We start from the raw sequence: 69,094 nt of genomic DNA on the forward strand, positions 1-69,094 counted from the left end.
CTCACCCGCCAGTGTGCTTCAGTCCCAGTTGACCCTCACAGCCCCGCGGCCTGGTGTTTGCTTTACCAAGAGGAAGCTGCTCGGGGAGGTCCCTGACTTAGCACGTGCACCCACCCAAATGTGGCTCCATCGCCACGGTGGGCTTTCTCCTTCCTCCTGCAAGCTGCCTCTGGGATCCAGGAAGGTTCTGGAAGGCTCCGGGCCCAAGAGGCTTCTAAAAGCCCCACACACACACCTGAGGAGCCAGGCCACAGAGCAAGGCCGATGTCCACGCGGGGAGCGTGGCCGAGCTGAGCAGGCAGGTGGAGCCCTCGCTGCACGCCAGGGCCCTGCGGTCTCCGCAGCCGTTTGCATTTCCTGAAACCGGATCTGGGTGTTAAGAGCCGCCCCTGGGCCGGGCGCGCGCCTCAGCCATGGCCCTGCGCCGGGAACTGCTTAAGTCCATCTGGTACGCCTTCACCGCGCTGGACGTGGAGAAGAGCGGCAAGGTGTCCAAGTCCCAGCTCAAGGTGAGCCGCCGGCCGGTCTGGGGTCAGTGGATGCTGCTCTGCTACCGGGCACCCAGCCCTCCAGCGCCCGGGCCTGCCTGGGGTGACGGAGGCTACGCGGCCCGCAAAGTGCGGACAGAGCCGTGGTCCAGAGCTGACCCCGCCAGGTGAGGACCCTGAGCCCTGAGCGGGCGCCTCCCAGATGTGTGCTGAGCACCCGCCCTCCAGAGTCATGCCGGGGCACGCTGCTGCCTGCCAGGTCCTCCCGGCTTCTCTTCTCCGGGAGAGACAGCCAGTACCTGTCGGTCGCTTCCTCTGCAGCTGCGAGAGGCAGAAAGGGCCGCCCGTTCCATAGCAGGCTGCCCCAGCCCGACGCCGCGGGGACAGCGCAGGGGAGGCACTGCTGACCTCCTGCAGCCCGTCCACACCAGCCCAGCCTTGAGCCTTGGGTGGGAGGGGGTGGGATCCATGCCCAGGCAGAGCCCCAGCCTGAGTGCCCTACAGCCCAGGGTCTGGGAGGCTCTGGATGGCTCTGGGGAGGCAAAGTCCTGGGTTAGTGACCCCTTCCCCGCTCTCCTTAGTGGGGAGGAAGCAAGGCCCTAGACGGCTGCAACCAACTGGGACACGGGGAGAGGGCCGTGTGGTGGCCTCGGCACTCCCTCCCCATGAGTGTACCAGTGAGGCTGTGTGCGGAGGCTGGGCCTCGATCGCGCTCCCCACCAGGGCGCAGCCTCCACCTCCACTCCTAGTGAGCCTCCATCCCTACCCCGCATTGTTGGACTTGAATGCCCTGCCCTGGTTCTGTCCTCCAAACTATCCCTCAGACAGGGCTTTCTGCTCTTCCCAGGAGGAGGCTCCACCTTTGGTCACCTGGGAGCACCTCTCAACAGGCCAGGTGTTTCTTAAGTCTCTGGGGGGTTTTGTTTGTTGTTTTGTTTTGGTATTAGGGATGGAACCCTGGGGCATTTTACCTCTGGGCCACATCCCAGCCCTATGTTATTTATTTATTTGTTTGTTTTGTGGTACTGGGGATGGAACCCAGGGGTATTCTGCCTCCGAGCTATACCCCCAGCCCCATTTTTTAATTTTAATTTTAAAATAGGGTTTCACTAGGTTGCTGAGGCTGGCTGCAACCTGTGATTCTCCTGTCTCAGCCTCCCGAGTACTGGGATTACAAGCATGCGCCATCATGCCTGGCTTTATTTTTTATTTCAAAACAGGGTCTCGTTAAGTTGCTGTGTGAAACAGGGCCTCACTAAGTTGCTGGAGGTCTTACTAAGTTGCTGCGGGCCTCACTAAGTTGCTCATGCTAGCCTCAAAGCCGTAGTGCCCTGTCTCATCCCCCTAAGTCCTGGGACTACAGGTGTGCCTCCCATGCCCTGCGTTCAGTCCCTGTCACTATAGGTCGTGTCATCTAGTCGGTTCCTCTGGCTGGATGGAAAAGAACTAGGTCCAGCACCATCTCTGCAGAAACCGGCCCACGCCCACCCCGTTCTGCAGTTGTGTCTTGCCAGGACAGTCAACCCCCTGGCTTCTTGCTCCCCAGGCATCGCTGTCCACCTCCGTGGTCCCTGTGACCTTTGCGGGCGCTCTGCGTCCCTCGCACAGGGCGGGCAGCCCCGGGGCTTCCTGTTTTCTAGTGCCACTCCGTGCTGGGCCGCTGGGCCCGCCCCGCAGCCCAGGCTCTCTACGGAGGCGAGGCGCCTGGTCCTAGAGACCCTGAGACTCCTCCCTTCACGCCTCAGGTAGAGCCTGGGCGCTTCCACCTCTCCCTGTCGGGAAGCTGACCTCTCTGGGCACCTGGCTTGGCAGAGGGAGTCTCAGGGCCAGGTGGAGGGGCACAAGTGGCCAGGCCCCGCGTGGGAGGAAGGGCAGTTCCCCACCCCGGCCTGCAGTGTGGATGCTTGATGGAAGGCAGCAGTGAGCGTGGATGGGGCGTGGGGAGAGGTGATGGAGAGGTGGTCAGGTGGCAGAGGAAGACCAAAGGGAAGCCACCCACCGCAGGAGGCTCAGGCTGGCGGCTGTTCCTCCTCCTCCTCCTCCTCCTCCTCCTCCTCCTCCTCCTCCTCCTCTTCCTTCTTTCTTCTTTCTTCTTCTTCCTTTGCTGTTCTGGGGATGGAACCCCGGGGCATTCGACCTCCGAGCTACACCCCCTGCCCTGTTTTTTATTCTTTATTTTGAAACAGGGTCTCACTGAGTTGCAAAGGGCCTCGCTAAGTAGCTGAGGCTGTCTGGGAACCGCGATGCTCCGGTCTCAGCCTCCCGAATGCTGGGATTACAAGCATGCGCCACCACGCCCGATAGTTTATTCTTACAAAAACTGTCCCTATCCTCAGCACCCACAGTGGGGACCCGGCAGGACCCTCCTACCACCAGGGGAAGGTCGGTCCATGTGTGGGCACCAGGTCTCCCCCAAGTGCTGGCAGCAGGACTGCCTTCGCTGTCCTGGGGCGGGGGACCCAGCAAATCCCGAGAAGAGCCCCAGGAGTCGGGAATATTTTCCCCCTAAAGGAAGGCTTGAGGGGAGAAACCAGATGTCTTCCCCTCTCCAGATTCTTGCAGAAAGTACAATGGCTTTCATTAGCTGGCTCAAGAGCAGGGAATACCACCAGCACATGATGCTTCTGCCCAGGTTAGACCTAGACCGGGCGCAGAGTGGGGGCCAGGACTATTCTGTCCCCAGAGCCCCCTTTGTAGACCGGGGGGATGAGGAGCCTCCCATCTCTACTGCTGGCCACACCCGCCTCAGGCAATGGGGGGTGCGCTGCGGGCAAGCAGTGGGTGTCAGGCTCAGGGAGGGTCCAGGAGGCAGCAGGTCCCAGCCCCCCTAGACAGGCGTGCGGGCCTCCTGCTGGCGCCCAGGGAAGGCTCACCACTGAAGGTCCTGAGCTTCCGGCTCGGCCTCCTCTGCAAAGGGACAGCCTCCTGCTCCTTGGTGGAAGAGAAGTTAAAACAGAGATCTGCTGGACAGGATCCCCAGCTCGGCCTCCACGGGCGAGGCTGCAGGAAGGCGATTTAGTACTATACAGAGTACACGACTCGAACCTGGGACCTCTACCGCTCCCCGCTGGGTGACTGCCTGTCGCAGAGCCTCCAGTTTCCCAGCGGGCACGGAGGCATGCGCTTGTAATCCCAGTACTTGAAAGGCTGAGACAAGAGGATCACAGGTTCGCGGCCAGCCTCAGCGATTACTGTAGTGAGGTCCTCTGCAACTTAGTGAGACTCTGTTGCCAAATAAAAAATAAAATTGGGCAGGGGCGTAGCTCAGAGGCAGAATGCCCCTGGGGTTCAATCCCAGGTACCAAATTAAACAAGTAAAACCAAGCCGAGTAGGTGAAACCAACACTCAGTGCGGCCTCACCCTGCTCTCGTCCCGGCCTCTCTTCAGCTGCTCACACAACCCCTCCCGCCCTCTTGCTATCAGTAGGTTACGCAGCTAAGCCAGAGAGCCCACCTTGTAAAACCTCACGTCTTAGTTATGCTCCAGTGCCCTAAAGGTCATTCAGTAACTCTGGTGTGTTTTTGTATTGTTTCATTTATTGTGTGTGTGTGTGTGTGTGTGAGTTTTGGAGGTGATACTGGGATTGAACCCAGAGGTATTCTACCTCCAAGATATACCCCAGCCCTTTAAAAATATTTTGTTGTTGTTGTTGTTTGTTTGTTTAGAAACAGGGTCTTGCTAGATTGCTGAGAGTTTTGCTAAGTTGCTGAGGCTGTCCTTGAACCTGTGAACCTCCTGTTTCAGTCTACGAGTACAGTACTGGAATTACAGGCATGTGTCACCACGCCCCGCCCATACTCAGTAACTCTTAAAATGATCTGACTTTTTTTTCTTTTTTTCTTTTGCGGGTCTGGGGATGGAACCCAGGGGCATTCGACCTCCGAGCTACACCCCCTGCCCTATTTTTTATTCTTTATTTTGAAACCGGGTCTCACTGAGTTGCAGAGGGCCTCACTAAGTAGCTGAGGCTGTCCGGAACCGCCATCCTCTGGTCTCAGCCTCCCGAATGCTGGGATGACAAGCGTGCACCACCACGCCCGGCTATGATCTGACTTTTAAAAGATCCCTAGGAACCCAGACTCATTCAGAGTCTGTAGTCCATTAAGGGGAGAGAAGTGGTCATTGTGAAGTCCTCCTTGGATGCTCTTAGGAATCCCCCAGACACCTGATCTGCATCTGCTCTGGCCAGCTAGGGCTCCAGGATCCTGGAGATGGGGACCACAGAACTCTTGCTAAGGTGCCCAGGCTGGCTTTGAACTTGCAACCCTTCTACCTAACCTCCTGCGTAGCTCAGATTCTCTGCGTGCACCCGGACGCCCAGCTCCTTCCTGAGTTATCACACCCCTACCTCTGCACCTGAGTGTTTAGCAGACCCCAGGTCCCCAGAGATGAACCCCAACCTGGCCCAGGCCCCCAGAGGAAAGGGTGGATAAATAAGGCCCCCGCAGACCTGTGGCTGCCGGCCCAGTGGTCGGGGCTGCCCCAGCGCTGGGGAGATTGTGGGCGTCCTCTCTGAGGGAGACTAGAGGCAGCTTACCAAAAATACTGACACCTGACCCCCCCACACCCCTGGCGAGTCTGAGTCAGCAGGCGTGGGTGGGGCGAGGCTCCAAGTGACTCAGGTGTGATGCAGAGATGGCGGCAGGGCTGGGGCCAGAGCAGGGTCAAGGAGCCCGTGTCCTGCCTGAAGGAGGACAGTGAGGGGCCCCGCCTGCAGGGCCGAGGCTTGGGCAGGGGACACACCCCTGTAATGCATTTTCTTCCTACAGACCCCTCTCCCTAATCCCCGCCCCTACCCTCACCCACAGGAAGCCCCGCAGGCCCCTCCCCGACACCTGACAGCTTCTGGCCTGGCCTCTGCAGAACCCCATGAACAGGGCCAGGGAGGAAAACCAGCTAAGTGGGCCTGGGAGGATGGCGATGGGGAGGGAAGGAGCGGGGCGGGGAGCCCTGGGCACTGTGCTGCTGAACGAGGGTCCTGTCTGTGGTGGCCTGAGCATTAGCCCTGGCAGAGAGAGGGGGACTGAGGCCAGGGACGCTGGCTTGCTCAGCGAGGGGCAGCCATGGCTGCCTGACTGTCTCTTTCCAGGAAACATTGCATTCACTTGATAGGCTGATAGCAGCCCCTGAGCGCCAGGCCCAGCAGCACGTAGAGCAAGACGGCTCCACCCAGCCGGGCGTGGGCGCACGCCTGCGCTCCCAGCATCCGGGAGGCTGACACTGGAGGGTGGTGGTTTGTGGCCAGCCTCAGCTCCTTAGTGAGGCCCCCCGCAACTCAGTGAGACCCTGTTTCAAAATAAAGTATAAAAAATAGGGCTGGGGGGTTTAGCTCGGAGGTAGAATGCCCCTGGGTTCCATCCCCAGTACCAGCAATAACAACAAAATTCTTGGTTATTTATTTATTTATTTATTTGTAATACTGGGAATTGAACCCAGAAGCATTCTGCACCCCCACCCCTATTTTTTTTTCGGGTCTGGGGATGGAAACCAGGGGCATTTGACCTCTGAACTACACCCCTTGCCCTATTATTATTATTATTATTATTATTATTATTATTATTATTATTATTGGTGGTGGTACTGGGGTTCCTGGAAGCCCTTCTACCTCTGGGCTACACTCCCAGACCTATTTTTACAGTTTTATTTGGAATCAGGGTCTCCTAAGCCAGCGCGCGCGGCTGGCTTCAAACCTGCACGAACCTCCTGTCTCTGCCTCCCAAGTGTGGGGATGACAAGCGTGCGCCACCACGCCCTGCTATTTTTTAATTCTTTACTTTGAAACAGGGTCTCACTGAGTTGCGGAGGGCCTCACTAAGTAGCTGAGGCTGACAGCGATCCTCCTGTCTCAGCCTCCCAAATGCTGGGATTACAAGCGTGCGCCACCAGCCCAGCTTTATTCTTTGCTTTGAAACAGTCTCACTAAGTTGCAGAGGTCCTCACTAAGCAGCTAAGGCTGACTGCAAACCTGCAATCCTCCTGTCTCAGCCTCCAAAGTACCTGCATTCCAGGCATGCACCACGCCCGGCTCTGGCCTATTCTGAGCAACACCAAGGCGGCCAGAGTAGCTGCTGAGAGATGGAGTGAGAGAAGGCCAGCGGGCCGGGTCCAGGACCCAGAGGCCTCTGGGAGGACTCCAGCTTTTACTCTGAATATAATGGGAAATGTTCAGCGTGCAGGGACATTTTGCTGACGCCTGGGGCAGCTGGCACTCAGAATCGCCCTCACAAACGGGGCAGCACAAGGATGTTTTCAGGAGCACCTTAATAACAGGGAGAATTAATAACAGTGGTCAGCGGCAGCATTTGTTTTGTTTTGGTTTTATCTCTACTGTTTTAAATTTTTTGTTATAAAGACAATATATGAGCCCGGCGTGGCGGGCACGCTTGTCATTCCAGCATTCCGGAGGCTGAGACCGGAGGATCGCGGTTCGCGGACAGCCTCAGCTACTTAGCGAGGCCCTCCGCAACTCAGTGAGACCCTGTCTCAAAAATAAATAAAAGAGTCTAAAAACTAGGGCTTGCAGTGTAGCTCAGAAGTAGAATGCCCCTGGATTCCATCCCCAGTACTGAAAAATAAATAAATAAAAATAATTTTAAAAGACAACATACGAGCCCGGCATGGTGGTGCATACCGTTAACCCCAGTATTTGGCAGGCTGAGACGGGAGGATCGCGGGTTCAGGGCCCGCCTCAGCTACATTAACAAGACCCTAAGCAACTTAGCAGGACCCTGTTTCCAACTAAAAAATTAAATAGGCTAGGAGGTGTAGCTTGGAGGTAGAATGCCTCTGGGTTAAATCCCCAATACCACACACACACACACACACACACACACAGATTAGCTCCCGAGTTGAAAGAGTCCCTGTTCAGCTTCTGCTGAGTCTTTTCGATTTTTTCGATGTACAAATGAGCATGTGAGGTTGAACCATAGGAAATTTCTAACATTTAACTGCGAGAGGAGCCGTTTCCTGTGACTCAGCTGAAGCTTTGCACACGTATAGTTGTACAAACGTCTCATCTGGGCCTTGCTTCCTTCGCCAGCTGGCACGACGTGCAGATCTTTCCGTGGCTGTTCCTGCAGATTTCGTAAGAACAGTAGCTCACGGGCGTCATCTGGCTGCGTTTTTTATTTCTGGCAGTGCTGGGGATTGAGCCCAGCCATGTACGTGCTGCGTCTGCGCCCAGGCGGGCACCTACAACAGAGCCCCGCCCTCCGCCCACAGATGGAACCCAGGGACAGTCTACCTCCAAGCTACACCCAGCCCTTTGCACTTTTCATTTCGAAACAGTCTCACTAAGTTGCTGAGGCTGGCCTCGAACCTTCGATCCTCCTGTCCCAGCCTCCTAATCACTGGGATTCCAGGCGAGCCCCACCCACCAGGTTTCACTCACAGCTTTTCTTTACTTTTTTTTTTTTTTTTTTTTTTTTTTTTGCGGGTCTGGGGATGGAGCCCAGGGGCATTCCACCTCCGAGCTACACCCCCAACTTATTTTTCATTCTTTATTTTGAGACAGGCTCTCACTAAGTTGCGGAGGGCCTCACTAAGTAGCTGAGGCTGTCTGCAAACTGCGAGCCTCCTGTCTCAGCCTCTCAAGTGCTGAGATCACAGGCGTGCCCACCACGCCCCAGTTTTAGTTCTCATGTCACTGAACGGCTGGCAGAGAGCTCAGCGGGAGACTGGGACGGGTGGCCCTGAGCGCAGGGCCTGGGCAGAGTGGGTGCAGTCTCCTGGCCAGCTTTGTGGAGGAGGAGTACCGAAGGCAGACCTGCGCCCGCTCCTCTCAGGTGCTGTCCCACAACCTGTACACGGTCCTGCACATCCCACACGACCCGGTGGCCCTGGAGGAGCACTTCCGTGATGATGACGACGGCCCGGTGTCCAGCCAGGGCTACATGCCCTACCTCAACAAATACATCCTGGACAAGGTGGGCCTTGCTCGCGGGCACCTCCCCTCCCTCCCAGCTGGCAGGCACCGACACCTGGCTGCTGCACGCCTCCCTCCCCGGGAGCCCATTTCTCTCCAGCCAGTGCCCCCTCCATCCTACCTCCATCCTCCCCAGCAGCTCCCTGCTGCGACGTCCAGTTCCTCTTCCTGGCGCTGGCTGCACCCGGGCTTCTGCCCGGGCACTTGGCGGGTGTGGGTGCGCCGGGGCAGAAGCAGCTGTTCACCTGGTGACCGGCGCAGGGACTCCGTCTGCACTTAGCCCTGGACGTGGCCCGGCGGGGAACCAGGGAGCTAGAGACACAACCCGAGAAACGCAGCCGGAGCCTGCGGGCACGGGGCGGCCGCTGACCGCAGGCCTGCTGTCAGGTGGAGGAGGGAGCTTTCGTTAAGGAGCACTTCGATGAGCTGTGCTGGACCCTGACGGCCAAGAAGAACTTCCGTGCAGACAGCAACGGGAACGGCGCGCTCTCCGACCAGGACGCCTTCCGCCTCTGGTGTCTCTTCAACTTCCTGTCGGAGGACAGGTACCCGCTGATCATGGTTCTCGACGAGGTGAGTGGGTGGCCGGCCAGGGGCCCGGTCACCACACCATGCCCAGGTCTTCTTCTTGTAGTGGAGATTGAACCCAGGTGCACTTGACCTCTGAGCTACACCCCCAGCACTATTTTATTTTTTATTTTGAAATGGGGTCTTGTTAGCCGGGCGTGGTGGCGCACGCTTGTCATCCCCGCGCTTGGGAGGCAGAGACAGGAGGACCGCGCAGGTTCGAAGCCAGCCGCGCGCGCTGGCTTAGGAGACCCTGTTTCCAAATAAAAATGTGAAAATAGGTCTGGGAGTGTAGCCCGGAGGTAGAAGGGCTTCCAGGAACCCCAGGACCACCAAAAAAAAAAAAAAAAAGAATTAAAACTTGGGCAGTGGGTGTAGCTCGGAGGTCAAATGCCTCTGGGTTACATCTCCAGACCCGCAAAAAAAAAAAAAAAAAAAAAAAAAAAAAAAAGAAATGGGGTCTTGTTAAATTGTTGCAGCTGGGTCCTCCTGGGAGCCCAGGAGGTAGGGGCCAGATCCCAGGCCTCTTCTCCCATGATGTACTCTCTCTGGGACCCGAGCTGAGTCGGCCCTGGCTCTCCAGGAAAAAAAAAAAAAAAAGATAGAAACCAGACATGGTGGCACACGCCTATAATCCCAGTACTTGGGAGGCTGAGACAGTAGGGTCACAGGTTTGGGGCCAGCCTCAGCTATGTGGTGAGGCTCTCCGCAGCTTAGAGAGAGTACTGCAAAATAAATAAATAAATAAATATAAAAATAAAAAGTCTGGGATATGGCACAGATATAGCATGTACCTGGGTTCAATCCTCAGCACAACTAGAAAGAAAAAAAAAAACAAAACGGTCTGACTGCATCTGTCTGTGGGAAGCAGGGGAGCTGCCTGAGCCCAAACTAACGCCCACAGTAAGGCCAGTGTCGCGCAGGGTGAGAGTCCCAAAGAGACTGTCCCCAGAAGCTGCTGGGCGGAGCGGGATGCGCGTCCCTCTGCACAGGACACCGCGCCAGGTCCCCCGCCAGGTGGCTAAAGGGCCTCTTGTGCTGTGATCACGCCCGCGAGCCGCCTGGCAGGATATACCCCAGCCACCACTTCCTGTTCCTCTTCACTGCGTTTCCTGCCCCTGTCCTGCTTCCCCACCCCAGCCCCGCCTCCCACACAGGGAAGGCTCCCAGGGTCGGGGTCGGATTCTAATTCCAAAGGAGAGTCAGGAGATGCTGAGGGAATTCTGGCGGTCCCCAGTTTGCTGCGAGACTTTGAGCAGTCTCTTCCCCCCTGGGCCTTGGTTTCATCATCTGCAAAGCGAGATTAGATGAGAGTTCGCCAGACTCTCATCAACCTAGTGAGATCCAGTTTCAAAATAAAAATAAAAAAGGGTTGGGGGTGAAGTTTGGAGGCAGAATGCCCTGGGTTCCATCCCCAGTGGCCCCTTGCCCCCTAAAAAGACAGACTTCTTGGACCACCTCTGGTGGTGTCTGCGAGCAGCTGCCTCTGCCTGGCCTCTGGTCCTCTGCTCTTATCGCCCTTAATTTAAAATTGGAAGAATCCTGGAGAAGTAAAGAATCCCAGTATTTGAAAGCCTAAAACACAGCCGGACCTGGTGGTGCACGCTTGTAATCCCAGCATCCGGGAGGCTGAGACAGGAGGGTCGTGGCTCCAGGACAGCCTCAGCTACCTAGTGAGGCCCTCTGCAACACAGTGAGACTCTGTTTCAAAATAGGGAATAAAAAATAGGACTGGGGGTGTAGCTTGGAGGTAGAATGCCCCTGGGTTCCATTTCCAGTACTGCAAAAAATAAAATAAAAATAAAATCAGGCTAGGGGTATAAGTTGGAGGCTGAATGCCTTTGGGTTCAATCCCTAGTGCCTAAATAAATAAATAATAAATAATAAAAAGTTGTAAGAAGGGGGACTGAGTCGGGAAGGGGGAGAGGATGCTGGGTTGGTGGGAGGTCCCGGCCCCTCCCGGCCGCGCTACCTTTGGTCTTCCCGCCGACCTGGGAGGCGGTGGAGCGCCCCCTGGTGTTGGTGGGCAGGCTTTGCTCCTTCCCTCCAGGTGGAATACCTGCTCAAGAAGGTCCTGGGGAGCATGAGCCTGGAGCCGGGCCTGGGCGAGCTGGAGGAGCTGCTGGCCCAGGAGGCCCCGGCCGCCCAGGCCGCGGGCGGCCTCAGCGTCTGGCAGTTCCTGCAGCTCTTCAACTCGGGCCGCTGCCTGCGGGGCGTGGGGCGGGACACCCTGAGCGCGGCCATCCGCGAGGTCTACCAGGAGTTCATTCAGGACGTCCTGAAGCAGGTCAGCCCCACGGGACGGGTCGGGGGGCGGCCGGGCGGCCGGGGAGCCGCTGACCCGCCTGCGGCCGGCAGGGCTACCTCTGGAAGCGCGGCCACCTGAGGAGGAACTGGGCCGAGCGCTGGTTCCAGCTGCAGCCCAGATGCCTCTGCTACTTTGGGAGAGAAGATTGCAAGGAGAAACGCGGCTCCATCCCGCTGGACGCCCACTGCTGCGTGGAGGTGAGGGCGCGGGAGAGGCCGGGGACCCCGACGCCCCAGGACGAGAAGGGAGGAGACGCCCCTTGCTGTGAGATCAGCGAGCCCCAGTCCACCTCGGGCTGCAGGCCGTCCTGACCGCCATCATACGCGGAGACTTGACCAAGCCTGCAAATGAACCGCCCCAGTGGGTGATGTGGATTCTGCTAGAGATGCCAGAGAACGTGGCCGAGATCAGCACTCGTAGCAGCTCTGCTTGCTTTCTTTCTTTCTTTCTTTCTTTCTTTCTTTCTTTCTTTCTTTCTTTCTTACTTTCTTTCTTTCTTTCTGTGGTACTGGAGACTGAGCCTAGGGGCTCTACCTCTGAACTACACCCTGGCCCTGTTTTATTTATTTATTTTGCAGTACTGGAGATTGAACTCAGGGACATTCTACCTCTGAGCTACACCCTCAGCCCTATTTTTATTCTTGATTTTGAAATGCAGAGGGCCTCACTAAGTGGCCGAGGCTGGCAGCGAGCTGCGGTCCTCCCGCCTCAGCCTCCCAGGCCCTGGTATGACAGGTGGGCACCACATCCCCAGTGCCACCGTCCATGATTGTAGCTATCCTAGGCTCTGAATAGGTGTCAGTGGAAGGAGCTCCGAGCTGGGCAGGACTCTGCTTCTGCAGTGAGGGGCAGGCAGCCGGCTTGGCTGTGTTCCTGGGCCTCCTAGGCTTCCGTCCCTTTCTAAAGCTACTCACCCTGCCTGGCAAGGGAGTATGGGAGCTGTGGATATGAGTATGCAAATAAGCGGGGCGTGGTGGCGCCCGCTTGTAATCTCAGTACTTGGAGGCTGAGATAGGAGGTTTGGGTTGAGGACAGCCTCAGCTACTTAGTGAGCCCCCCACCCCCACTCAGTGAGACCCTGTTTCAAAGTAAAAAGAATAAAAAATAGGGCTGGGAGTGTAGCTTGGAGGTAGGATACCCCTGGGTTCCATCCCCAGTACTGCAAAACAAAAAACACAAAATGCAAATAAAACACTGCCAGGCGAGGTGGCCACGCTTGTAATCTCTGGGCTTGGGAGGCGGAGACAGGAGGTTCGAAGCCAGCCTTGCTGGTTTAAGAGACCCTGTTTCCAAATAAAAATATATATATAAAAAAATAGGTCTGGGAGCGTAGCCCAGAGGTAGAAGGGCTTCCAGGAACCCCAGTACCACAAAATAAATAAATAAATTAATTAATTAGTTAAAAAAACCCACTAGGCTGGGCGTGGTGGCGCATGCTTGTAATCCCCGCGCTTGGGAAGCTGAGACAGGAGGATCGCACGGGTTTGAAGCCAGCCTCAGCTACTTAGTGAGGCTCTCAGCAACTTAGTGAGACCCTGTTTCCAAATAAAATATAAAAAGGTCTGGGAGTATAGCTCGGAGGTAGAAAGCCTCTGGGTTCCACCCCCAGTACCACCAAAAAAAAACAAAAAAAAAAAACACTAGTACCAACCCAGCATGGTGGCCCATGCTTGCAGTCCTAGTACTTGGGGGGTGTACTTGGGGAGTGGGGCTGAGACAGGAGGACAGCAGGTTCGAGGACAGCCTCAGCAACTTAGCAAGACCTTGTTTTGAAAATAAAACATAAAAATCAAGCCGGACCTGGTGGCGCAAACTTGTAATTCCAGTGCTTGAGAGGCTGAGACAGGAGGATCACAGGGTTGTGGACAGCCTCAGCTACTCAGTGAGGCCCTCTGCAACTCATTGAGACCCTGTTTCAACATAAGGAATAAAAAAGAGGGCTGGAGGAGTAGCTCAGAGGTAGGATGCTCCTGGGTTCTCTTCCCAGTACCGCAAAATTAATTAATTAATTAAAATAAAAGAGGGTTGGGTGGGTGTACAGCTTGGAAGGAGAATGCCCCTGGGTTCGACCCCGGAGCCCGGGCTGGGGAGGCGCCGAGCGGCCTGACCCGCAGGCCCGCCCGGCCCTGCCCAGGTGCTGCCGGACCGCGACGGCAAGCGCTGCCTGTTCTGCGTGAAGACGGCGAGCCGCACGTACGAGATGAGCGCCTCGGACTCGCGCCAGCGCCAGGAGTGGACGGCGGGTGAGCGCCGCGGGCCCTCGGCTCGGCCGGCCCAGCCCCGGAGGCGGGTGCGGCGGGCAGTCGCTCAGGGGTGGGCCCGGCTTGGCGTGCGCGGGCCCTGGGTTCGGTCCCCAGCACCCACACCAAGAGAGCAGAGGAGAGGGCAGTCCTTGGGAGCCGCGGAGTAGCCGGGCGACCCTGGGCGACCGCGTGCCCCCCCCGCAGCCATCCAGACGGCGATCCGGCTGCAGGCCGAGGGCAAGACGTCGCTGCACAGGGACCTCCAGCAGAAGCGGCGCGAGCAGCGGGAGCGGCGCCGGGCGGCCCAGGGCGGGGAGCCGCGGCGCCCGCCGCAGCTGCAGGAGGAGGACGAGCGCCAGCTGCAGGAGGAGGACGAGCGCCAGCTGCAGGAGGAGGAGCTGCGGCGGCTGCAGGAGGAGGAGGAGCGCCGGCGCGGCCAGCACCAGGAGCTGCAGCGGGCGCTGGAGAGCCAGCTGCGCGAGGCCGAGCAGGTGCAGCGGGCGGGCGGGGCTAGGGCCCGGTGGGCGGGGCTAGGTAGAGGGGCGGGGCTGGGTCAGGTGGGCGGGGCTAGGCAGAGGGGCGGGGCTGGGTCAGGTGGGCGGGGCTAGGCAGCGGGGCGGGTCTGTGGCCAGGTGGGCGGGGCCTGGGCCGGAGGGGGCGTGTCGAGGCGGAGTTTGGAATAGGGCCTTGTTGAAGACAGAGCCCTTGGCTTGAGAGAGGGTTATGGCAACTCAAGGAGGCCCTCGGCAAGATAGTGAGACCTGTTTAAAAACAAAAAGGGCGGCCGGGAGTGGTGGCGCACGCTCGTAATCCCAGCATTTGGGAGGCTGAGACCGGAGGATCACGGTTCTCGGACAGCCTCAGCTACTACTTAGGCCCTTTGCAACTCAGCGAGACCCTGGTTCAAAATAAAGAATAAAAAATAGGGCTGGGGTTGTAGCTCGGAGGTAGAATGCCCCTGGGTTCCATCCCCAGTACTGGAAAAAATAAAATAAAATAAAAAATAGGGCCGGAGGTGTAGTTCAGAGGTACAATGCCCTTGGGTTGCATTCCCAGCACCAAAAAAATAAATAAAAAGGACTAGGAGTATAATTCAGAGATAAAATGCCCCTGAGTTCAATCCGTAGTAGGAAAGAGAGAAAGAAGAAAAGAAGCCGGGCGTGGTGGTGCACACTTGTAATCCCAGTACTTGGCAGGCTGAGACAGGAGGATGGCAGGTTTGCCGCCGGCCTCATAAACTTAGCGAGGCCCTCTGCAACTTAGTGAGACCTTGTTTCAAAATAAAGAATAAAAAATAGGGCTGGAGGGTGTGGCTCGGAGGTAGAATGCCCCTGGGATCCATCCCCAATACCGCGCACACACACAAAAATGCCTGGGGATGTAATTCAGAGGTAGAAGGCCCCTGGATTCAACCCCCAATACAGAGTGAATAAATACATAAGATGAGTAAATAAATATAAAGGAAGAGAGTAACCTGGAGCGTCCCTTTACTGCCTGACCCAGTCAAGCACCCAGAAAGGGTTGGGATCAGGAGACCCCGGCAAACGGATTTCCCCAGGGCGGAGGGCCCCGGGAAGCGGGCGGGCCCTGCGCCCCGCTGACCCGGCCCGCCGCAGGCCCGGGCCTCCATGCAGGCCGAGATGGAGCTGAAGGAGGAGGAGGCTGCCCGGCAGCGGCGGCGCATCGAGGAGCTGGAGGGGATGCAGCAGCGGCTGCAGGAGGCCCTGCAGCTGGAGGTGAAGGCCCGGCGCGAGGAGGAGGCCGTGCGCCTCGCCCAGACCAGGTAGGCCGCCGCCCTCCCGTCCCCGGGGCTGGCCCGGCGCCCGCTGGACCTCTGTGCTCCCGCAGGCTGCTGCAGGAGGAGGAGGAGAGGCTGAAGCAGCTTCTGCAGCTGAAGGAGGAGCAGGAGCGCTCCATCGCGCGCGCGCAGCAGGAGCAGCAGGAGCTGCGGCAGGAGATGGCGCAGCAGAGCCGCTCCCTGCAGCGGGCGCGGCAGCAGCTGGAGCAGGTGCGGCAGCACCGGCAGCGCGCCGACCAGGACGTGGAGGTGAGCGGCTGCGCCCCCTCGCCAGGAAGGAACGCCGGGAAAAAGAGGGGGAAGATCCTCCCTGCTCCTGTTTACACAGTGCTAGCATGTCTGGCCGTGGCCGGGCACACCTGTAATCCAGGGGCTGGGAGGCAGAGGCAGGACCATCCCAGGAGAGACAGCGGCCCAGCCAATGCAGGGCACTGGGACCCCATCCCGAAATCAGATGAAAAGCGCCAGGTGCCTGTGGCCCAGGCCTGTGAGCCACCGACAGGAGGCTCAGACAGGAGGCTGTGAGGCCCAGACAGGAGGCTTGCAGGTTGGAGGCCAGACTCGGGAATTTAGCAAGACCCTGTTTTGAAATAAAAAAAAAGGACTGGGCTTATGGACCAGAGGTAGAATGCCCCTGTGTTCAACTCCCAGTACCAATAAATAAATAAAAATAAAAAGGGCTGGAGTCGTATAGCTCAGAGGCAGAGCATGTTCTGAGCGTGTGTGAGGCCCTGGGTTCCATCCCCAGCACCACACACAGAAAAAAAAATTATTAATCTGGGCAGAATTTTTCCTCCTGCTATCCAAGCCCCTGCCTTGCCATCCCTGCACCGTGACCTCACTCCTTAGAGCACAAATCTTCATAGGAGAGGGCTTTTTTTTTTTTTTTTTTTTTTTTTTTTTTTTGCAGTACTGGGGATGGAACCAGGGGCATTCTACCTCCAAGCTACACCCCCAGCCCTATTTTTATTCTTTACTTTGAAACAGGGTCTCACTGAGTTGCAGAGGGCCTCACTACATAGCTGAGGCTGGCCAAGAACTCGGATCCTCCTGTCTCAGCCTCCCGAATGCCGGGAATACAGGCGTGCGCCACCACGCCCGGCTAGGAGAGGGCTTTAAAAACAATTTTTTTTTTTTGTACAGGTAATTGAACCCAGGGCCATCCCTTTGAGCTATACCCCTAACCCCTTTTTGGTTTTTATTTGAAGCAAAGTCTCTCTAAATTGCTGGGGCTGGCCTTGAACCTGTGACCCTCTTCTCAAGGAGGATCCCTCCCAAGTACTGGGATTACAGATGTGTGCCACCACACCCGGCCGGAATAGGTTGAGTCTAATCCTTTAGGGTCTATATACCCTCTGAGATGTGAGCTCTGTTCATATGCCTAACTCTTCATGAACCTACTGGGATCTCTAGCGAGATGATCAGTGGCCTCCCCCAGACCCTCCAGGCAGTGGCCCTATCAAGACCCGGATCCCCGTCGTGGTGAGGGGGACCTGACCCTTTCCGCACCGGCCGCCCCCACAGGCTGCCCAGCAGAAGCTGCGCCAGGCCAGCACCAACGTGAAACACTGGAATGTCCAGATGAACAGGCTTATGCACCCGATTGAGCCTGGGGGTGAGCGGGGCGACCTCTGGAGCGTGCCTGGGGATGGGAGGAGAGGGGCGGGCAGAGGCATGGCCCAGATCTCCAGGGCCACCGAAGGCCGCCTCTGCCCCCACGCACACCTTCTCTCTGCCAGATAAGCGCCCCGTCACCAGCAGCTCCTTCATGGGCTTCCAGCCCCCTCCGCTCGTCCGCCACGACTCCTCCCTGAGGTGCCTGACCCGCTGGGGATCCCAGAAGAATGGTAGGACCCCCTCACCCATCAGCAGTGAACAGCAGAAGTCCTCCAGCGGCGGTGGGGAGGAGGCTCCCGTCCAGGCTCCCGCTTCTCAGAAAGAGCTACTGGATTCGGCGCCGGATAATTAGCCTCTCCTGGCCCCATCTTCCTGCCAACTTGCACCACTGAGCTCGCCAGGACCTGGCCATAAGACCCTCCTACCAAAGACAGTCCAGGATGGACCCCGCTCATCACTTGAACCGGCCCCAAACCCCAAGCCATGGAAAGCATCCGGGTGTTGGTACTTGAGAATTTGGCTGAAGTGGGAAAGAGAGTTATCGAACAAGACAAGGGCCATCAATTGGCATTTACATCTGGGGCATCAATTTACATCTGGGGCACCAAAGGTAAACGCCACCAAGTTGTGCAGGCATAGTTATGAATAAAAACTGCTGTGGGAACCACTGAAGGCTCAGGTCTGTCTGTCTCTCCTGCTGCCTCCTCCTCTACCCTTTGAGCCCAGGATGGCTTCCCGAGGCAGCAGGTGCTAAGGACACGGTAAGGCTGTGGACTCTGGCGCTAGCTTGCCCGGGGAACAAACCCAGCTGGGCGGAGAACTGGCAAGCTGGCCTTGGCTGAGTCTCCGCCCACCTCTGAGCTTCAGTTCCCATGGTGCACCCCCATAACCTCAGCGCGTGAGAGGCCGAGACGGGAGGATCGCAGGGTCACAGCCAGCCTCAGCTATGTAGTGAGGCCATCCACAACTTAATAAAACCCTGTTTCAAAATAAAGAATAAAATAGGGCTGGAGGTGTGGCTCAGAGGTAGAACCCTCTCAATTCAATCCCCAGTACCACACACACCAAAAAAAGTTTCCCTGTTGGTAAAATGGAAGTAATAATAGTGCTACTTCGGAAGGCTGTGAGTCCTCAGTGCCTGCTGCTTGCCCCCCAGGACCCCAGGCCATTTCTTTCCTAGACTGCTCTCAGGGCTGGATCATGGCTCCTGTCCTTCTACAGATGGACGGCCGGGGCTCGCAGGGTTCAGGGACTTTCCCAAGCTCCCCCGCACGCTCTTGTCTGCCCGTGTTCTGACTCCTGACCTCGGTTCCTGGGACAGGAGAGCTGGGAATCTAGAATCCGGGAAGGGTTGCTTCTTTCCCGTGTCACTGGCCCCAGACCTATCGTCCAATCCAGCAGGCTCCCTGTCTGCGCCCTCCTCCCCGCCCCCAGCCATGGCTGACACTCTGCATACCTACCAGCGGCTTGACCTTCGACTCCTTCCCCATTTTGCCCTATAATTAATAAATCACCACGTCCAGTGATTAGATTTTCTGATGACTCTCCATCCAGGGGCACTGGTCCATCTCCTGGTCACTGCTTCCTGCCGGCCCTGTCACCTTCCAACTAGATAAGAACTACTGAGAGGTCTAATCCAAGCCAGGCATGGTGACGCACACCTGCCATCCCAGAACTTGGGAGGCTGAGATGGGAGGATCGCAGGTTCAAGGCCAGCCTTAGCAACTTCGCAAGGCCCTCCGCAAAGGGCTGGGAGTGTAGCCCAGAGGTAGAATCCCATGGGTTCAACCCCCAGAACCATGAAGTACGTAACTAAGTAAATAAATAATAAAATGAAGGTTTGTCTTTGACCCTTCCCAAACTCTAGGCCCTCTATGTTACCCAAGTTTCCCCCTTCTCTTTTTTTTTTTATGGTACTGGGAATTGAGCCTCCCCCAGCCCTATTTTATTTTTCACTTTGAAACAGGGTTTCTCTAAGTTGCTGAGGGCCTCATTAAGTTGCTGAGGCTGTCCTTGAACCTGCGATCCTCCTGTCTCCACCTCCTAAGTACTGGGGTTGTATACAGGTGTGTGCCACTGCTCTCAGCTTTATATTAGATTTTTTTTTTTTTTTTGAGGAAAGTGGATGAAGATGTAAGCACAGGGGGTAAGGGGACAGTGAACAATCTCTGCTAAAAAAGAGCTCATTAGCAATCCAGCACTCGGGGGCGGAGACCGGAGGACCGCCATTCATGGACAGCCGCAGCTCCTTGGTGAGGCCCCTGCAACTCAGTGAGACCCTGTTTCCAAATAAAGAATAAAAAATAGGGCTGGGGGTGTAGCTCAGAAGTAGAATGCCCCTGGGTTCCATCCCCAGTACCAAAACAAGAAAAGAAAGAAGAAAGAAAAAAATTGTCCTAGCCTACATCCTGATGTAGCCTGGAGGTAAAAAGCGCCGTCTGTCTCTGATGCCCTCAGAGACACACAGAAACTCCGGGGCCCAGGGAAACACAGCCATTGCGTCCAGGCCCTTTCTCTGTGTGTGTGTCTTGCACGTGAGGGGTGGGCAGGCAGCGCAGAGGCAGGTCACACACACGGCTACCAGGCTCCTGGCCCGGGAAGTGGCTGCTGAAAGGTGCCTCTGGTCCTCCCAGCAACTAGCCCGGGAGGCAGGTGCCCAGGAAGAGCCCCGCCTGCTGGCCGGAGCCAGACATGACCAGCCACTCCTGGCACAGCCCACGGGCATCCCAACAGGTTTGGCTAGTGACTGCCCTGGCTGCTCTGGACAGCCTTGGCAGGAACCAGTTTTCCCCATTCAGCCGCCCCTGAGGGCACATCTACTCAAAACAATAATTTAGGGAGCTGTTTCAGCCTGGCTTGGTGATTCAAGTAACAGAAACTGACTGACTGCAGCAGAAAAGGACTTTTTCTTTCATCTTTCTTCCTTCCTTCCTTTCTTTTCTTTTTTTGCGGTACTGGGGATAGAACCCAGGGCTATTCTACCTCCAAGCTACACCCTCATCCCTATTTTTTATTCTTTATTTTGAAACAGGGTCTCACTGAGTTGCAGAGGGCCTCACTAAGTAGCTGAGGCTGTCCGTGAACCGCGGTCCTCCTGTCTCACTCAGCCTCCCAGATGCTGGGATCACAAGCGCGCGCCACCACGCCTGGCTTCATCTTTCTTTTACTTGAACCCAGGGGCATTCTACCTCTGAGTTACTCTCCTAGCCCTTTATTTATTATTTTATGTTTTTAGTTATAAAGTGTGTGTGTGGTACTGGGGGCTGAACTCAGGGGTATTCTGCCCCTGAGCTACACCCCAGCCCTATTTTATTTTTTCCTTTCTGAACAGGTTCTCACTAAGTTGCCCAGGGCCTCACTAACCTGTTGAGGCTGGCTATGAACCTGTGGTTCTACTGTCTCAGCTTCCCGAGTACTGGGATTATAAACGTGTGCCACCACGCCTAGCTGAGATTTCTTAATAGAATATATGGGAGCTCCTTAAACAACAGGAATGGTGACTGAGCCAGCTGGGGGGCTGTGTAGCCAGGAACGAGACCCCCCAATCAGACTTCGCGACAGTTCTTGCGCAGATGCCCTCGGCAGCCACTTCTGGGGCTGTTGCTACTGCCTCCTTGGCCAGGACCACCAGGGTCCGGAGGCAGCTGTGTTTGCCTCCGGAAGTTAGGTGGGGCTGCTGCTGCCGCCCGTGGGAACGGCTTGTGCATGCCCCCCAGTCTTAACTCCCCAGCTTCCCACGCATCCTGATTGGGGGAGCCCGACCTGCAAAGGCTTAACTCCCCAGCTTCCCACGCATCCTGATTGGTGGAGCCCGACCTGCAAAGGCTTACACCTGCCGAGGTGGAGGAAGGGGCTGATGGGGAGATTCCCCACACAGGGAAAGGGGATTCTGGAGTTGGGCGGCCGAGAACAAGGAATGCCTTGAGGAGAATGGATGTGTGTAAGACGGCACGTTCCCAGGCCTTTGCGGCAAAGCAAGCCAGGATCCTTGTATATGAGGAACTAGAGATAATGTAGCTCGAAAGAAAATCTAGAAGCCAGGCACGTTGGTACACGCCTGTTCCTTGTACTCGAGAGGCCGAGACACGAGGATCACAGGTTAGAGGTCAGCCTCAGCCATTTAGCCAGACTCTGTTTCAAAATAAAAAATAGAGGGCTTGGGGTGTAACTCAGAGGTAGAATACCCCAGATTTCATTCCCAGTACAATAAAACGGGGGATACTTATTTGGAAAAACTATTTAATTTTCTTCCCAGGGGTAGAGATAAGATTACTGGGTAGGAGGACCAGAGGACTTATGTATGTGTATATATGGAGAAAGAGAGAGACTGAATCCACGGGTATTCTACCTCTGAGCCATACACCCCAGCCCTATTTTATTTTTTATTGTGAAACACCTCTAAGTTGCTGAGGCCGGCCTTGAACCCTCAATCCTCCTATCTCAGCCTCCCAAATACTGGAATTACAGACATTCTTGACCAGGCCCAGCAGGGATAACAGTTTTTGCTCAATATAAATAAGATTTTTCATTATAAAGACTTTTCTTTTTTGGCTGCATAATATTCCATCAGGAGGACACAGTGTAGTTTACTGAAACATTTCTCTGTTATTAGATAATTAGGTTATCACCAGCTTTTTGTTGTTTGAAAAAATACTGCAAGCTGGGTGAGGCGGCGCACACCTGCAGTCCCAGCTGCTTGGGGCTGAGGTGGGAGGACTGCTCGAGCCAGGAGTTTGACCAGCCTGAGCAACATAGCAACTCCATCTTTAGAAATAATAAAGAAATGGAGCCGGGCATGGTGGCGCACGCTTGTCATCCCCGCGCTGGGAGGCAGAGACAGGAGAATCGCAGGTTCATAGCCAGCCCGACAACTTAGCGAGGCCTTCTACAATTTAGTGAGACCCTAAATAAGAAATAATATCAGGTTTGGGGTATAACTTGTTGGTAGAATGCCTCTGGGTTCAATCCCCCGTACCTAAATATAAAAAAAGAATATTGCAGTGAGTATTCTTGTGTATACAAAATATTTAAGCACAGACTAAAATGAAATTATAGGACCTAAATATTTATTTTACTTTAGTTTTTGGCACTGGGCATTGAACCCAGGGGCATTCTACCTCTGACCTACACCCCCAGCCCAATTTTTTTTTTGAGGTACTTGTGAGTGAACCCAGGGGACTTCTATCTCCAAGCTAAACCCCCAGACCCAGCCAGGCGTGGTGGGCACGCTTGTCATCCCCGCGCTGGGAGGCAGAGACAGGAGGATCGCGCTGGTTCAAAGCCAGCTGCGCTGGCTTAAGAGACCCTGTTTCCAAATAAAAATATAAAAATAGGTCTGGGAGTGTAGCCCGGAGGTAGAAGGGCTTCCAGGAACCCCAGTACCACCGAAAAAATAAAAATAAAACCCCAGACCTATTTTTTTATTTTCTATTTTGAAACAGGGTCTAAGTTGCAGTGGTCCTCACTACGTATCCAAGGCTGCCATGAACCTGAGGTCCTGTCTCAGCCTCCCAAGTACTGAGACTACAAGCACGTACCACCATGCCAGGCTACTAAAGATTGGACCTAGGGGCATTCTGCTTCCAAGCTACATCCCCTGCATGGTTTGTGTGTGTGTGTGTGTGTGTGTGTGTGTGTGTGTGTGTGTGTGTGTGTTTGTGTGGTACTGGGGCGGAACCCAGGGGCTTTCTACCTCCCGGCTATCCTCCCAGACCTTTTTTATATTTTATTTGGAAACAGGGTCTCACTAAGTTGCTGAGAGCCTCACTAAGTAGCTGAGGCTGGCTTCGAACCTATGTGATCCTCCTGTCTCAGCCTCCCAAGCGCGGGGATTACAAGCGTGCGCCGCCACGTCTGGCTCCCAGCCTGATTTTATATCTTATTTGGAAACAGGATCCCACTATGTTGCTGGGAGCCTAAGTTGCCAACACAGGCTTTGAACCTGCGATCTTCCTGTCTCAGCCTCCTAAGTACTAGGATTACAAGTGTGAGCCACCACGGTTGGCTGGATTCTTATTTGATATACTAAAAAGCTATTTTTGGTGGTACTGGGGACTGATCCCAGGCATGTTCTATCACTTAACTACCCCAGTTCTTTTTGCTTTTTATTTTATATATATTTACATTTTTTATTATTTTGGTACTGGGTATTGAATCCAGGGGCATTCCATCTCCAAGCTACACCTTCGGCTCTATTTTATTTTGAAACAGGATCTCACTAAGTTGCGGAGGGCTCCTGTCTTAGCCTCCCCATACTGGGATTACAAGCATGTGCTGCCATGCCTGGTTTTGCTTTTTATTTTGAAACAGGGTCTCGCCTCTCCATGTTGTCCGGGCTGGCCTCAAAGCTGCCATCCCCTGTCTCAGTCTCCTAAGTACTGGGATAACAAGTGCAAGCCACCACACCTGGCTTCCATATATCAAATTTTAGAGCTTGGAAGGCTGAGACAGGAGAAGTGCAGATTTGAGGACAGCCTCATTAACTTAGTAGACGCTCAGCAATTTAGAGAGATCTTGTTTCCAAATTTAAAAAAGAGCTGGACAGCTGGGCGTGGTGGCGCATGCTTGTCATCCCCACGCTTGGGAGGCTGAGACAGGATGATTGTGCAGGTTCGAAGCCAGCCTCAGCTACTTAGTGAGGCTCTCGGCAACTTAGTGAGACCCTGTTTCCAAATAAAATATAAAATAGGTCTGGGAGTATAGCCCAGAGGTATAAAGCCTCTGGGTTCTGCCCCCAGTACCACCCCCCCAAAAAACAAAAAAAAGGAATAGGCCCGGGGGTGGTGGCACACGCTTGTAATCCCAGTATTTGAGAGGCTGAGACAGGAGGATCTCAGTTTGAGGCCAGCCTCAGCTACTGAGTGAGGCCCTTTGCAACTCAGGAAGACCCTGTTGCAAAATAAAGAATAAAAAATCTGGCTGGGGAGCTGGGCATGATGGTGCACGCTTGTAATTCCAGGATTTGGGAGGCTGAGACCTGAGGATCGTGGTTTGCAGACAGCCTCAGGTACTTAGTGAGGCCCTCCGCGACTCAGTGAGGCCCTGTTTCAAAATAAAGAATAAAAAATTCAGTATGGAGTGTAGGTCGGAGGTCAAATGCCTCTGGGTTCCATCCCTAAACCCCCCCCACACACACACAAAATCTGGCTTGGGGGTGTCACTCAGAGGTAGGATGCCTCTGGGTTCCATCTCTAATACCACACACACACACACACACACACACACACACACACACACACACACACACAAATTAAAGAAGACAGAGGAGGACGAGGAGGAGGAGAAAATCTGAGGGGTGAGTTTGCAACCGGCCACGCGTCCTGTGATCCCACCCACGGGCCGGTATCATAACATCTTCTGTATTCATGAGTGTTTTGTGTGGGAAGAGGTGTGGACCATCATCTTTCCACTTCTGTACCCCGGCAGAGCAACAGCTTGGCAGAAGCAGGAGCCCAGAGACGCAGAGACAGATATTTAGAAAGGAAGTCTGGAGAAATTAGCACAAAGCTCACGGAGGGCTCCGGCTCAAAGGGCTTAAACAGTCTGGTTTTTATTCCAATCTCAAGGCCAAGGAGGTAGATGTCTAAATGACAAAAGTAAGCTGGGTGTGGTGGTGCACACCTGTAACCCCAGTACTTAGGAGGCTGAGGCAGGAGGATTGCAGCCCTTAGAGGCCAGTCTCAGCAACTTAGTGAGATCCTATTTCAAAAAATAAAAAAATAGGGCTGGGGAACAGCTCGGGGTAGAACGCTCCTGGGTTCAATGCTCAGTGCCAATAAATAAATAAATAATTAAATATAAATAAATAGAGTAATGCACATTTATTTCAAAAAGAAGGGAGGAGAAACAGAAAGGGGGTAAAAGTAAGCCCCGAGCACTCCACCATCCAGGGTGGGCTTGGACCCAGTGGGCGCTCTACTGAGCTGCATCCCGAGCCGCTTTTATTTTTTATTTTGAGACGGGGTCTTGCTGAGTTCCTAGGCTGGCTTCAGACGTGCCCTCCTCCTGCCTCAGCCTCCTGAGTGGCTAGGATTCCAAGGTGCGAGCCGCCACACCCGGCTCGGCTTCTTACGGGAAGCCGCACACCCTCGCTGGGCCTGCTTCCTCCCTGGGAAGATGAGGCGGTTGCACCCGATGACCTCCAAGGCCCTTCCAGCTTGAAATGGCCTTCCCTGCGACTGGCTGGACTTGTTCTACCGCCTCCTGCGAAGCTCCCTCGGCTGCTGCGCCCACACCCAGCGCCAGGGGGCGCTGCGGCAGGCCCGGGGCCGCGTGCGGCGGGCGGGGCGGGGCCTCCGGGAGGCGCGACGATTGGCCGCGGCCGGGAGGGCGGGGCGAGGGGCGGGGCTGCGCGGTGACGTCGGCTGCCGGGGGCGGGCCGGGCCGAGCGTGTGACGCCGCGGTCGCGGCGGAGCTGGGGATTAATGGGAAAAGTTTTGGCAGGAGCGGGCGGATTCTGCGGAGCCTGCGGGACGGCGGCGGCGGCGCGGGAGGCGGCGGGGACAGGTCAGTCCGGGCCGGGGAAGCGGGCCGGCCGGCGGCGGGGCCCGGGGCGAGGCCGGCGGGCGGCGGACAGCGTCCCCGCCGCCTCCCGCCCTGCGCCGCCCGCCGGCCTGGGCCCAGCCTCAGACCCCGGGGCTGATTCGGCGGCCGCCGCCTCCGCGCTCTGCCGCCCTCCAGGCCTCGTGCGCCGTCGCCCGCCCCTCCCTGCGTCCTCCCCGCCCCTCCGACCGCCCCGTCGCCTCGTCCCGGCCTCGCTCTCCTCGGGCCTCGCGCCTCCCCCCTCCCCTGCTGGGCCTCTCCGAGCCTTCGCGCCCGTCCCCTCTCTGCGCCCTGCTGCTCCGTTCCTGCCGCGGTTACCCTTCGGGGATGCTCCCCCGGTCGGCCCTGCACCGCTGCCGCTCGCCGGCCCTCCTTCCAGGCCGCTCACGCGCGAGCCTGCTCCTGGGCAGCCGTGGAGGTGCCCGTGGGGCTCGCGTAGGTGGCGGGGCCCCCATTAAAACTAGGGGAGCCAGAGCATCGGAGTAAACAGCAGGTGTGTCCGTGTGGGAGAATTTCCTGGGTGTCCCGTCGGGGGTGATGTCCAATTTGCAGGCCGTTCTAATCTCAGCTTTAATACTTCCCCTTTACGAGTCTGTTGACTTCCAGGAACCCTTGGGGAGAGACCGGGCCGAGTTGGGTGTGTGCCAGGGGTAGCCGGAGGCCTCTTCCAACTCTTTCCCTTCCAGGAAACAGGAGCCTGTGTCTTTCCATCCGGAATGTATAGCACACGCTTTAGCCCCACTCCGCTCTGCCCACCTCCCACTCTGCGCCCCCCCCCCAGCCCATACAGCTGAGAGAACTCTCCAGAAGTCACACCCCAGAAGTGCCTGTGATCCTCAGCCTTCACCCCTGTGGGCCTCCAGAACACTCTCCTGTTGGAGTTTTGAAGTCCATTGCGGAGCCTGCCAGCCCTGGGTGGCGGGCACCTGTCCCCTGTATTCTTGGTGGCTTGAGCTACCTGTGACTTTCTTTCTTCTGTATTTGACTGACCGCCTCTGGTGGTGGTCACCGATGTCGGTCTTTTCTCCTTCTTTTCCCCGGGGAGCATAACTTCCTGTGGACTTGAGGAGGAGGCCCACGTTGACGGTCTGTGCAGACATTTTGCCCAGGTGTAGTCCGGGGTATCTGGTTGATGTCCGCCTGGGCAGATTGTGGGGCTGTGTTAATAGACCTAGCCGGGAACTCCGTGCTTCCAGGCACGTAGGTCGTTGTTTCCGGCTGGAGAGCCCACTGCCTTGTTCGAATGCCTGGGTGTCTAACCTTCTTGCACCAAGTTTTTTTCACCTGCCTTCAGTTTGAGCTCCTTATCTGGTGTTGGTCCCTAGGGAAATCTTGAGGAAATAACATGGTCTCTGTTTCTGGCCAGTCTGATCTTGGAGGGCTCTCAAAGCGCGACCCAGTCTCTCCCTTAGAGATGAAGGCCTGTTGTGTCGCTGGTTCCCGGTGCTAGGCGTCCTCTTTTGAGGCCCGCACTGTCTGTCTCTGAGCTAGAATCAGCCACAGAACCGGCACCCTTCGGGAGGTGGCAGGCCAACTAAACCAGCTCGACCAGACCTTGCACTTTTGTAATTCTCTCTGCACTGACCCCTTTCTTGAAAGTAATAGGATCATGGACGGTCCACCTCTGGCCAGTCCCTTCTCGGCCAGCCCATAGCCCCTGTGCATCAGCGCTGGGGCCTTGGGAGAGTGGGCTAGGAGGGTGCCTTTGTTCCTGTGCAAAACATCCTTCAGGGTGTCTTTTCCTCTGTTTCTTTTTTTTTCTTTTTATAGCTCTCAGTGTTGAACCCAGGGGCATTCTACCTCTAAGCTACGTCCCCAGCCCTGTTTTGTTCCTTGCTTTGAAACAGGCCTAAGTTATGAAGGGCCTTGCTGAATTGCTGAAGTTGGCCTTGACCTTTCCATCCTCCTGTCTTAGCCTCAAGTCCTAGGATTGCAGTGGTGCGCCAGCATGCCCGGCTTTCAGGGTTTCTTTGTGAGTGAGTGAGTGTGTGTGTGTGTGTGTGGTGGGGTGGGGGTACTGGCGATTCAATCTCTGCATCCAGCCTCTGGCTCCCAGGCCTATTTATTTTGAAGCAAGGTCTCGGTAAGTTACCATGCGCTGGCCTGGAATCCAGGCTACTCCTGCCTCGGCCCCCTAAGTACTAACATTACAAGTGCGCGCCATCGTACCTGCCTTATCCTTCCCTGTCAGGGTTTTAGCAGGTCTTTTTTTTTTTTTTTTTTTTTTGGTGGTACTGGGGATTGAACTCAGGGGCGCTCTACTTCTGAGCTACACCCCCAGCCCTATTTTATATTCTTTATTTGAAACAGGGTCTCACTGAGTAGCTGAGGCTGTCCGCCAACCACGTCCCTCCTGTCTCAGCCTCCCGACCACGCCCGGCTCGGCCTGGCTTTTAATGGGTCACTAAAGAGGCTGAGGCCGAGTGTTTGGCCAGACTCTGGCTGGAGCAGCTCACTCCTCGGCCCACCCAGGAGCCGCTTTCCCCCGGGGCTGGTGTGAGGATGCCTCTTGGCTTGTCCACTGTGCGGTCTTCCGAGTGGGTAGACATCATCGATGGTCTGGCTCTGCTCAGTGCTTCTGCGGAGCCGGGGGTCAGTTGCCTCTGTGGGTGGGCAGGCCCCTGACAGCGCCCTCAGTAGTATACCCCTTCATGTGATGCCCGCCTGCCCGCCCGCCCCCTCCTCCTCGCCTCCTCTTCCCCACTCTCTGGAGCACGCCTCAACCCACCCAGGAAGAGGAGCCCCACTGGGCCTCCGGCCCCACCTGCGGTCCCTTAGCCGGCTTCCTGAGGCCTGCTAGGTGGACACTCCTGCTCGGAGGCCGGAGTGTCATGGCCGCTCATCTCGTGCAGGAGGGCGGGGACCCGTGGCTCCGGGAGGCTTCGGTGTGTCCCGTTGCTGAGGCCCACCTTCCCGTGGCGCCCACCTCCCGTGCCTCCAAGGGCACTGCCCGGCCTAGACACACTTTCCTCTCTCCCGGCTCCATGGACTTTGCCCTGCCAGGCCTGGTGTGCGATACATCCGGGCCCTGTGCTCCGGCCCTCACCTCCCATGCTGCCCCTGGTTTCCCTGGGGCTGTTTCCTGCAGATGGGCCGATGTCTGGAGCCAGGCAGGGGAGAGGTGGCTGGCAGCAGCTGGATTCTGGGGTGCCAGCGGGGCACTGGGTACTTGGCTTGGCTGGGCAGGGAGAGAGCAGGGTGCGTCAGGTTTCAGACATGTGGGTCTTCCCTGGCGCGTGGTGCCTCCCGGCTCGGCAGCGGTGACTGGGCTGTGACTCCAGGCCTGACTCTGGGCTCCGCTGAGGAGTCCGAGTGACTCAGGGAATCTCTGTTTGTGAGCTGCCACCCAGGTGGGGTGTTGGGCACCTCCTCCTCGCCCCCGGCCAGCTCCCGCCCCACCCTGGTAGGGCAGCAAAGCCAGAGTCTGCTTGCCTGGGAATGCACAGCGACTCCAGGATTGGGACGCACTTGCTGACGGGCTGAGAATCGCAGCGTCTCGGGGCGGGCTGTGAAGACCGGGCGCCCTCTGCCCTCGGCTCACGGTGTCCTCTCTCCTCCTGCAGCGCGGCGCGGCGGCTGGGGCATGCGCACGGTACTGACGCGGGGGCTCCTGCTCACCGACAGATGAGGACGGCAGCCCCTAGAGGTAACCCCGTGCCCCTTGCTCAGGGGCCTCAGCTGACTGAGGCGGCATCCCGGCGAAATCACCTCTGGAGGCTGGGTCCCGGCCCAGGTGCCTGCTGTAGCAGCTGGTGCTGTTACATACACATCGAAGGTGCTCATTGGAAATTATCGAATGACCGCAGCTTACATAGGCTTTTTCAGGATTGTAGAAATTGTCACGTTTGCACACGCTAAAAACAAACTCCCCAAGGGCAAGAGCCTGCTTGTTTCCTGTTGTGTCCCCTACACCGCCTGGCACAGAAGAGACGCCGAGTAAATGTCTGTTGAGCGAGCAAGTGAGCAGGCGTTCTTCACTGCCCACGCGGGTACCCAGGGCGCCGGCCCGCACTGCTGGTGTTCAGCGTTTTCTTCCATTTATGGAACACATATTTTTTGTGTGTGTGTATGGTACTGGGGGGTGGACCCCAGGGGCTTTCTACCCCCCCCCCCGGGCTACACCCTTAGCCCTATTTTATATTTATTTGGAAACAAGGTCTCACTAAGTTCCTGAGAGCCTCACTAAGTAGCTGAGGCTGGCTTCGAACCCGTGCGATCCTCCTGTTTCAGCGGAACACATACTTTTGGGAGATGGTGATAGGGACAGGTTCGGGCCGGCTCCCTGCCATGCTTGGCTGGCTGGCAGATGTGAGAACCGGGCAGCACTCTGAGCCGGCTGGGAGCGAGGCCTCACCGGTGTCGGTGCTGGGGCGTCCCGTTGCTGCCTGCCTCCCTGTTTTCTCAGGGTGCTCCGCTCACTGTCCGGAGGCTGGGCTCTGGAGGGTCCCTGCTGGGCCGGGAGCGCAGCCTCCTGCCTGTTTACTCTGACGGCCGGTGGCTCCAGGCGCTCTCTGTGGCCTCGCTTCCCTTTGCCTTGAACACCCTGCATGTCTTCCTGTTGTCAGACTTGCCAGTGTCTGTCCATCTGTCAGGTTGTTTGTGGATCTTGCAGGAAGGTCTCGGGCAGGGTCCCTGCTGCTCACCACCCTTACCAAGCCCTTTCCTCTGCTGAGGGGTGGGAGCTCGAGAGGCTCCTGAGCGAGCAGGGAGGAGGTGGGAGCCCCTGACAGGGCGGCCCGAGGAGCTGAGGTGGCGCCAGGCGTCTGTCGACTGTGTTGTGTGCTGGCGCAGAGCGCAGCCCCAGGGCCGCGGGCGCACACAGCCAGCTCGTCCTGAGCCCTTTGTTCTTTGGGTTCTGGGGATGGAACCAGAGGTGTTCTACCTCCGAGCTACACCCCCAGCCCTTTTCATTTCTTATTTTGAAATAGGGTCTCGCTGGGTTGCTGAGACTGCAGTGCGCGGGGCGCTTCACAGGCGCTCATGGTCCTGTGGATGGACTCAGCCGGGCGCTCCGGGCTTCGGTGTCAGATGGGCCCAGGCTGGTTTCCTGTGATCCTCCTGTCTCTGCCTCCCGGGTACTGGGGTCCCAGCTATGCGCCACCATGCCCAGCCCTACTTCACCCTTTTTTTTTTTTTAATGTGGTGCTGGGGTTCCTGGAAACCCTCCTACCTCTGGGCTACACTCCCAGACCCAGACCCATTTTATATATTTTATTTGGAAACAGGGTCTCTTAAGCCAGCACTGCTGGCTTCCAACCTGTGCGCTCCTCCTGTCTCCGCCTCCCAAGCACGGGGATTACAAGCGTGCGCCACCATGCTCGGCAACTTCACCTTTTTTTTTTTTTTTGGTGGTGGTATTGGGGTTCCTGGAAGCCCTTCTACTTCCGGGCTACACTCCCAGACCTATTTTTACATTTTTATTTGGAAACAGGGTCTCCTAAGCCAGCGCACGCGGCTGGCTTCGAACCTGCGTGATCCTCCTGTCTCTGCCTCCCAAGCGCGGGGATGACAAGCGTGCGCCACCATGCCCGGCCAACCTCACCCATTTTTAAGAAAAAGTTACTGGGCGTGGTGGCACCCACCTGTAATCCAAGTACTTGGGGCTGAGACAGGAGGATCGCAGGTTTGAGGCCAGCCTCAGCAAATTAGAAAAATGCTCAGCAACTTAGCAAGACTCTGTTTTGGAAATGGTAAATAAATAAAAGGGCTGGGGGTGTAGCTTGAAGGTGGAATGCCTCTGGGTTCAATTCTTGGTACCACTCTCTCCCCCCCCCCAAAAAAGGAAAAAAGTCTGTGAAATGTTAAAATATAAACAATCACAATTTGCTTGTTAATCTTCTTTTAAGTAAAAAATGTGTTTCAGTTAAAAAGTATCTGGTTAGCTTGCATCTCAGTCAAGAAAGTACTTTTTCTTGTAGCCATCATGTAGCTCCCATCTTGTTACACAGAAGGTCACGTGTTGGCCGGGACACACTAAGTGGTGGAGCCCTGGCTTGCCTGGCATGTGTGAACCCACGTGTGTGCGTGTGGACACTCGCCGCCACCCACCGACACGTCAGGGGTGAAATGTAAGGAGGTCAGTTGTACTGGTGAGTGCAGGGCGGTGCTCGGTGCGCGTGGCGCTTCACGGCCTCGTGGTCCTGTGGATGGACTCGGCTGCGCGTGCCGGGCTTCGGTCCCTGTTGGGGTCAGATGAGCCCAGGCTGGTTTCCTGCGCCTGGGCGGGACGTATGCCCGGCTCCCTCTCCGGCCAGCACTGGAGGTCAGCGTTCACCTGGAGTGCCTGCACGTGGCCCCGTGTGTGCCTCGAGCTTCTCCCTGCGCGGCAGCCTATCCCGGTGCCTCCTGACAGCCAGAGTTCCCCTGGCCGCCATCAGTGCAGTGATTCTGGTCTGCCGGCCGCACAGGCGGCGCCCAGAGCATTCAGCGGGGGAAGTGACCTCCACCCCGTTTAGGGTTATGGATGCATGGAGAAATTAAATAAAGGGTGCGTAAAAGTCGAAGGCCATGAATTTAAGATTTATTGTCAAGACACACAGAAAGTTAACCATAGCTGGATGTAGATGTCTGTATTCAAAGCTGTTCTAGAGGCTAAGGCAGGAGGATGTCAAGTCCAAGGCCACCCTTGCAACTCAGTGAGACCTGCCTCAAAATAAAAACATCAAAAGCCGGGCGTGGTGGGCACGCTTGTAATCCCAGGATTCGGGAGGCTGAGATCGGAGGACCGCGGTTTGCGGACAGCCTCAGCTACTTAGTGAGGCCCTCTGCAACTCAGACCGTGTTTCAAAATAAAGAATAAAAAATTGGGCAGGGGGTGTAGCTCAGAGGTCAGATGCCTCTGGGTTCTATCCCCTGACCCACACACACACAAAAATAAATAAATAAATAAAAAGGGCGGTGATACAGCTGTGTGGTGAGCACTTACCTAGCACACATAAGGTCCCGGGTTCAATCCCAAGTGCAGAAAAATAACTAAGCAGATGGACCTCAGCAGGAGCTGCCGGCCTCCTTTCTGCTGTGCCCGCCCCGAGGTGGAGCTTGGACAGAAGGCTCCTGACCAGGCCCCTGTGGTGTCCACGGCGGCCCTCCGCACTCAGGGCCTTTTCTTCCCAGCCCGTATTCAAGGCCTTGTGCTCAGCCCGCTGTCATCTCGGCAGCTCTCTTGGGACCTTACCAGGTCCTCTGCAGCTAATGGGGACGCAGCTCTGCAAGTGTGAAGAGAAGCTCCGGGAGGCAGGGAGCCGTCCTGGGCTCGCTCGCTGTGTCCTGCTGACTGGCGTCTCAGGGTATCAACGCTCTCATCCGTGAGCTGCGCAACCCTTGATCCTCATCCCGGCTCCTGGCACCTCCTTCCCTGGTCCGGAAGTTGCGACCTCTGAGGCAGCCTGTTCCCTGGCTGCTTCTCCTGCGGGAGCGGCCGCCAGCGCGCGCCCAGCTGGCAGTGGGCCGGGCACACAGTCTGCGGGCCCACTCTCGCTCCCAGACATACTCTTCTGAGATTCGTCATCCTTGCTTCTAAACAAGCCAGCAAAGCATGGCCGCCTCAGTCTCCCTTAACTGCCCGAGTTGCTCTCCGTTCGCAGGTGCGCTGGGTGCTTTGGGCCCCCACTTCTCCTGGCTCGAGACGTGGCTTCCCAGCCTAGCTCGTAGACACAGAGCTCCGTCGTGGTGCAGCCTGGTCAGCGGCACCCTGGCTCCCACCGTCGGGGCCAGGAGCGCCGTCCCTCTGCAGCCGTAGAACCGAGGTCTCGGGAATCCTGTGCCGCCTCGCCCAGTAGTGTCAGCCCCCAGTGCCGGGGAGTGCCACAGCCAGATAGGCAGGTCTTTCTTGATTGGAAGGCCACTCCCTCAGGAGCCGGCTGGGCTCTGGAGCCCTGGGGAGGAGCCAAGTGTTCACAGTTAGTGTGTTGCAGCCAAGTAGGGAACTCTAGGGTGTCCACACAGCAGAGGCATGTCCAGGACAGGGAGCCGTCTCCTGTGGGCCTGTGCTCACCACCCCTGCTGACTTCACCAGGTGGTCAGGGCACCCTGGCGCGTGGTCTGCCTCTCCAACCCAAGAGCCTAGCGCCCTCCGCCCCAGGCAGTGCTCCTGGCAGGGAGGAGTCTGCTGGGCTGATGGAGCTGTTTGGCCCAGCCATTTCTTTGCAGCGCCCCCGCCTGTGGAAGTCTTCAGGGTGGTTCAGAGATCCTAGGTTCCCCTTGAGCCTCCGCTCGTATCCTGGACTGTGCTCCCCCTCAGGCTGGAGGGATGCAGGGGGGCAAAGACCGCCCTTCCTCCCAAGGAAGGCCTCCAGGCCCCAGGTCCTCAGTTCTGCAGAATTAACTCTCCTCCGCCCCTCCAGTGTGAAGCGGAGATGGCTCCCAGCACATGCCTCCTGCCCAGGGATCTAGACCGTCTCTTCGTGCTTTGGAGTTTGCCTGCTTGGCTGAGTAATGACCCCAAAAGACATCCAGGCCATAACCCGGAGCCTGTTGTCTCCCATGACAGACTGGACTTGGCAGACGTGATTAAGTGAAGGATTTGAGTGGGGAGCTTGCCCTGAATCACCCGGCGGGTCCTAAGCGCCTCCGCTTACACGTGTCCTTATGCGGGGCAGCAGAGATTAGACAGAAGCTAGTGCTCGCTGCTGCAAGCCCTGCTGCTGGCTTCGGGACGGGGAAGAGGCCGAGGAATCCAAGGAATGCGTCTCTGGAAGCTGGAGCGGGGAGGAAAGACCCCGGCCTCTGGCGGAAGTGCAGCGGGCCAGCACGTGGGTCTGGGGCCAGGGAGGCTAGCGCCGGACTTCTGACCTCTACAGTGCTAGAGAATAAATGTGCTCTGTTTTAAGCTGAACCGTGTGATAATTCGTGACAGCACAGCAGGAAGCCAGTCCAGGGCCGGCTGCCTCGGGCACGTGGACCTGGCTGGGCCCTGCTCTTCTTTTGAGACATCTCTTTCATGGCTCAAGAGAACGTAGCCCAGCCTTTCCCCAAACTAATAATACTTGAGACAAACTGCACTTTGCGGCTCCCCCAGGGAATTCTTGGGTGCAAAAGATGCCTCGGTGTCCCGTCCGTGCTCTGGATAGTTTGCTGCCTGCTGAGGACCCAGGGCCAGTTCCTCTCTTCCAACTCCACCTCCCCTCTAGTCCTGTGCCTGCCATTACCCAGCAGCCGTTTATGCGGTTCCTCCCTGTGCTGTACCCCCCAGTCTCTAGCCCTGCTAGCAGTTGAGATGTGGGGACGGGGTGAGGGAGGCGGCGAGGACGGGGGGCCTCCCTGCGGGTACTGAGGACTCGGCCAGGTGTGGGAGGCAGGGGAGGGACAGCAGATGTGTCTGCTTCCCAACCAGGACAGGGCCGCATCTGCGTGAACTCACTCTAAATTGAAGCTGTCTGAAGTCAGAAACGTGTTTACTACCCTCAGCCTACCAAGCATCATAGCCTAGCAGTAGAGTCTACTTTAGAATATGGTGGTTGCCGGGCGTGGTGGCGCACGCTTGTAATCCCCGCACTTGGGAGGCAGAGACAGGAGGATCGCGCAGGTTCGAAGCTAGCCGCGCATGCTGGCTTAGGAGACCCTGTTTCCAAATAAAAAAAATGTAAAAATAGGTCTGGGAGTGTAGCCCGGAGATAGAAGGGCTTCCAGGAACCCCAGTACCACCAAAAAAAAAAAAAAAAAAAAAAAGAATATGGTGGTCCTAGCCGGGCATAGTGGCGCATGCTTATAATCCCAGTACTTGCGGGGCTGAGACAGGAGGATCGCAGGTTTGCAGCCAGCCTCAGCTACTTAGGCCCTCTGCAACTTAGTGAGACCTTGTTTCAAAAATAAAGAATAAGCCGGGCGTGGTGGCACACGCTTGTCATCCCAGCGCTTGGGAGGCAGAGACAGGAGGATTGCGCAGGTTCGAAGCCAGCCACGCGCGCTGGCTTAGGAGACCCTGTTTCCAAATAAAAATGTAAATATAAATAGGTCTGGGAGTATAGCCCGGAGGTAGAAGGGCATCCAGGAACCCCAGTACCACCAAAAAAAGAAAAAAAAAAGAAAATAGGGCTGAAGGTGTAGCTTGGAGGTAGAAAGCCCCTGGGTTCAACCCCTAGTACCACAAAGAAAAAAGGATTTGGGGTCCATCCTCAGGATAGTGGCCAGGCCAGCCGCTCAGAGTGTGCGGCTGATCTGGTTCTGTAGCGGATGGAATTTCAGTCCTGCGCGGTTTCTACTAAACACACACTTTTGCGTTGCTGTAACGTTGAACACTGTTAAGGAACCCTTGTAGTGAGGTCTGGGGTTGTGGCTCCCGGCAGGGTGCTTTCCTCGGTGCTGAGGCCCTGGGTGCGGGGAGAGCCTGGCAGCCTGGCACTGTCTGCCGGTCCGGGGCGGAGCACGCTGGTGTATCGAGGACCTTGCAGGGCTGGTGCGGTGGGGGCAGGCGAGATGGAGGGCACGAGGGCACGGTGTGATGGCGGCCTCCAGCCCTGAGCACTTCCCTTGGTTTGCCCTCTGCCCCTCCGGCCTCTTCCTTAGTCACCTCTCGGGGTTTGCGCCTGCATTCCTTGTCTTCTTTTTGGTAGAGTATGTGTCACATCATACCTCGGGGATTGGCAGGGGAACGTGGTCTAAAACATCAGGCTGTGAACTGGGCGTTGTGCACGGCTACAGTCCCAGTACTGGGGGGTTGAGGTAGGATTCTAGGACAGCATCGGCATTGGAGCATGGTCTCAGCAACCCAGCGAGACCCGTTTCAAAATGAAAAAATAAGATAGGGCTGGGGCGTGGCTCAGAGGTAGAATGTCCCTGGGCTCTATCCCCAGCACCACAATAAGTAAGTAAATAAATAATAAATACATTAAGATGGATATGGTGGCATACGCCTGTAATCTAGTATTGGTAAGCTGAGAGAGGACTGCAGGTTCAACACCAGCCTCAGCAATTTAGCAAGGCCCCCAGCAACTTAGTGATACCCTGTTTCAAAAGAACAGCAACCACAAGAAGAAAATAAAATAGGGCTGGGGGTGTGTCTCAGAACCATCTGGGTTCAATCCGCAGTACCAAAAAATAAAATCAGATCCCACAAGGTCAAAGCAGCCCAGGTGGAAGTCGCCCTCTCCCAGGATGATGACTCTGGTGCCGCCGTCAGCCCACAGCAAGCTCCGTTGTCATGGGGGACCGTCGTGCACCTTGTCTCCGTGGATTCACTTCTTGTCTGTGTCCCGGATTTTCTATTCCTAGGTGGCTCTGCCCAGCAGCTGCTTTATGCAATGGGACCAAATAGATTGCCATTGAAGTGGAACCTTTGGTGGCAAGGGGTGGGCACAGACCAGTGGTAGAGTGCTGGCCTGGCACTCACAGGGTTCTAGGCTTGGTTCCCAGCATGTAAACAAAATGAAAAGCCTTTGGTGGCCAACAGAGCGGCCAGTACAGTGCCTCTCTCTGGAGATGGCCTGTGTTCTTCCTGAACGTGTATTTCTTTTCTAAATAAATCTGTCTTAATACAGTGTGTGTGTGTGTGTGTGTGTGTGTGTGTGTGTGTGTGTGGGTGGCATTGGGGATTGAACCCAGAGGCATTCTATCTCCAAGCTGTACCCAATTAATTAAATTAAATTAATTAATTTATTTTTGGTGGTACTAGGGATGGAACCCTTCTACCTCCGGGCTACACTCCCAGACCTATTTTATATTTTTTTTATTTGGAAATAGCGAGGCTGGCTTCAAACCTGCACGATCCTCCTGTCTCCGCCTCCCAAGTGTGGGGATTACAAGTGTGTGCCACCACACCTAGCTACCCAGTTTACTTTGAAAGAGAGTCTTGCTAAGTTGCTGAAGCTGTCCTTGAACCTGCGATCCTGTCTCAGCCTTAGTATTGCAGTCATGTGCCACTGTACCCTGCTAAAAAGTACAAACTAACCCATATATTTTAGCTTCCAAGTGAAAGTCAGTAGGTAAATACATTTTCAATTTGCAGAATGCACCAGTTGAAATTATCGGTAGCCCTGTTTAAACCCAGCAGCAGTGTGCAATTCCCTAGACTTGTCTTTCCTGCATCTTAGCACTATAGTCTGTTTACAGTATAAAGTTACAATTTGCTTTTCATATCTTTGTTGTGTATCTTTTTTTTTTCTTTTTTGAATTGAGGGTTAAACCCAGGGACATTTTTACCTCTGAGCTATATATCTCCAGCTCTTTTATTTATTTTCTTGGAACAGGGTCTTGCTAAGTTTTTTTTTTTTTTTTTTTTTTGGTGGTACTGGGGTTCCTGGAAGCCCTTCTACCTCCGGGCTACACTCCCAGACCTATTTTGTATTTTTATTTAGAAACAGGGTCTCCTAAGCCAGCACACGCGGCTGGCTTCGAACCTGCGCGATCCTCCTGTCTCCGCCTCCCAAGCGCGGGGATTGCAAGCGTGCGCCACCACGCCCTGCGCGTCTTGCTAAGTTTTTGAGGCTGACCTAGAACCTTTCGTCTTCCCATTTCAGCCTCCCAAATACTGGGATTTTTTTGTGTGTGTGGTACTAGGGATAGAACCCTTCTACCTCTGGGCTATACTCCCAGACCTATTTTATATTTTATTTGGAAACAGGATCTCTTAAGCCAGCAAGGCTGACTTCGAACCTGTGCGGTCCTCCTGTCCCACCTCCCAAGCGCGGGGATTACAAGGTGTGTCACCACGCCCGGCAATACTGGGATTTTAGGTGTGCGCCATTATACCCAGCTAATATATCACCTTTGAAAAAAAGTTGGGTCTTGCGCATTCAGCATTCCCTGACCCAGCAGGTATGTGAGCCCAGAGCCACGGCCTGCTTGGCGCCTGTTCTGGCTCACTTCTGTGCCCCCTCCATGGGCACGCCCTCGGTCACAGGAGCCCCATCCTGGGCCGGCTCCGCGCTCCTGGGCCCTGCAGGGGCTGCTCTCATGCTTTCTGGATGGCCGACTCCTCCATCTTGCAGGAGAGTCAGTTCATGTGCCTGAGGTGCTCCGTGAGTCCGTCCTCAGTCCTGAGGGCCAGCATTGGCCAGCATCAAGAACTGTCTCTCCAGAACAGGGCTCCTTCGTGGCGCCCTCCGAGTTGACACAGATGCTCAGCGCTCTGGCTTGGAGGGACGGCCGGAGGCCGGAGCGGCTGCCCAGGCGGCCCTGGCCCCGTCTACACTGAGCCCTGTCTACACTGAGCCCTGTCTGAGAAGACACTCACGGAGCAGCCGGGCGTCTCCGGAGGAAGCTGAAGCCCGCATGTGCGCTCTCGGCCCTCCAGCCGCTCTTCCGTAAGCCCAGTGGAGACCACTGAGCCTGGCCGGGCGGGCTTACCAGCGGCCTCTCCTCCCGCCTCTGGCTGGCTCCTGCGGTGCGTCAGGGCACTGGGGTACTGTGTGCTCTGGGCTTTGCTTGGTGTGTGGCTTAAGAGCTGGCCCCAGTGCCCTGCGCGCGGAGCCAGCAGCTGCTCAGCAGCCGTAGTGTACACGCTCCCACACGCTGACCACGGCGCCCCCTCCTGCGCGTCCTGTTCAGTCCGCACGCCTGCCTTCGAGGAGTCTGTGCTCCTTCCGTAGGTGAGGACGCCGAGGCTTCTCCTAGCCAGGAGATTCCTGAAGTGGCACGGCCAGTACGTGGCTGAACTGGGGTCTGAACCCGATGGGCGCAGCCCGGGTCTTTGATCAGCACCATAGCAGGGCCTCCTAGGGGGGATGGCTGGCTGGATCTAAGTGTTCCAGTTTGGAAAGTACCTGTTTGACTGGCCAGACTGGTGTAGGTTTCAGAGAACAGCAGAGTCCCTTGTTGGTCACTGAGCAAAAGCAACACTTTGGCAGGCCTTGGGCCTGCACAGCCTCCTCCAGGCAGTGGCAGAGGCCCGCAGAGGGTGCCTGGTGCCTCCTGGAGCTGCTCCAAGATGGCGAAACCCCAAGGAACCACGAGAAGCCGGCCAGCCCTGCTGCAGGCCAGGCATGGAGGCTGGGCGGGCCGCCTCTGCTCCAGGAGAGCGTCTCACAAAGGGAAAGGGGAAAGAAACGGGCAGGCGTGCACACGGAGAGGGGGAGCTGCCTCGGCTCAGGCTCTGCGTTGGAGGGGCCCTCCCAGCGGACCGGCGCCCTGCCCTCCCCACACCAGCCTGTGAGCCGCGCAGGCCATTCCTGTTTCAGTCAGGGCGAGCAGGTCGCCCAGTCTCACAGCCCCTGGCAGAGCTGGAGGTGGGCCTTCCAGAGCCCCCGCCTTGGGGTGAGGATTGAGCTCCCCGGCTGCAGCAGAGGCTGGGGGCAGTCGGTGCTCCTGCTTCTCCCGGGCCAGCAGCAGTCCACGTTTCCTCCTTGCACCCTGCCGCCCCTGGCTTATTTTTATTTTTAGGGAACCTCTCTTATTTCTGTTCCCGCTTCCTGGCCCAGAGGGAGGGGTGGGTGAGAGGTGGCATTGGAACGGAAGAGGCTGGCCTCTGGGGCCGGGGCCCACCGGCCTGCAGCTGTGTGGCCTGGGACCCGGGCTCCCGGGGTGGTGGGACCAGCGCTCCTCGCCCCTGGGCTTCTCCGGAGCCACAGAGAGCAAGCGGTGATGCCCATCCTGTCGCCCTCGTGGGCAGTGTGAGCAGCCGCTGTGGGAACTCGTGGCCTTGGGCCTTCAGGCCCCCTCACCCTCCACGGGGACCCGAGGGTTAAATGAGCTTGGAACACCGAAGGGCACGGAGTGAGCGCCGTATAGGGGTGATGATTGTTTTCTCATTATTAGTATTTTTAGTGATGAACCCAGGCATACCTCTAGCCCTTGTGTGTGTGTGTGTGTGTGTGTGTGTGTGTGTGTGTGTGTGTGTGGGGTACTTGGGGTGGAACTCAGAGGCTTTTCTATCTCCAGGCTACAACACTCCCAGACATATATATATATATATATATATATATATATATATATATATATATATATATTTTGGGGGGGCAGGCTAGGGATGGAACCCAGCGGCAATCAACCTCTGAGATACACCCCCTGCCCTATTTTTTATTCTTTATTTTGAAACAGGGTCTCACTAAGTTGCGGAGGACCTCACTAAGTAGCTGAGGCTGTCCGCGAACCATGATCCTTTGGTCTCAGCCTCCTGAATGCTGGGATGACAAGTGTGCGCCACCACGCCCAGCCAGATCTATTTTTTATACTTTATTTGGAAACAGGGTCTCACCAAGTTGCTGAGAGCCTCACTCAGTAGTTGAGACTGGCTCAAACCTGTGCGGTCCTCCTGTCTCCGCCTCCCAAGCGCAGGGATTACAAGAGTCCCTGGCTTCCTTGTCCCATTTTTTATTCTTTATTTTGAAACAGTGTCTCACTGAGTTGCAGAGGCCTAAGTAGTTGAGGCTGGCTGTGAATCTTCAATCCTCCTGTCTCAGCCTCCCACATACTGGGATTACAAGTGTGCCCTACCACACCTGGCCGAGACCTGTTTTAAGACAAAAACTATGCCAGTCGTGGTGGCACACGCTTTTAATCCCAGCATTTGGGAGGCTGAGACCGGAGGATTGTAGTTTGCAGATAGCCTCAGTTAGTGAGGCCCTTGGCAACTTAGTGAGACTCTGTTTCAAAATAAAGAATTAAAAAATAGGACAGGGAGTGTAGCTCGGAGGTAGAATGCCCCTGGGTTCCATCCCCAGACCTGAAAAACAAAACCAAACCAAACCCCAAAAAACACTAAACCAGGTGTGGTGGGTCACACTTGTAATCCCAGCATTTGGGAGACTGAGACAGGAGGATTGCCTTTTGCAGACAGCCTCAGCTACTTAGTGAGGTCCTTTGCAAACCAGTGAGACTCTGTTTCAAAATAAAGAATAAAAAATAGAGCTGGGGGTACAGCTTGGAGGTAGAATGTCCCTGGGTTTCATCCCCAGTACAGAAAAAAAACAAAAACAAAACTAAAAGCTAAAAGGGGCGAGGGTGTAGCTCCAGGTAGAATGCCTCTGGGTTCAGCCCCAGTGCCACACACACAAAGGATATTGTTTGGCACTCAGTGTAGTGACATGCCCATCTCCAGTGGCCTCCTGTGCCCGCCCGATGGCCTCCGGCCTCCATCCCCCTTGTGGAGGGGCAGCAGCCAGCGGGCGAAGGCGGAAGGTGGAGTCTGGCTGCCTGTCCCGCCCCCACCTCTCCTCGGTCTCCTCCAGGCCCCTGCTCCCCCTCTGTGAGCAGCCAGCGCACAGTAATGAGAGCCGCCCAGGTCGAGTCCGGAGGCTTCCTTCTCGGCTGTGGGAATAGTCTCTGGGCTCAGAGAAGGGGTGCACAGGAGGTGACCGGCAACGGGCGGGTGGCGCCCGGGCTAGGCGTGGGTCTCCAGGCTGTGAGGCGAGCAGGCTGCAGGCCGGGCAGGCAGCAGCAGGTGGCTGTGGGGGGAGGGAACCTGGAGGTCGAGGGTGCGCCTACCGGCCGCGAGGGAGGGTCTGCCCCGGGAGCCGCAGCCCTCAGAGTCCTCGCCTGCCCATCCACCTTCCCGCCTGGCAGTGCCAGGCCCCGTGGCGGGGGCGTCTGGTGGGGCCTGTGCAGGCCAGGCAGCCATGGGGATGATCCACAGCCCAGGTCCGGAGCCAGCGGGGAGTGGAGGTTGGGGTCTCAGGGGCTTCTGGGCTGCTTTGGCCGGCATGCGGGCTGGGTCAGGAGTTCGTGCTGCCTGGCCAGCTGGTTTCCAAAAGCTGTGTTCCTGCCAGACCACGTGGGTTGCTGTCCTGGGCCCCGCAGGGCCAATGGCTTCCCGTTTGTCCCCTCGAAGCTCAGAGCTCACGCCACCCCTCCCATCCTGCGCTCCTGAGCTATAATTAAGTTCCCATGTGAAACGTATTCCTCGGCTGACACCCGCTGTGACCGCAGCCCGTCAGGGCAGTCCTCTGGGGTGGCTGGGGGCTGCCGTCCTGGCCTCCAGGTGTCTCGGGTGGACTGGCTGAGCAGGTGGCACGGCACACCAGGGGCAGCAGCCGGACAGTGCCAGGGACGATGGGGGGATGGAGCCAGGCAGCCTGGCAGGGCTGGGGGCACGGGGGGGGGGGCGACAGGTCACTGAGACAAAGGCTGGTGCGCCCTGCGCCCTGCCTGCCTTATATTACAACCCATATGTTTCTATGACATTTGAAGGTTGAGATAAGCGTCACAGAACTTAAATCTCGTCACATTTTTATTGTGTGTGTGTGTGTGTGTGAGGGATTCTGGAGATTGAACCCAGGGGCGTTCTACCTCTGAGATACGCCTCCTAGCCTAGCCCCTTTTTACTTTTTGTTTTGAAATAGGTTCTCTGTAAGTTGCTAAGAATCTCACTAAGTTGTCCAGGCTGGCCTCAAACCTGTGATCCTCTTGTCTCAGCCTCCCAAGTCCTGGGATCACAGGCGTGCACCACCAGGCCTAGTAAAATTCACCTTACAGTGTTGTGTGTTGGTGAGGGTGCTAGGGATTGAACCCAGGGGCATTCTGCCTCCTTTTGTTTGGAACAGGTCTTTCTAAGTTGCTGACAGTCTCACTCTGTTGTCGAGGCTGTCCGTGAACCTGGGATCCTCCTGTCTCAGCCTCCCAAGTCCTGGGATTATAGGTGTGTGCCACACATCTGGCCAGTGGTTTTTAATATATTTGCTGTGTTACATGACCATCACCACTAATTTCAGAATATTTACATCACGCCCAAATCCTGTGCCTGTCATTGAGTCCTCATCATTCCACATCTAATGAAGAAACCAAGGCCCGGGGGAAATTGACTGGCCCCAGAAGGACCAGGGTCGGTCACCTGCCACAGGATTGGGTAGCTTAAAACCACCAGTACGTGGTCTTTCCCCTGCGCCTCCCGCTGTGCTCTGGCGTCTAGGGCGGCCTCGCTGTCTGCCCTCTCGTCCTCCAGCCCTGGTGGTGGCTTCGGATGGCCGGCAGCCAGGGGCCAGCGGGTGGAAGGCGGTCCCCTCCAGCCCAGCTCTGCTGCCCTGGGCCAGCCCAGAGTCAGGGCGGGACCAGGCTCCGCCTCTTGATAGGAAGGGTGCAGGGTTTTATCGCCATCTTTAACCCACACCAGCCGGTGTGGAGAGCTGGGATTTGAACCCGGACTGTGTGACATGGGTGCAGGCCGCTGTCCACCACACACGCTGCGTCCCTTTCTGCTCATGGCTCCTGGGAGCTAGGCAGCTGGCCGCCTTCCACACGGCAGCACCCAGGACCCCCGGGCCAGCACAGGCTCTGCCCTGGGGACTTCCTGGCTGCCCAGGCTGGGCCTTCGTTCCAGATGTGGAATCTCCCTGTGGAGTTTCCCTCCCTTCTGGTGCCTTTGATCCAGGCGCTGGCTGGGCGGGCTCTGCAGTGCGGCCAGATGTGCAGCTGGCCTGGTTTCCCATCCTCCAGATGTCTCATCCCGCGATTCCCACACGTAGCTCCATTGCTGTGTTTGCCAGGGAGTTTTGGGAAAAATCTTAGACTCCTGGGCCTTGCCTCAGACCTGCTGAATCAGAATTCCCAGGGATGGAGTCCAGGAATCTGCATCTTAAAGCCCCCCATCAATTGGGGTCACAGCCTGGCTGGGGCAGCTCTGTCTAGCTCTGCCCCCACCCCCAGTCACCTCAGAAGGAGCCACTGGGGATGAACCCTTTGCCCACGTCATGACCAGGAAGGGACCCTGCCGGCAGCCAGGAAGCTTGGCAGAGTGCCGAGAGCTTTGATGTTCTCGCAGCCTGTGGTCTTACCTAAGCCTCGGGGGCTGCTGCCTTCTTTGCGTTTATGGAGGAGAGAGGCCTCCAGCAGTCAGCAGACCCTCTCCCCGGGACTGGCGTGGTCATTCGAGCAGAATGGGAAGCCTCTTTGCTCAGCATCTTGGTGTGATGAATCTGACAGCCTAGAGGTTAGGATCAGCACACAGTCAGACCTTTCCAGTGCTGTGCCTCAGATCTTCTTAAGGTATACTTGTAGTTTGATTATAAACCTAGGCGCTGGATGTGGTGGCACACGCCTGTAATCTCAGGACTTTTGGAGGCTGAGAGGAGGATCACAGGTTCGAGGACAGCCTTAGCAAGTAGTGAGACTCTCATCATCCTAGTGAGACCTTGTTTTCCAAATAAGAAATAAAATTGGGCTGGGGGGTGTAGCTCAGAAGTAGAATGTCCTTAGTACCAAAAAATAAAAAATAAAAACACACATTGTTCTGTGATTTTTAGAAGCTTTGTGAGATACAGTTCATAAAGTTCACCTGTTCACAGGGCTCAGCTTAATGGTTTTATATTTACACAGTTGTGCAAACGGGCCCTAGTCTAGTTGTTCTGCGGGAGTCTTATAATCCCTTGGCATGTTCTCCCGTCCAGCCGCAGCCCCAGCGCGCCCCGCCACCGGCCAGCCGGCCCGTGCCAACGGTCTCCTCTGACGTCAGCGGGAGAACACGGCGTGTGGTCTTCTGTGACAACTTCTTCACTAAGTGTAACTGCGATGCGGTTTGGTACCGTTTTAGCACCTGCTTGGAATATTTATTTCAATAAGTCTTGAATATAGTTTTGAAGAATACGTTCATTTTCTTGTGATCCTGGGGATCGAGCCCTGGGCCTCTACCACGGAGCTCCGTCCCCGTCTACTGTATGGATTTTGAGACACGTGTCCCCAAGTTGTCCAGGTGGGCCTGGCACTGGGATCCTCCTGCCTCAGCGTCCCAGGGTTACAGGCTAAAACACCCGGCAGGAATGTACTTGTACCTGGGCATGGGGGGACATGCCTACTATTCCATTACTTGGAGGCTGAAACCGGAGGATAGTAGGTTTGAGGACAGTCTTAGCAAGTAGTGAGACTCTCTGCAACCTAGTGAGGCCCTGTTTCCAAAAAAAAAAAAGACCTGGGGATGAAGCTCGAAGTAGGATGCCCCTGGGTTCAGTTCCCCAAAAGTAATCAAACAAAGAAGGACTTGTAAGGCGTGTGCGTGTGTGTGCGTGTGGGTCAAACACAGGGCCTTGCACAGGTTCCATGGCACACACTTGTAATCCAGTGCTCGGGAGGCGGAGACAGGAGGCTCTCAAACTTGAAGCCAGCCTCAGCGGCTTAGTGAAGCTCATCGACCTATGGAGGCCCTGTTTGCAAATAAAACATCAAATACGGCTGAGGGGTAGATCAGGTAGAATGCACCTGGGCTCAGTCCCCAGTGCCGCGCTCCCAAAAATGCAATTTTAGCGGTGGGACAGCTACTCAGCAGTTCTGAAGTGCGCCCTCTCTCCTCACCCGAACGGCCCCGTGGGCGCGCCGTAGGTTATCTCGCCTGCGGTTAAAGCAGTGTTCCTTATTTAGTGTCTTTTTCTGTGATCTGGAAATATTCAGCGGAAAATCTCAGGAGCTAAAGGTGTTCCGTTGCACGGCTCTTGCTGGCCGTTGAGTATCAGTTCTTGTCACTGGCGTCTCTTCTGCTTAAGCTGCGAGGCAGGCTTTCGCCGTGGAGGGAAACGCACCGTGCAGACGGGTCCGCCGCTGTTCAGCTTTGGGCGCCGCTCGCGGCCGCGGAGCCGGCCCCGTGGTACAGGGCCCCGCATCAGAAGTCATCTTGGAGGCTCTGCCAGGGTGGCCTCCAGCCGGCCCTGTTTACGTTGTCTCCCCTTCCTACCTGGTGTTTGGTAGGTATGGGATCCTGACGGTTAAATTCAGGTCAGTACCTCAGAGCTGCACCCTGGCCTTTTTTATTTACTTATTTACTTATTTACTTATTTATTTTGCAGAACTAGGGATCAAACCAGGGTCATTCCACCTCCGAGCTCCACCCCCAGTCCTAATTTTTATTCTTTATTTGGAAACAGGGTCCCACTGAGTTGCAGAGGGCCTCACAAGTTGCTGAGGCTGGCCGCAACCCTGCGCTCCTCCTGTCACAGCCTCCCAAGTGCTGGGATCACAAGCCCGTGCCACCACGCCCAGCTTGGCTTTTTTATTCTTTAACAGTCTGTATTGAGGAGGCTGGCCTCAAACCTGTGACCCTCCTCTCTAGACTACAGCTGTGTGCCCCCAACTCTTCAAGTCGTCAGTCTTTAAGACGTGTAATTTTGAGTGAATCAGAATGTAAGGCTATCGTTCACTTTTGCTAAATTGCCAAATTCCAGAAAGCCGTGCTAATCTGCCTCTCACCTGACTCCTGCCCCTTGGGTCTGGGCTCGCGTCCACGGGAAGACCTGTGATCTTCTGACCGTGGCCAGTGGCTTAGGAGCGAGGCTTCCGGGAGACGGCCTCCCAGTCTCATTTCCTGTTGCCCTTAGCGCGCCCCCTCCTGCTCTCAGCATGTGTGGGGAGCGGGTGGGGTTGGGGTGAGTGTGTGGGGTGCTGCGGGCTCTGATGACGGCACCTTTTGAAGTCATCAGGGAGATGTCACTTGGGAGCGAGGGCACTCAGGAAGCCGCTGCCCCCGCGGCCATGACCACCGCCTGAGTCAGCGGCCAGGGGCCTGCCCCTCTCCACACGCTTCCTGTGTACACCCAGGAGGTGGGTCTTCCTGTGTACACCCAGGAGGTGGGTCGCCACTGCTGGCAGGGCACGGCCGCACCCAGCAGTCCTCCTCCTGTGTGCGCAGGGGCTGGAGGCAGAGCTGCTGTGCCCACACGTGTGCCCGTGCTGGGTGGGGGTGCGGCGTCGCCCAGCCCTCTGGCATGCACTGCCTCTCATAGGAGATCCGGGATGTCCATTGCCACAGGTGCCCCGGGCGTCTTTTCTTGGCATCAGAGAAGCCTCTCGCTGTTTTATTATGATCAGCAGTCACGGGGGCCCACTCCCTGCCTCGCACCTGCCCTCGGCCTCCACTGCCTCCTCGGCCTCCTCTGCCCTGCTCCTCTCCTGTGGGAGGGTCCTTGGGCTTCCCGGCTCCGCTTCTTACCCACACATCGGCCTCGCCCTCGCCACGCACAGGGGCCCTCCTGTTCCCACGAGGCCCCTGCCACCGTGCCGACGCGCTGTCCTGAAAGGCAGGTCCACGCCTTGGTCCCTAGGACCTGTGGAGGTGAGCTCCTTCGGAGACAGTGTCTGCGGGGAAGCTTCCCCACACGGATGCTTACAAACCTATGCCCACTGTCCTCTGGCCTGCCTGCCATCCTGCATGGAACGGGGCTCCTGCCCCCCCTGCTCCCTGGGAAGGGCTCGCGGCTCCCTGTCCCAGTCCCAGACCAGGAGCCATGCGGGGTGTGCACGTGGCTGCGGGTTTGGGCCTTTCTCAGCCCTCCTGAGCCTTAGTCAGGTTTTTTTTTTTTGGTACTGGGGATGGAACCCAGGGGCATTCTACCTCCGAGCTACACCCCCAGCCCTATTTTTTAGTCTTTATTTGGAAACAGGGTCTCACTGAGTTGCAGAGGGCCTCGCTAAGTAGCTGAGGCTGTCCGCAAACTGCGATCCTCCTATCTCAGCCTCCCAAATGCTGGGATGACAAGTGTGCGCCACCACGCCCGGCTCAGTCGGGTCTTCTGAACCAGCTGGTGGTTGTCATGAGGACAGCTTCGCTGGCACTGTCAGCCACATGGCGGGAGGTGCTTCCTGGCAGCCTGTGCACACGCCCAGCGCGTTTCTGGTAGGCTCACCGCGGCCGCCGCCTCCTTCATCAGCCTGTCCTGGAGCTGGTGTGGTGGGCCCGAGATGGCGGGCTGGGCGCGGTGGTCCAGGAGGGCACAGAGTGTGTGCAGGGCAGTAGGACTGCCGGCCTGGGCTCGAGCTAGGCCAGCGCCTTCAGGCCTGGCGCCTGACCCGAGTCCAGCTCCTTGTCTGGAAATCGAGAGCAGCAGTAGTGCACGCCTTAGTCCTTGCACCTCGGTAACAAGATGCCTGTGACTGGACGATTTGCAACAAAGGCCGGTTTCCTGGAGTTCTGGAGGCAGGCGGAGTCCAAGGTGATCACAGGCCTGCAGACCTGAGGCTGCTATGGCGCGGTGTTGCTTTGCCTTCCAGACGGCACGGGCCGTGTCCTCGCCAGCGGGCAAAGGGCACCTCGCTGGTTCCCTTCAGTCCTCCCGTGGGTGCCTGTGCTGGGGATCGAACCTGGGCCGCTACACCTCCAGCCCTTTTTATTTTTATTTTGAAACAGGGTCTCATGAAGTTGCTGAGATGGGCCGAGACTTGGGGACGGTGATAAGTCAGAATTTCCAGGCCAACCTGGGCAGCTTAGCAAGACCCTGCTGTAAACACAACAAAAATAAAAAACACAGAGGGCTGGGAGTGCCCTTGCTCAGTGGCAGAGCGCTAGCCTAGCACGGAGCCCTGGGCTCAGTCCCAGCGCCCCCCCAAAGAGGGGATCCAGCGAAAGAACGCCTGCAAGGCCTCTGCAGCCTGGCCCTCGGTAAGCACTCATCAGCGCTAGGTGTTCACTGGACACAGGACTCCCACCTGTCCTCCCCGCGCCTGGGAGGCTGAGGCAGGAGGATCGCAGGCTCAAGGCCAGCCTCAGCAACTTGGCAAGACCCTGTTTCAAAATGAAGTAGAATGCCGGGCGTGGTGGCGCACGCTTGTCATCCCCGCGCTTGGGAGGCTGAGACAGGAGGATCGCACGGGTTCGGAGCCAGCCTCAGCCACGTGGTGAGGCGCTCAGCAACTCAGCGGGACCCTGTTTCCAAACAAATATAAAGTAGGTCTGGGAGTGTGGCCCGGAGGTAGAAAGCCCCTGGGTTCCACCCCAGGACCACAGACACGGAATCTTGTCTGAAAAACGAGGGACCGGCCCTGACCTGGTAATCCCGTCTGACTGGCATCAGCCCCGAGGGGCTTCCCAAGCTCGGGAATGCAGCTGACCACGTGATGCCGCCAGGCCTGCTCGCCCGGCCGCCTGGCTGAGGCAGGCCTCGCCCTGCCTGTCTGACAGCTGCTCTTCTCTGTCTGTTTCTGTCTTTGTTTTAATGTGGTGCTAAGGATTGGACTCGGGGACATTCTACCCCCAGACCGAGTCTTATTCTTCCCTTGGAAACCATCTCGCTAAGCTGCTGAGGCTGACCTCCAACCTGTGATCCTCCTATCTCAGCCTCCCAGGTCCTGGGATGACAGGCATGCCCACCACGCCCAGCTCTGCTTATGAGACTTTGTCAACAGAACGTGGCTGGGTTTTAAGGCTGACAATCTGTCTTTTGTGGGTTACATTTTGGGGGTTTACAAGTATTTTGTTGCTTTTTTGGTACTTTCCAGACCCTTCCTCTCAATGTTTGTCTCCCCTCCTCCTTGCTTTGCTCTCCTCTTGGATTGACTGAGTTTTCTTTATTCCCCTAACTGGCTTGAAAGTTAGACATTTCATTTCTGTTCTTACACATTTTCTCATCTTTTCCTTAATCTTTTTTCCTTTGAGAAATACACAGTTTGACACAATAGCAGTGGCTTGCCTCTCATCACAGCTACTTGAGAGACCGAGGCAGGAGGATCACAAGTTCAGCGCCAGCCTGGGCATCTTAGAAAGACCCCATCTTGAAATAAAATGATCAGGAGGCGGAGACCAGAGGATCACGGTCTGGGGGCAGCCTCAGCTACTGAGCAAGGCCCTTCGCAACTCAGTGAGACTCTGTTTCAAAAAGAAAAAGACTAAAAGTAGGGCTGGGGGTGTAGCCTCCAGGCGGCGTCTGTTCTGTGACTACGGAGGCACCCCATTTCCATGTCTTGCTGTCCGGGGTGTCTCACTTCTCGTTCTTAGGCTCTGTTCTCTCGGCGTGTCTGGCACCTGTGTCTCTTTGGGGTCTGTCCTCACACTCGCAGAGCCAGGTTCCAGGCCGGTGGCGGGGCGCCGTTGGGAGGGACCTTGGTGACCTGGCATCACGAGGTGATGGAAACTTTGGAGCGTGGGGCCTTCTCCAGGCGCGGGACAGGCTGTCCAGCCCACCCTGACTTCCAGGAGTCCTGCGTGTGATAGTGTTAGATGCCGATCAAAACACACGTCTACGTGAGTAACCTTTGCTGGTAAGACGTGGTGTCGCTCCTTGGAACGCAAAGGGGATGTTAGGAGTGATTTGGGTGGCACAGGTGATCTTTGTTTTGACATTTTAATACGTTGCTATTCCCTTTGGTGGGGAGGCAGCGGCAGCAGGAAGCCTGCTGCACACCCCAGTGGTGGGGGTCCAGGGCAGCCCACCTCTGAGCTACACCCCAGCCCTACTTCCTTTTAGGCCGGGGGTCAGGCCCAAGGGCCGTCTGCCTCTCACACCCAGCCCTTTTTTTATTTCGTGTGAAAACAGTCTCACGGGATTGCTGAGGGCCTCCCTAAGGTGCTTGGGCCTGCAGCCCCGCCGCAGCCCCTCAAGAACGGGGTCGCGGGCCTGCCCCCGGCTTGGGTTTGTCCTGGCGCTGGGATCTGTGAAGAGTTCAGCAGCACGGTTGGTGTGGCAGGCGCGTGCGGCTTAGAAGTCAGCCTGGCTGCAGCCTGGGAGGGGCAGAGACTTGCAGAGGTCCAGCTGACGAGGGCCAGTCAGGGAGGGACTTGGGCAGCTTGGTCTGGGGTTGCTCAGATCTTGTGTTGTGTGGGGCACGGGCAGGGCTCCAGGGAGGCCAGGTCCATGCAGACACAAGCCAGGAGACCGACCACAGAACCCGGCTCGTCATGGACCGGGCAGTGGGGCCGTGGGATGACCTTGAAGGCCAGCTCAAGGTCAGCATGAGCCTTGCGGAAGGCTGGCTCGGGCTCTGGACTTCAGAAGCCCCCGAGGGGCCCCTGCCTCTCCTCTCCACTTCCATAGGGGCTAGAACCGGTGCACCCCTCTGGTTCTGCCCCCCAGCTCAAAGCTGAGTCCACGCTGCCAGGAGTTCAAGGTCAGCCCTGCCCTGCCCCTTCCCTGCCCTTCAGAGAACTGGCGCCCGAGCGGAGTGGGGCGAGGGCTGGTGCCCTGCGGAGCTCACTTGCAGCGTGCTCTCCAGGGGCCACGGTCGGGGTGCTCCCCCTACCCGCCTCGGTCTGCGCCTTTGCACATCCATTCTATCCATGATGTCTTTGTGTGTGTGTGTGTTACTGGGGATTGAGCTCAGGGCATTCTACCTCCAGGCTACACCCCAGCCCTATTTTTTTATTCTTTATTTTGAAACAAGGTCGCACTAAGTTGTGGAAGGCCTAAGTAGCTGAGGCTGGCTGCGAACCTGTGATGCTCCTGTCTCAGCCTCCCAAGGACTGGGATGACAGGCGTGCACCACCACACCCGGCTTATGATGTCTTAATTTTATTTGCCTGTTTGGTCTTTTGTTTGTAGAGCTGGACATTGAACCTAGTGGCGTCCTACCTCTGAGATGCGCTCCTAGCACCCCGCCCCTTGTTAAAGCAGGGTCCCACTAAGTCACAACATGCTGCACTGGTGCGAGTGGCCGGTTGTCACGGGTGTCCTGGTAAAGCCTGCCTGGAAAGGGGTGAAAGCTGGGGCTTCCAGATTTCCAACAGTGGAACTTTCAGGCTCCAGGAACCAGGAGTGGAAATTCCCGGGAGTCCCCAAGGTCATAGCTATTGTTCTGTTTTTGCGGTGCTGGGGATTAAACCCAGAGCTTTGCGGTGCGAGGCAACACTGTACCACGGAGCCACATCCCCAGCCCCTCTTAAGTTATCCTGTGTTTTATAATGCTTTGTGAGTTTGTGATTATCATAATACATTGTATTTTCTGCAAAAAAGTTTCAGCAGGTTTTCTGTTTAAAAATACATTAAGCCAGGAACCAGCCAAGATGTCCATCAACAGATAAGTGGATTACAAAACGGTGGGATATGTACACGATGGAATTTTACTCAGCCATAAAAAACAGTTACATCAGTAACAAAAAATAAGAAATCAGATGCTTTCCTTAATATGTGAAAGCTAAGGAGACATGGGTCATAGGAGGAACTCGAGATGAAGGAGGAGACCCTAGAGAGGAGCAAACAAGGCGACCTGACTGAGGGGATGGGGGAGGAGACTCTCCAAAGCACAGGATGTGCTTAAAGGTAAAGGTGTCAGCCACTAAGCCGAGCGAGGGAAGGAGGCGGGATCGGGTGGGGGCTAACTGGCCGTGTGTGCATGTGTGTCTACACAAGGTTTTCTTGTCCCATTATGATGTATGAATACAGTGCACCAATAAAAAAAATTTAAAAAATACGTTAGGCCAGGCCAGGCGTGGCGGTGCACACTTGTAACCCCAGCACTCGGGAGGCTGAGACAGGAGGATGGAGGTTTGTGGCCAGCCTCAGCTCCTGAGTGAGGCCCTCCACAACTCAGTGAGACTCTGTTTCAAAATAAAGAATAAAAAATAGGGCAGGGGGTGTAGCTTGGAGGTAGAATGCCCCTGGGTGTTCTTTGCGGTATTTACCTTGCCGTATCCTCAGTACCGCAAAGTAAATGCATGCATGCATACATACATACATTAAGCTAGGCATGGTGGTACACACTTGTAATCCTAGTACTTAGTTCAAGGCCAGTCTCAGCAAATCAACGAGGCCCTGTTTCAAATAAAAAATGAGCTGTGGCGGGGTGTGGCTTAGAGGCTCGGTGCCCAGCTTTCCCCACACAGACCGTCCCGTGCCCATGACCTCCCTCTCCCGGACCCCAGTGGCTCACAGTCTGCTGCACGTACTGAATTACGTGGTGCCACCGGTACTTGCCGGCTCCTCTCCTTACCGTCAGGTTCGGGTGGGTGCTTGGCGGGGACCCACACAGGTGCTGGCCGCCCGCATCAGGAGGGGGTGTGCGTGGCCGGCTGAGGCCCGGCCGAGTTGGTGTTGGCGGCGGCTCCTCCTGTCTGTCCTGAGGCAGGCGCTTCTGGGGGCCTTTGCTCTGCATTTGGGCATCGCCGTCAGCTGCGTGGGAGAGACCGCGTCTGTGTCACGCGTGTGGTTGGAGGGGCGGTGGCGCCCTTGGGCCCCGAGTACGGGGTTTGCGGCCAAGCTCTGTTGCTTTCCCTGACTGGAGACGGGTGACTTCCAAGGTCTGAGCCCCGCGAGGCTGTGCAGGCAAGGAGCCGGACGCTGGGAGACGTGGCTCGATTTCCTGGAGGCTGCTCGGCCTCAGCAGCAGAGCTAGGATTCAGACCAGTCTCAGGGACAAAATCCTGCCCAGTTCGTGCGCCAGCTGCCCCGGGCCGTCGGCACTGTGCGGGAGGTGTGGCGCCAAGCGTAGAGCACCAGTCTGCCCTCTGGGGCGGGCTCTCAGGAGGCAGGCAGGCTGGCTTGTGCGCGCCCTCAGCCATCCTGGGAGGAAGCGTTCTCCTGCTTGTGTTACAGAGAGGTGCGGCCAGTGCCTGTCCAGCTTCCGCCTGGCCAGACGGAGGCGGTGGGCCACGTGGGCTTGGCCCTGGCCAGGCTGGCCTGTGACTCCAGGGTGTTCCGGGGGATGAGGAAGGTGCCTCCCCAGCTGGCTTGGGCCCAGGGAGACCGGAAGTGCAGGTTGGAAGGTCACTGCGGGTGGGGAGACACCGCTGCTCCAGGTGCCCAGGACTCCGGAGCTCCCAGGACAGCTCCTGCTGGCCTTTGGCTCCGGTGACCCACCTCCGGCCCGCGCTCCATGCAGTCCCTCCATGACAAGTGACACCTGGTACTCGGTTGTGTCTGGCCCACCGCTGTCCTGGTAACCCAGCCCAGAGCGTTGTTCTGGGGAAACCGGTGGCCCCAGCACAGTCGGGATACGGCGTGTCAGCCGTCACCTCGCGCGGAGGCACCGGGAGCCTCAGCTGCTCCCACATCCCTGCTCACAGGCCTCCAGGGAAGGGGCGTGTTGGAGAGCCCTGGGCCCTGGCAGCCAGGTGGGCAGGAGGGGGAGACCCCCAGGGAAGCTTGTTCGCAGACAGGCCTCCGGCTCACCGCCCTGCCCGGCCTGGTGAGCTGCGCAGGCGTGGCCTGGCTCTTTCCAGGGAGCGGCCAGGGCGGGACAAGACCTGACGTGCAGGCTCGCTCGCTGAGGTCTCCACCGAGTCACCCTGCGCTGGCTTCCGCCGCCGCACACCCTCGCCCTGCTCTGGGGCTGCGGGCCGAGGCACCGTCTCCACCAGCTTTCCTACCTGGAGTTCTGGCAGGCCGCGCTGTGTGCGGCCTTAGCTGTGAACTCCAAAGACCGCTGTCAGATGCTGGGACTGGGAGGTAAGGACACGCCGGCTCTCTGACTAGGTGCTCGAGGTCCGAACGCCTTCCCGGGCTCGCCGGGATCTGCACCTCTGGTTTGACTGTCCTTGCCGCCCCATTTGCTCAGGATATTGTTAAGTGCCCACACCGGGCATGGCTTGGAGCCCGGCCCAGGCGAGCAGCCCTCAGCTGGGCAGCTTCGCCCGGCCTGCGCCTATCGGGTGAGACCGACTCTGAGGCACGTGTCCTCCGTGGTTTTGGGGACCAAACGCAGCCCTCTGCTTGCTTGGCAAGTGCTCTGCCAACAGTCAGTTCCACAGCACCCAAAAGCTTCTGTTAGGGAGAGAGTAATTTGGGCTTGTTGTGGGGGTTGTTTATTTTGGGTGCTGGGGATTGAACTCAGGGGTTTTCTACTCTGAGCTATACCTCTAGCTCTTTTTATTTATTTTTTATTTTGAAACAGGGTCTTGCTGGGTTGATGAGTCTCACTACTTAGTGAGGCTGTCCGTGAATCTTCCTGCCTCCGCTTCCCAGGCACTGGGGTTTCAGGTATGTGCCACCACGCCCACCCTGTGTCATATTGCTAAAACTTTTATTATTTTTTTTTTTGAGCTGAATATGGGAGGCTGAGACAGGAGGATCTCAGGTTCACGGTCATCCTCAGCAACTTACTGAGACCCTGTTTCAAAATAAAGAGTAAAAATAGGGCTGGAGGTATAGCTTGGAGGTAGACTGCCCCAGTGCTCAATCCACAGTACCACACACACACAAAAATAAATAAATAAATAAATAAATAAATAAATGCTGTTTTTTAAATTGCTTCTAAACACAGCTTATAGTCATTATAGAAAAATTTTAAAAATCAGATAAGCTAGCCGGGTGTGGTGCTGCATGCTTGTAATCCCAGTACTTGGGAGGCTGAGACAGGAGGATCGCAAGTTCACAGTTCAGCCTCAGCAACTTGTGAGTCCCTCTGCAACTTAGCAAGACACTGTTTTAAAATAAAGAATAAAAAATAGGGCTGGGGGTATAGCTCGGAGGTAAAATGTCCCTGGATTCCATCCCCAGTATGACAATAACAGCTAAAGAAAGAAAAATTACCCCTACAAGATAAGTTTTAGTGCATAAATTATAAAATACAAGCGCCTTTCGCATCTACTGCCTCTTCCGAGCCTTGTAGGTGATCATCGGTCCTATCTGATATGGGAAAACCCCGGAGCCTCGAGCTGGCCCTTGGTGACGCAGAGCCCAGCACGTACACGTCCCTGTCCCGCCGCCTCCCCAGACAGCGAGAGGAGCCAGGAACTAGATTTCAGTGCGTTGGGCCGTCTTCACGAAGGGAGATGGACTGGTAGCACCTAGCAAAGGCACCTCCCTGACTTAGAGGGAAGGTCAGAGGACACGGTCTACAGATGGGGACCCGTCCTTACAGACGAGTCCTTTCTCTTTTGGAGGACAGAGTCGGGTCGGGTTGGAAAACCCTCGGATGCGGCTCAGCAGTGGAGCAGATGCGTAGCGGGCCTGCGGCCGCACCAAAACTCCCGGGTCCACAGCGTGCTGTTGGAAGGCTGGGTGCCAGGCCTTGGTCCCCACACACGCAGAGCCGGAGGCTGGCCTGACACGCGCCGTGGCCACCATCCACCCAGGATCAGGGTCCACCATGCACAGTACCTCAAGGCTTCAGCTTCACCTGCGTGGCGTTTTCATAGCCACAGGGAGGGAGGATGACGCAGCAGGCAGGGGGGAGCCGGGAGGCTCGTGACCCAGGCCATGGCAGGGCGAGGTGCAGGCACGCAGTGAGGGGGCCGTGGTCAGGACCGAGCTCAGGAATGGACGCGGGAGGCGGTGCGGTGGGTGGCTGAGAGCTCCCGTCAGGTGCGGCCTGGCTCCTGCTCCTGGTCTGCGACTCCTGTGCTCCACCCTGCCCTGGCTTCCCGTCCTTGCCTACCTGTCATAGACAGAATTCCAGCCACATCCTGGTGGCCTGTGAACAGCCTGGGCCCAAAGAAGGCCGGCTGTGCAGATAGACAGGCTGCCAGGGAGCGGAGACCCAAGGCAGGCCGGCCACTTCCGAGGGACTTTTCTTGTGAGGCAGGACGAGGGAGACAGAACCATAGAAGAGGATCTAGTGGTTAATACCAGGTTACTTTTTGGTAATGATTAAAGCAGGGAGGCAAGGCGTGGTGGTGCACACTTGTCATTCCAGCATTCGGGAGGCAGAGACCGGAGGGTCGCGGTTCATGGCCTCAGCTACTTAGTGAGGCCCTTGCAACTCAATGAGACGCTGTTTCAAAAATAAAAAGACTGAAAAATATGGCTGGTGCCCCTGGGTTCCATCCCCAGTACCCTCCCCCCCTCCAAAAAAAAAAAAAAAGTTAAAGCAAAGAAACTCCATCGCCAGCTAATTGAACCGGCCTGTTTGGGAAGTTGGTCTCCTGCCTCTTCTGACTTCTTATGCCAGATAACAGCTTAGTTGTAGTGCGATGACGTGGAACTTTAGCTCGAGTGACTCCTGGTTCAAAGCCGCATCTCCCTGTATCTTTATTTAACAAGCCTCGTGGGCCGCGTGTGGAGCCCAGGTGAGTGACGTGTACGAGCCTGGAAAGCCGCCTGGCCAGCAGGAGGGGAGCCTGGAAGGGCCTCCCGTGTGCCCGTGACCTCCCTGCGGCCGTTGCGGACCTCTCTGTGTGGCCTCCACGTTTCTCGGCCTCCTCTGTCCTGGGCCTGGGGTCTGCATTTGTCCCTCTTGGACCGCCTTCACTCAATTTTTTTTTTTTTTTTTTTTTGGTGGTACTGGGGTTCCCGGAAACCCTTCTAACCTCCAGGCTACACTCCCAAACCTCTTTTATATACATATATATATATATATATATATATATAATTTTTTTTTTTTGAAACAGGGTCTCTTAAGCCAGAGTGGCTGGCTTAGAACCTGTGCAATCCTCCTGTCTCCGCCTCCCAAGCGTGGGGATTACAAGCGTGCGCCACCACGCCCGGCTATTTTGTTTTCGTATGGGGAATTGAACCCCGAGGAGTTCTGCCTCTGAGCTACACTTCCAGCCCATTTTATTGATTTTGACACAGGGCCTTGCTAAATTGCTGAAGCTGGCATTGAACCTGCGATCCTCCTGCTTCAGCCTCCCGGGTACAGGGATTGCGGGCGTGCACCACCACACCAGCGCCCATCTTTATGTTTAGAAGTCTGCTCATTACTTGCAGTTATGGAGCCGGGAGTGCTGTCGCACACTGTGATCCCAGGGCTTGGAGGCTGAGACAGGAGGACCCCAGGCTGGAAAACAGCCTCAGCAAGTAGTGAGATTCTTACTGGCCGCGTGAGACCCCGTTTCAGAATGGAAATTCAGAAAACAGGGCTGGCGATGTAGCTGGGAGGTAGAACAGCCACGAGTGCAACCCCCAGGGCCACAGAAGCAAACAAGGTTACCTGAGATGACCCAGCTCCCCGACCCTGAACTTCTCTGAGCTGACACCTGCTCAGCACTCACCCTCCCTCCGTATCTCCCCTGGGTGTTCACAGGTGCTATTCTTATCTCCCTCCCAGCAGGGCAAGGCTTGAAAAGCGCCTGAGGGTTTGGCCCCCTTCCCGCTGGGGCCCAGGCCTCCTCCCCTGGGGAGTGCTCGTGGGTGGGTCCAGTGCAGAGGTATTTTAAAAAGTACCACCCACACTCCCCCCCATGGAAAAGCGAAGGCCCAGCTCTCCGGGGCCTCCTGGCCTAGTGACAGAACGGCAGGCCCAGCTGGGCCTCTCCAGCAGCTGTTTCTGGACTCAGTTTCCCCTCCACAGCATTTCCTCCAGTTTCTTCTGATGAACAACTCCTTTGAAAGGTCTGGAGCGCGGGGCCAGGGCCCCTAGGAAACTGAGGCAGGTGGAGGATGATTTGTACAGGTGTGCTTCAGGCTGGGTGGGGAATGGACTGCTCCGTGTCAGTTATAAAAAGTTGTTGAAGCCGGGAGTGGTAGTAAACATTAGTAATCCCAGTACTTGGGAGGCCGAGACAGGAGGATTGCAGGTTCAATGCCAGCCTCAGAAACTTAGTGAGGCCCTGTTTCAAAACCAAAAGAGAATAGGGCTGAGGATGTGGCTCAGATGTAGAATGTTCCTTGGTTCAATTCCTAGTACCAAAAAAAATAATAATAATAGCACGGTATTGAAAGGCGTGATCATGAAGGGAGGGGGCCATGGGTGGGAATGAAGAGACCTTTGGCGACCAGGAGGAAATGGCTGCCTGAGGGAGCCTGCCAGGAGAATGGTGCGGCCGCCGAGGCCCGCCCACTCGAGGAGCAGGCGCGCTGGAGCGTGTGGCACCGCGCACCTGCTGCCGAGGGTTGGGGGCGAAGGTCGGCACGCAGGGTCAGACAGGGACACTCCCTGCCATTGTGCTCTTTTTTATTTTTTATGAGTGTCACGTGCTTGATGTAGTTTTGTGTTCTGGTCTTCGCTTAACAAGTTATTAAATATTCTAAGAAAACGGTTAAAGCCAGGTGTGGTAGTGCACGCTTGTAATCCCAGCATTCAGGAGGCTGAGACAGGAGGATCGCAGTTTGCAGACAGCCTCAGCTACTTAGTGAGGCCCTTTGCAATTTAGTGAGACCTAGTCTCAAAATAAAGAATAAAAAATAGGGCTGGAGCCGGGCGTGGTGGCGTACGCTTGTCATCCCTGCGCTTGGGAGGCAGAGACAGGAGGATCGTGCAGGTTCGAAGCCAGCCGCGCTGGCTTAAGAGACCCTGTTTCCAAATAAAAAATAGATCTGGGAGTGTAGCCCGGAGGTAGAAGGGCTTCCAGGAACCCCAGTGCCACCAAAAAAAAAAAAAAAAAAATAGGGCTGGAGTGTAGCTTGGAGGTACAATGCCCCTGGGTTCCATCCCTAGACCCGCAAAAGAAAAGAAAAGATGAGTTTAATGGCAGGGTAATGCTCCAGGTTCTGTAGCCAGCCCTCTTACTGTGCATGGGTCTTTTCTGATTTTTAGTGTTATAAATAACACTGCAGTGACCAGCTTGGTGTTTCCACCAAGGGGAATCACAGGGACAGTGACCGAGGCTGGGGTGCAGCAGGTGGCGCAGGTGGCAGGGTGATGGGGTACTGGCCTCGTGTGTGTGAGGCCAGCCCACAGCAAAACAACCAGCACACAAGAAGCCCGCAAGCGCCGAGGCCCAGCTGCTCCCCGCAGGACCCTCGGCAGGCCTGGCCACCAGCCGGGCCCAGCGGGAGGCAGAGCTTCCTCGCTAGCCGTTGACCTGTTAGAGGGAAGACCCACAGCCTTCGTCCTGGACTCGGAGCGTTTGGGGACTTGAAACCGTTCCTTGGAAAGGGAAGGTGTGAGTGTTGGCCGCGGGGCCAGGGCAGGGCCGCCGGGCGCAGGCAGGAGCCTCAGGCCCAGGCAGTGGCTCCTCATGCCAGTGGACTCGCACGCCAGGCGCGTCTGCTCCCCAGATGTGTGCCGTCCTGGCCGGGCTCCCTGCAGGCTGGAGCAGGAAGCGCTCGGCACTCACACCGCCCGGCCTGGCCTGCCGCCCCAGGGCCAGCTCAGGGCCCAGTCAGAGCCGCCCGCCTCCGAGCAGCAGCAGGGTTTAGGTTTAAGTTTTGTTATGATCATTATCACTTTTTATTTTTATTTTTTTCAGCTCTAGAAATTGAACCAAGAGTGCTGTACCACTGAGCTATACTCCCAGCCCCTTTTATTTTTTATTTAGAGACAGGGTCTTGCTAAGTTGCCCAGACCGGCTTCAACCCGTGATCCTCCTGGTTCAGTCTCCCGAGGAGCTGGTATCATAGGCGCGTGCCACCTTGCCTGGCTGGGCTTTCTTTTCATTCTTTTACTTATGAATGTGTGTGTGTGTGTGTGTGTGTGTGTGTGCGCGCGTGCGTGTGCGCGTGTGCTAGGGATTGAACCCCGGGGCGTTCTACCCTGTTACTCGCTCCGCCCTGTCTTACCGTGAACCTGGCAATCCTCCTGTCTCCGCCTTCCAGTACCACAGTTACAGGTGTGCGCCGCAGGCCCGGCCGCCTTGGTTCTAAATGCAGCCCCGATCCTGCCCACGTCAGAAGGCCCGGTGCGCCGCTGGAACAAGCCCCGCAGGCCGCGCTCCGCTCTCCCTCCTCCCAGCAAGCCTTATATCTGGTTTCCGTGGCGGCTCTCTGCAGAGGCCACCTGAGGGTCCTGGGCCCTGGGCACAGTTGGATATTGTGGCAGTTCCTTGGTGACTGTGGCCTGGCACGGGGTGGACGAGTGGCTGGGAGGGGCGGGCAGTGAGGCTCCGGCCAGGTCCTGCTTGGCCGGTCTCCCGAGGGCAGAGCCGCCCTGGCCTTGGAGGCGTGAGCTCCTGGGCCTCAGCAGTGTCCCTCGGACTCTTACTTGGTGTCTTTACTCAGAATACTCTGGGGAAAGGGGATGCTCGCGGTTGAACCCGGGGACTCCACCTCTGAGCTACACCCCATTTGTTTTTGTTTGTTCTGGGTACTAGGGATTCAACTTAGGGGCATTCTACCTCTGAGGTACACCCCCAGCCCCTTTTACTTTTTATACTGAAGCAGGTTCTCGCTAAGTTGCCGAGGCTGGCCTCAGACTTGCAGTCCTCCTGTTTCAGCCTCCCAAGTACTGGGATAACAGTATTCAAAACACTTTTTAAAATATGTCTCCTTCCAAACATAAAAGTCCTCCAGTGCCCCCTGTAAAGAATCTGGAGAGAAGCCAGGTGCAGTATTTGGGAGGCTGAGACAGGAGGATTACAGGTTTGAGGACGGTGTTAGCAACCTAGCAAGACACTCAGAAATTTTTGAGACCCTGTTTTAAAATAAGAAATAAAAAAGGCTAGAGGTGTGTCTCAGAGATAGGATGCCCTTGAGTTCAACCCCTAGTACTGCAAAACAATTAAACAATTTGGAGAACGCAGGAACATGTCATTAAGAAAGTAATCTTGAGCAGCTCCGCCCTCAGGGGGAGCCCGAGGCTGTGGCCGAGGCTGCCTGGTGTTAACCTCCTGCAGCTTCCTGGCTGGTGAGCCAGTTTCAGTCTTCTCAGTGCTGGTTACAGGCGGAGGACCCACCGGCCGCCTCTGCCTCTTCTCCGGGACGCTGCGGCTCCCAGAGCTGGGTGTTCCTGCCGCTCCGCTCTGGCTCTTGGGGTAACAGGAAGCGTTTGGAATATCGGGGTAGCTGCCGGCTTCTTTTCTCTGGTTCAGCATGCAGAACAAAACCAACTCCATTATGTGTTTATGTAACAGATACACGTAACACATGTACACGTGTATAAAACGTGAAGTGTGCCACACTGACACCCACATCCTGTGCAGTCAATATGCACCAATAAGACTGGGCGTGGCGGGCACACGTCACTCCAGTACTTGGGAGGCAGAGACCGGAGGATCGTGGCTCGCGGACAGCCTCAGCTACTTGGTGGGACTCTCAGGAACTTAGTGAGACCCTGTTTTAAAATAAGGACTAACCCCAGGTGTGGTGGCACAAGCTTGTAATCCCAGTGCTTGGGAGGCTGAGACAGGAGGATCGCGCGGGTTCCAAGCCAGCCTCGGCTACTGAGTGAGGCTCTCAGCAACTTAGTGAGACCCTGTTTCCAAATAAATTATAAAAATAGGGCTGGGGGTCTAGCCTGGAAGTAGAAAGCCTCTGGGTTCCACCCCCAGTACCACCAAAAAAAAAAAAAAAAAAAGGAATAGGCCAGGCGTGGTGGTGCCCGCTTGTAATCCCAGCACTCAGGAGGCGGAGACCGGAGGATGGCAGTTTGTGGGCAGCCTCAGCTACTTAGCAAGACCCTTCGCAACTCAGTGAGACCCTGTTTCAAAAAATAAAAATACTAGCCGGGCGTGGTGGCGCCCGCTCGTAATCCCTGCGCTTGGGAGGCTGAGACAGGAGGATCGCGCTGGTTCGAATACAGCCTTGCTGGCTTAAGGGACCCTTTTTCCAAATAAAAAAAAATATAAAATAGGTCTGGGAGTGTAGCCCGGAGGAAGAAGGGTTTCCTGGAACTCCAGTACCACCAAATAAAAATAAAAATACTAAAAAATAAGGCTGGGCGTGTAGCTCGGAGGTAGAATGCCTCTGGGTTCCATCCCCAGTACCACACACAAAATAATAATAAAATAAAATAAGGAATAAAAAAATAGGGCTGGGGCTGTAGTTTGGAGGTAGAATGCCCCTGGGTTCAATCCCCAGTACCACACACACACACACACACACACACGCACACACACATAAAATATGCACCAATAACTATGTAATACTTATCAGTCAGGCATGGTAGTACATAATTCCAGTACTTGGGAGGCTGAGACAGAAGGATCAAGAAGGTTTGAAGCCAGCCTCAGCTACTTAGTGAGGCTCTCAGCAACTTAGTGAGACCCTATTTCCAAATAAAGTATAAAATAGGTTTGGGAGTATAGCCCAGAGGTAGAAGGTCCCTGGGTTCCACCCCCAGTACCACACACACACACACACACACACACACACACACACACACCAAAAAAAAAAAAAAAGTAACACTTATCATGGGAAAAATGGGAACTGACCGGCCCCAGGCCATTGCAGGATGGCTTCAGGTCACCCGCTGGGGGAGCGGCCTGGCTCTCGTGCCCGGAGCGCAGTGGGGTGACCTGGGCTGACAAATGGGAAGTGAAGAGGCCGTGGGATTGCTGGCTGGCCTGGAAACCCGGGGCACCGGCTTGGCAGCGGGATTACTGATCGACGGGGAAGGCAGTGAGAGTCCTGGCTCCCGGGCCGCCCTCTGCGAGCCAGAGCCTTGCGGCACAGGCGGCCTCGCCCGCAGCTTTCCCCCAGTGAGCGGGGACAGACTAGAAGTGGGTCAGCTGCCTGGGCAAAGAGCAAAGACAGCCGTCCCGAGCAGGGAGCTGCTGCCAGCGCCGGGGCCCGTGGCTGGACGCCCTGGGCTCCACGGGCTGCACACTTCTGGAGCCGGTCCAGTACTCGCTCCGAGTCGTCCCTTGGATGGACCGGTCGCGGTGCTGAGGCTAGCCACGGCCAGGGTCCCTCTTAGTTTTTTGTTTTGGGATTTTGTTTTTTTTGCGGGTCTAGGGATGCAACCCAGGGGCATTCGACCTCCAAGCGACACCCTGCCCTACTTTTTATTCTTTATTTTGAAGCAGGGTCTCGCTGGGCTTCAGAGGCCTCGCTAAGCAGCTGAGGCCGCCCACGAGCTGCCATCCTCCTGTCTCGGCGTTCCGAGTGCTGGGGTCCCAAGCGTGCCCACCACGCCCGGCTCCCTGCTTCTCCTGTTGAGCTGTGTGCAGAGAGCGGCAGCGGAGGCTCGGGCTGGCCGCGCGCCACAGGCCGCAGGGGAGGTGAAGAGACAACCCCAGGCCGCTCAGTGGGATCCCCGGGGCGCCCGTGGTACTGAGCGCGGAAGCCAGGGCCATTCTACCTTAAGCTGCACACCGAGCTCTACCACTGTTGTTGTTGTTGTCATTACCATTTAAAAAAAATAGGTTTTCACTAAGTTGCAAAGGATCTACGTAGCTGAGGCCAGCCTCAAACCTGTGATCCTTCTGTCTCAGCCTCCCAAGTACTAGGGTTACAAGCCTGTACCACCACGCCAAGCTCCAGACAGCCATGTTTGTAAGAACTCCTTAGTGATTCTAGTGTACATCAAGCTGGCAGGCCTAGAAGGGTCCCCCAACAAGCGGGTGAAGGGGTGCGAGCTCACCAAAGTGAGGAGCCACGGGCTGGGGCCGGCTCTGGGGACAGGCAGAGTGGAGTCCAGCCCGTGGGCTGGGGCCACGGGTGCTGAGCGCTCCCTGAGGCCGGCTCCTCTTCCCCTCTGTCCCCAGTGCTCCTGACCTCATTACGGTCACCTGAGGTCATGGAGCCGTCTCCTCCTGGGTGGCACTCCCAGGCAGGACCACAGGGCGGAGGCCACCCCCTGTCCCCGCAGCGCAGCACAGCCGAGCTCAGGAGGGGCGGCATGGTGGTGGGCACCCTGTCTGGTGCGGGTGGGCAGGACAGGAGGCCAGCGGCGTCTGCCTGCGAGGGCGCTGTGGGAGCGCCGCTGAGTAAGGAGCGGGGCACAGCCGCCCCGACGGCCCGCACGCCCCTCACTTCTTGCCTCTCCCCTCTGCTCAGGCTGACGGGAGCTGCCCTGTAGCGGTCCTCTGCGCTCAGCCCCAGACGATGCCACAGCTATGACCAGGCCTGCAGGCGCGGCGCCGAGGGGAGATCAGCCATGGCACAGCCCGGGGAGGAGACCCCCGAGGTCCGGGAAGAGGAGGAGAAGGAGGAAGGGGCAGAGGCTGAAGGAGCCCCGGAGCTCAACGGGGGCCCAGAACTCACACGTTCTTCAGGCACAGGTGAGGAGAAGGCCGCGGGGGCGCGGAGGGCAGGGCCTCGAGCAGGCAGTGTGCATGGCTTTCGCAAGAATCCAGTGAGTGGGCACGCGCGCCACACGTCTTGTCCTCATAGCACCCGCCGCTGCCGCAGCACGGGGTGTGAGCACCCCACCTGTGGCTGCTGCGATGGTGGCACCCCGCCTGGGCTGTCCACCTCGGCGGGAGCTGTGTGGCCATGGTGCGCGCCGTGAGAAGAGCCGTCATCGCGCGTCAGCTCACCATGCGCAGCCACGTGGGCAGCGGGGCCGACACCGCCGCCATCACCATCGTGCCTGGCCGCCCTCAGCCTGTGCCCAGCGTCCTTGTTCCTTCCCGTCGAAGGGCAGGCTTCTTCCTCCTCCCGAGGCCCAAGCCTCAGGGAGAAGGGAGCCGTCCACCAGCCCAGCTGCCCACCCAGGCTCGGGAGTGACCGGGCGGCCCCATCCCACAGCAGCCCGTTTGCTAGCTGGGGTCTGGCATGGCGTCAGAGGCCCAGCTTCCCCAGAAGGGAGGAATGTCAGCCAGGCAAGGGGCGCACGACTGTCATCCCAGGACTTGGGAGGCTGAGACAGGAGGATCACAGGTTCACAGCCAGCCTCAGCTACTCAGTGAGGCTCTCCGCAACTTAGGGAGACCCTGTTTCAAAATAAAGAGTAAAAATCAGGCTGGGGGTGGAACTTAGAGGGAGAATGTTTCAGGGTTCAATTCCAGCACCACAAGAAAAAAGTCATCCTAAGATGAGGTGAGACTTGGCCTGTCAGAGCGGCCGAGGGGCCGTGTGGTCCTGTCTCAGCCTCCCAAGTGCTGGGATTATATGCATGTGCCACCAGGCCTGGCTGGGATCACAGGTTTAAGGCCAGCCTCAGCAACTTAGCAAGACCCTGTCTCAGAAGCCAACAGAGGCAGGGGGTTCAAAAGGCGTGGTGTCACTAACCTGTAACCCCAGTACTTGGGAGGCTGAAATAGAAGGATCACAGGTTTGAGGCCAGTATGCAGTTTCTTAGCCAGACCTTGTTTCAGAATAAAAAAATAAAAGCCAAGCGTGGTGCACACTTGTAATCCCAGGACTTGGGAGGCGGAGACACGAAGATCGCAGGTTCACAGCCAGCCTCAGAGACTTCGTGAGGCGCTCCGCAACATGGTGAGACCCTGTTTCAGAATAAAGAGTAAAAAGTAGGGCTGGGGTATAGCTCGGAGGTGGACTGCCTCTTGGTTCCCTCCCCAGTACTTCAAAAAATAAAGTAAAATAAATTGGACTTTGAGCCAATTGGATGTTTAGCCCAAAGATCGAATGCCCCTGGCCTCAGTCCTGGTTGAGAGAGAAAGAGAGAAGTGAGTAGGTCTGTGTGTACTCGGGGAAGCTAAGTTCCTAAGAACTGGGGGAATGTCATTCCTTAAAATCCTTAGTGAGATCTCAGCCGGGCATAGTGGTGACACCTGTAATCCCCGTACTTGGGGGTGAGACAGGAGGATCGCAGGTTCAAGGCCAGCCTCAGGAACTTTGCAAGGTTCTTAGCAACTGAGACCCTGTTTCCAAAAACAGTAAAAAATAGAACTTGGAGCCTGGAGTGGGAGGTAGAATGCCCCTGGATTGAATCCCCAGTTCTGAAAAAATTAAAATAATGAATTTTTAACAGCTACATCCTGCCAACCTCCAAGCCTGGCCAGGTGAAAAGAAATGGCCTACCTGACTCCTGCAGGTCCCCTGCCCTCGGCCTGCGAGTCTGTGACCCTGGCCCCGGAGTCCTCTTAGGACCCCATAAAGAGCCCCGAAACAGTAGGAAGACGCTGTGCCTCGGCCCTTGTACACCGACTGCGTCCCTGCGCTGTTTCCTCCCTCCGCGAGGCCAGAGGTGGCCTCACCACTCACAGCGAGGACGCAGAGGCCCTGGGGCCGTGGCTGGAGCCGGCCCTCCATGTCTCCCGTCCTCTCAGCATGGGCCTGGCGGTGTCCAGGCAGGGCTGGCCGTGGCGGTGGGGAAGGCAGCAGAGGGCAGGAGGCGGCCAGGCCCCGCAGTCTGCCCGCAGTCAGTGGACTTGGCCGGCCCTCGCGCCTGTGACACCAGCGTGCTGCCACAGACGCTGTGCGGGACTCCCGCCACACGCGGTGGGTGAGGGCCAGCTCAGCAGTGTCGGTGCCGACTTGCAGTCGAGGGTGGCAAGCTGCTACCTCCCCGAGCGGCGCCACAGCTACGCTGAGGCCACACGCTTGGTGACGTCACTCCTGCACTTATCAGGACAGTGACGTACCCCCACCGAGCGGTGGGCCCCAGCCCCGTTTCTTTTCTGTTACGGCTGCGTAGGAGCGCGGGGCAGGAGCCCACCAGGAGCGGGATGGTTCTGGGTTGCCATTCTCGCCTTGCCGTTGCTGTAGGCTTCAGAGGGAACACGACCGCACTGAGAGCCAGCGGAGGGCTGTGTAAGGGCCGGCTCTCAGATTCTAAGGGGCAGGGTCCCTTGTCCTGGAGAGGGAGGGCGCCCAGTCCTTATTCTTAAAACCTCCAGCTGCCAGATGAGGCCCATTCACGGTAGGAGGGGTAATCTCAGAATCAGGTCTCATCTTGCCCGCCATAGCAGGTGCTCATCCGGGGTCTGCTGATGGGCAGAAAAGGCGCACCGGGCCGGCATGGGGGCGCAGGCCCACCCTGACCCCAGGACTCAGGAGGCTGAGAGGGGAGGGTTGCAGGTTCACAGCCAGCCTCAGCAACTTGGGAAGACCCTGTCAAAAAAAAGAAGGAAAGCTGGCACTGTGGCACACACCTGTAACCCCAGGACTTGGGAGGCTGAGAGGAGAGTTGCAGGTTCAAGGGCCGCCTCAGCTACTTAGTGAGGCCCTGTTTCCAAATAAAATATGAAATTAGGCTGGAGGTGTAGTTTCAATTGGGTTCAATCCCCAGTACCACAAAAGGAGAGCAAGCAGAGGCTCACTCCACAAGCAGCCGGGCCCGGGGCAGGCCTTCGCAATGGGCTCACTGCGCACAGGCTCCACGTGGGCTGGCTCTGAGGCCCAGGAGGGAGGAGAGACGTGCCCAGAGTCCAGAGTCTAGGCGGGAGGGAGGCGCAGAAGCCACCTTTCAAGAAGGCTCCCCGAGGGCCTCGTCCCGCATCTGTCCCGGCACCTGCTCGGGTTCACTGGCCCCGCTCCATGCCCAGCCAGCCATGCTGAGGCGGGGCCGGGCAGCTGTTCATGTGTCTGGGCCCTGCGCTCTGTGGGTGGCAGCCGCAGTGCCCTGGCACGGCCCGCACCTGGTGGGTGGCACCCTGTGAGGAGCAAGCAGGTGTGGGCCATGTCGGGTGGTGGACGTCACCGCCTTCCCCTGCGCAGAGCACCTAGCCCCAGAGGTCCCAGGGCGGGGAGGGCAGCACTGTCCTCACTAAGCCTCACCAGCCAGGAGGGGAGCAGCCTGAGCCGTGTGGGGAGGCGGTGGGCCTGAGGTGCTGGTCTGGTCTTGTGATGCGCTTGGGGCCCTGAGGTGCTCCTGCTTGAGCAGCTAAGTGCTGGTGGAGGAGGCTGCTCAGCCTCCCAGGAGGCCGCAGAGACCAGAGGCCAGTGTGGCGGGCAGCACAGGGCTTGGGCCCCGCCACTCATCCTGAGTGTCCGAGGGGAGATTGAGAGTCACGGTTCCTAACGAGCTTTCTCTCAGCCTGCCTCTACCCAACTACCCTCCCGGGCCACACTCCAGCGCCAGAGTTCACACACCTGCATGAGCTGAGCATAGTGGGCACGCCTGTCATCCCCATACTTGGAAGGCAGAGACAGGAGATTGCAGGTTCAAGGCCAGCCTCCGCAACTTAGCAGGACCCTCAATAACTTAAGTGAGACCCTGTTTCAAAATAAATTTATTTATTTATTTATTTTATTTATGTTACTGGGGATGGAACCCAGGGGCATTCAGCCTCTGGGCGACACCTCCAAACCTATTTTTTTTCTTTATTTTATTTTATTTTTTTGTGGTACTGGGGGTGGAACCCAGAGGCTCTCTACCTCCGGGCTATACTCCCAGACCCGTTTTATATTTTATTTGGAAACAGGGTCTCACTAAGTTGCTGAGAGCCTCACTAAGGAGCTGAGGCTGGCTTCGAACCTGCACGATCCTCCTGTCTCAGCCTCCCAAGCATGGGGATTACAAGTGTGCGCCACCACGCCCGGCCTTTTCTTTATTTTGAAGCAGGGTCTCACTGAGTTGCAGAGGCCTCACTAAGTAGCTGAGGCTGCCCGCAAACCACATCCTCTTGTCTTAGCCTCCCAAATACTGGGATGACAAGCATGCGCCACCATACTTGGCTTCAGAATTTAAAAAGATTAGGGCTGGAGTGCAGCTCAGAGGTAGAATGCCCCCTG

At 56.6% G+C, this 69,094-nt stretch overlaps 2 protein-coding genes across 6 annotated transcripts in view; both read left to right on the forward strand.

Moving 5' to 3' along the window:
- Positions 1 to 413: 413 nt before the first annotated feature.
- Positions 414 to 17,298, forward strand: DEF6 (DEF6 guanine nucleotide exchange factor; the record flags this gene model as incomplete). Its single annotated transcript, XM_080710407.1, has 11 exons — positions 414 to 509; positions 8,274 to 8,414; positions 8,801 to 8,986; positions 11,031 to 11,267; positions 11,339 to 11,485; positions 13,423 to 13,531; positions 13,736 to 14,022; positions 15,148 to 15,314; positions 15,380 to 15,578; positions 16,854 to 16,944; positions 17,069 to 17,298. 11 exons carry the CDS (start codon positions 414 to 416, stop codon positions 17,296 to 17,298), a joined length of 1,890 nt encoding a protein of 629 aa, XP_080566533.1.
- A 47,271-nt stretch (positions 17,299 to 64,569) lies between these two features.
- Positions 64,570 to 69,094, forward strand: part of PPARD (peroxisome proliferator activated receptor delta) — a gene marked incomplete at both ends in the record, with an annotated part of 8,614 nt that continues 4,089 nt past the window's right edge. For 3 of the 5 annotated variants that reach the window (XM_080709733.1, XM_080709735.1, XM_080709736.1), the window contains one exon: positions 64,611 to 64,734. In XM_080709733.1, the coding sequence (XP_080565859.1) occupies positions 64,611 to 64,734 (124 nt within the window). Of the gene's footprint in view, positions 64,735 to 69,094 lie in introns of all 5 variants that reach the window. The other 2 variants (XM_080709734.1, XM_080709737.1) reach the window with 1 other exon arrangement.

This window comes from Muscardinus avellanarius, assembly GCF_963383645.1.
Source record: "Muscardinus avellanarius genome assembly, chromosome: 14".
In the NCBI taxonomy this organism is placed as follows: Eukaryota; Metazoa; Chordata; class Mammalia; order Rodentia; family Gliridae; genus Muscardinus; species Muscardinus avellanarius.